This window comes from Perissodus microlepis, chromosome 12 (genome assembly GCF_051167445.1).
Source record: "Perissodus microlepis isolate ML-2025 ecotype Zambia chromosome 12, ASM5116744v1, whole genome shotgun sequence".
Lineage (NCBI taxonomy): Eukaryota > Metazoa > Chordata > Actinopteri > Cichliformes > Cichlidae > Perissodus > Perissodus microlepis.
In genome coordinates, this window is record NC_140472.1 from 26,959,063 (window position 1) to 27,021,911 (window position 62,849).

At 40.6% G+C, this 62,849-nt stretch overlaps 2 protein-coding genes across 7 annotated transcripts in view; one reads left to right on the forward strand and one right to left on the reverse strand.

The window, feature by feature from the left end:
• LOC146376465 (E3 ubiquitin-protein ligase KCMF1-like) overlaps positions 1–9,041 on the forward strand; it is a 12,146-nt gene extending 3,105 nt beyond the window's left edge. Inside the window, exons 3-7 of the mRNA XM_084947234.1 lie at positions 1,543–1,682; positions 3,428–3,529; positions 5,211–5,391; positions 6,686–7,004; positions 7,431–9,041. Coding sequence (XP_084803360.1) covers positions 1,543–1,682; positions 3,428–3,529; positions 5,211–5,391; positions 6,686–7,004; positions 7,431–7,758 — 1,070 coding nt within the window. The 3' untranslated portion in view covers positions 7,759–9,041. The remainder of the gene's footprint in view (positions 1–1,542; positions 1,683–3,427; positions 3,530–5,210; positions 5,392–6,685; positions 7,005–7,430) is intronic.
• A 2,638-nt stretch (positions 9,042–11,679) lies between these two features.
• On the reverse strand, positions 11,680–58,619 carry slc20a2 (solute carrier family 20 member 2). 6 transcript variants are annotated; one of them, XM_084947233.1, is made up of 11 exons: positions 58,286–58,619; positions 31,550–32,135; positions 28,258–28,398; positions 27,607–27,692; positions 26,779–26,875; positions 26,483–26,602; positions 25,096–25,329; positions 24,302–24,920; positions 23,960–24,145; positions 19,448–19,532; positions 11,680–16,563 (listed from the first exon to the last, which is right to left on the reverse strand). In XM_084947233.1, the coding sequence occupies exons 2-11, from the start codon at positions 31,836–31,838 to the stop codon at positions 16,399–16,401; spliced, it is 2,022 nt and encodes a 673-aa protein (XP_084803359.1). In that variant the 5' UTR covers positions 31,839–32,135; positions 58,286–58,619; the 3' UTR covers positions 11,680–16,398. The 6 variants fall into 6 exon arrangements, with proteins under 6 accessions (XP_084803359.1, XP_084803354.1, XP_084803357.1 ...); XM_084947228.1 differs by lacking the exon at positions 19,448–19,532 and adding an exon at positions 20,871–20,955 and having other exon boundaries at positions 58,286–58,615; XM_084947231.1 differs by lacking the exons at positions 19,448–19,532; positions 58,286–58,619 and adding exons at positions 20,871–20,955; positions 58,142–58,265.
• Positions 58,620–62,849: the final 4,230 nt, after the last annotated feature.

The following is a 62,849-nucleotide window of genomic DNA, read 5'->3' on the forward strand; positions in this document are numbered from 1 at the left end:
CTGAAAACACAGCAGAAGGTGCAAGCTTAATAAGAGGTTTTCATTTTTTTTGGCAGTGATATTTTATTGACTTTTTGCAAGCATTTTCAGTGAGCCTGCTGGTTTTCCACCAACTGAGCTATGTCTAAAAAAAAAATAAAAATTGATGATTAGAATTCTTTTGATTATTTAGGGAACTGAGACGCCTGCCATGAGTTGTTGTCATACATGTAGCTAGTAATAGGTGATTTCTTTCTCTTTTTAAAAAAAAAAGCGATTTGAAAGAAAAGGTGTGCTATAAATTGGTCTCTGTGAAATGACCCATATCAGCAGCTTTTCTCAGCACCTCTATAGAACTATTCAGGGTATGTGAACATTTAAATTTTCTGGTATAGTTTTAGCGTTGTGCTCAGTTTCTTTTTCTTTTTTTCAGAGCTGAAACTTTCACACCAGGTCTAGAGTCAAATCAAGATGGTGGTTTTTTTCCCCACAGATGTTTGTAAAGACCAAATTTAAAAAGAAAAAAAAAGCTTCCATAATCAAGAAAAAGCGATGACTCTTTTGCATTCAAATAATAATTCAAATCTTTGCATCATTGCCAGTCTACCACAGGGCTAACACAGAGACAGGCAACCACACGCACATTAACACCTTCAGCCAATTTGTTTGACGTGCTGCTGCCCAATTCAGGCCAGGGATGGTTTTTCTTCCACTCACAGTTTTTGAGTTTACCTGCAAATCAAACTGCCTAAAGCAGCTCAGAAGTACCTTTTTTTTTTATTTAACCTATGCTCACATTAAGGAAGAATTTGAAGTAGCAGTGGTGTTGCTGGACAACACAAGTGTTGATTTTAAAAAAGATGGTATTATGGACTGTAGAATGAATATAGATGAGCATGCATCTATAAATGCATGTTTTCATTGCTTTTCATTGATTATCCCTGAAGACTCGTGGCAAGGAACACATCTTTAAATTTTTTAATTCAATAAATATCGGATCTTTAAGTTTATGATTAGTTGTGTTAAACAGTTGACATTAACCAATATTAATCAAGGTTTATAGATTAATGAATATTAACTGTAATAAACACCATTTCGAGGGGGGAGGGGGTTTGTTATTTGCGAGTGTTAACTATGACAGTAGGAAAAGTGAAATTTGCACTTATATTTAACTCAAACATAACCCCAAAGTTAATGCTAATGTTGTTGTATGTGTTTTTTCTGTTGTTGTTGGTGGGTTTTGTTGTTGTTGTTGTTTTGTTTTTTTTAAACAGCTAATGGAGTGCTGAGTATATCTCTCATTAGGAGCTAAATGTTCTTCTTAAATGGACTGTTGTAGTTTGTGACTATGTCTGTAGATGGCCTACTTGCTGATGGTTTCATGTGCATGGGTTTATTTATGTTTCCTGGTATATGTAAAGGGTAAAAATACTGTAGTTAACAGAGTATCTTTAATTGTGTTTACATTTTATAACATACTTGTAGCTTTAACTTAAACTCTTGCATTTAAATGTTGCTACATAACTGACACTACATGGAATGTGGGTGTTTATTCCCTCCCAGACTTGTACTATGGTGGTGAAGCCTTCTCGGTGGAGCAGCCCCAAGCCTTCACATGTCCCTACTGTGGCAGAATGGGCTACACAGAGATGTCCCTGCAGGAGCATGTGGCTGCAGAGCATACAGAGACCTCCACAGAAGTGGTAAGTTGGTGCTCCATGAAATTAAACTTGATGTTTGTGCAGATATTAACAGCTGCATTTCCTTCAATATTATCTTAACTAAGCAAACTGAATCAGTGTCTGAGTGGGCCTCACATTACAGGATCTTGTTGGGTTTGTCAGCATGCATTTATGTCATATTTATTGTCTTGGTTCACAGTATTATTGTTGAAAGTCCTTGAGTCAGTTTCTGAGTCTGAAATAAGAATCAAATTGCAAGTCATGGCAGATTTTGCAGCTCTATTTATAGCTTATTCTTTTTGTACAGTCAATGAAAACACCACCACCACTGGCTTATACGGCTGAGACTGCACGTGAGCTTTCCAAGCTGTTGACTTAAAATGATATTTCAGTTATGGCTTCATATTTGTTTTCTCATTCTAATAAGGGGAGAACTAGTTTTCTATGTGTGCAATTTGTGAGAAAGGCGCACGAGCAGACAGGGAGACTGAGAAAGTACCGGGGAGGCACAATCTGTCCAGGAACACCAGATGAAACTTAGTATATTAATTGTTAAAAGTCATACAGTCCCCTTAGATACCATATAAGGCCAAGAACATATGTAGCTAAAGGTGTTCTCAATAAGATTTTATTCGAAAATGAATGAAATTTAACAGTATGTCTTCCCCACAGGTGCAGACAGCCATTGTGTAAAAACACTGTTAATGTCTCCTTATGTTTGCAAGTGACACAAAATCCTTGTTCTTTGAATATATGAGGAATTACCTACCTGCTCTGGTTAAATCAACACTGCAGCTTAGCTTGGATAATTTGAATTTTCTTCCTTTTTAAATGTACAAACCAAAATTTATCACATTGTGGAAATTTCTAATGTGATTACATTAGAAAAAATTGTGAAAAACATTTCCCTGGGGAAAAAATCACAACATTCAATAAACAGATTTTTATAGATAAATTTTAAAGATAAATATCACTTAACAAGTGAGGAAGATGGCACTGTGAATGATTAGGAGTCATGACCGGGCACTGGTGTCTAAATTAATACAGAGAAACCTTCGTTCTTTATCTTTAGAATCACCAGCCAAATTCTGATTTAAAACCCCCTTTTTATAATGACTGTAAACACTTATCAGGCATATATATATATATATATATATATATATATATATATATATATATATATATACACACACACACACACACACACACACACAGTTAACAATCCTAGTATGATAGCTCTAGGCTGGGATCATAGTGGGTAAATATCTCTGCTGGGGAAAACTGCTTAGTGCAACACCATGATTGGCTCTTTGGGGACAGAGCTGCCATTCTTTTTGTCATGAAACTCTCCCATAGATATCTCTCATTATAAAGTCTCAGGTGTCAGCTCCTGTCAGATGACAGCGTGAGAAAGCACAGCAGGTATCGGTCTGTCACTACTGCAGAAAATTGGCATTGAAACCTTCTTAAATAGTCAGAGTTTACAAGGTATTAAAATATTGATGTTTTTATTAATGTCATTGTTACAGCCAGTGCTGTGCAGCATTCTGATGTTTTGATGGCAGTCTGTGCCTTTTAAATTAATTTCTGTTGGATATTTTCCTTTCACATGCAGGTTTCGCTTTACTGATATTACATTTCTTCGTGTTTAAGCACAGTGTTTGTTTAAGAGGATTTAATACCTTGTGGTGAATGTTGAGTGTGAGGTGAAGTGTGTGTGTGTGTTGTGAAAACTAATGTGCACACTCTGTTTTTCTGTCATTTAGATCTGCCCCATATGTGCAGCACTTCCTGGTGGTGACCCAAATCATGTGACAGATGACTTTGCTGCTCATCTAACACTTGAACACAGAGCACCCAGAGACTTGATATCCTTTTCAAGTACTTTAAGTACCATCTCTGCAGATATGAAGTGACATTAGCTGCATTTTATGCTTTGTGAAAGAAATGCTGCGTTTCATGTCATTGAACTAGCCTTGTCTATTTAAAGATCATTGCACCAAGGAGGCATCTGTTCACTGGAACTGACATTTGTTGATATTTTGCTTACAGTATTAAAGCCTACTCTGCATGACAAGCCATTTTAACATTAACATTTTATTTATGTTAATAAAATCTTTAGCAGTTTGCTGGTGATCTGGTGCATAGACAATGCACGACAGTGAAGGCACATGGACTAATTGTCATGCCTCAAAAACAAAAATATGAACACATGATTAAGTGGTAAATTAATAGCATGAGGAAATGTGGCTAAAACAGATCAGTGGCACTTGTTTTCAGCTTTTTTCCTTCTTTTTTGTTATTTGGCTGTTTCAGGTTGTCATAGGGGTTTCCACTGATTTTGATGCCTAGTGGCATTGTCATTGATATTTGCTCAGGATGTATCAATACAATCTGGATCCTTATTGATACTGATATTGTAAATACTGTACTGTACTGTTTTCCTCTACTGGTTACTTTTATTATTTCTCATTATATATAAATCCACGGAGCCAAAAGCTGCAGTTTTTTCTACTCTTGGCTCTGTAAGATGCCAGAAAAGAGATGAAGAAAAAAGTGCTGATGGACAGAAACATTACAGTAGATTTGTTTTATGAGAGAGGAAAAAATGTGCAATGGAAACACTGATTTGCATTGTTTTATCACCTGATTTAGATTTTTGTTGATGATATAACTGCAGAAGGTAGTAACATGTTAGTGGTTCAGAAATCAGTGCAGGAAATAAGACCTGAGTATTTCATTCACTTAAGCATTATCTGGGAAATTTCTCTACTCAAAAAGAATTAAGTAGTCTTAGGAGTGCTCTTATCTGATCTGTTACTTGATTGCTATTAAACTTTGCATAAACCCAAGGCTCTGTCAAGGCGTTTTAGCTAATTAGATTCCAGGCATGCATGCTTATCTCCTTCATTCCTTTGAGGATAAAAATGCAGACACATTGTAACTTAAATGAGTAAATGACCACTTGTGCAAAGGTTAAAGAAGCTCTCACCTCCTCCCAAAAAAGGGACATTCATTAAATTGAGCTAATTGTTTAAATGGCTAAAATGTGATTGTCTACTTAGCCTGTCAGAAATCAGCTGAAAAGCACACTCGTGAATAGACTCGGACAGACAACAGCAGTCTGGCTGCCTATTTATAGCGTACTTTGAATGGGTGCAGTGAAGAAAACCACAAATGCAAAAATATAGTTGAATGAAACGTAGCTCAAACAAGTCCTTTGACAGCTTCACAGACAGAGCCATAGCTTTTGATTGCGAGTCAGCAAAGTTCATTGTCTTCTGTGTTTATGTTGACATGAGAGCTTTATGCAGGTATTGATTGCAGATGGCTCATTAAAAGTCCTGGGAAGCATTTAGAGGCGTGGCAGCGATAGTTTTGAGCTACATCTAGCTTATTAACTGTTAATTTTTAAAAAAGCAATTTTATAAGCAAGAAATATGTTATTCACAATCAGGCACATTTTGAGGTTTATGGATTATTTTTAATTTTGACTTTTAGTTGTAGCAATATTATGCTCTTGTTTTGTTCCTTGACGGCAAGCATCACGATGAGTCCAGTGGCGTGCGGCATGTGAGGAGGATGTTTCACCCCGGGCGCGGGTTAGGGGGCCCGCGAGCCCGCAGGTCTAACATGCATTTCACCAGCAGCACCACAGGGGGGCTTTCCACCAGTCAGAGTTCATCACAGAGCTCCAACTACAGCAGAGAGGCCATGGACCCCATAGCAGGTTAGTCACACATACACTCATACTGAAGAAATCATCAGGCACTTCCTGAATCCAGTAAAAAAAAAAAAATTATTATTATTATTTTTTTTACAACAATAACATTTTATTTTTATTTATTTTTTTACTGGATTCAGGAAGTGCCTGATGATTTCTTCAGTATGAGTGTATGCAAGAACAGTTCAATAAAGTACCCAAGCCATTTCAGGGTAATTTTTAGTTCCTCTTCCATGATAGGTAATCTCCCAGCACGACAGTAAACAATGAGTGACGTATGTTGCGCTGACTTGAAATGTAAATGCCGCACCAGAAAGTGTTATTTTAAAAAAAAAAAAAAAAAAACAGGGAAAATGTCCTGGTAGCTCTGTGAACGATGGGTTTTAACTTTACGAAAAGCCTTGGAAATCCAGGCTTTATTGAGCTTAAATTTAGTACATTTGATGCAGTTTTTAAATAGTCTGAACCCACCAACCAGTAATGTCACCTCACCAAGGTTCAAATGCTGCTCCCCAGTGTGTAGTTTTCCCTTAGTCCCCAGTCCCAAGGCACCTGTTATTACAGGCTTCCTGTGGGGCACGTAATTGTAGAGCAAGAAGCTGCAGAGCCAGGTGCAAGTCAGACAACAAATTATTACAGTAAGACACTAAAGGATTAATTTATCTTTATTGTTATATGCATTATCATATAGGTCTGACAGGGAAAGAAAAAGTGTGCTCAATACTAAATCAGGTGTAGCATGTTTATTAGGTTTTCTTTAGTATATTTTCCTCCTCACAAAAAAGGGTAAACTAACTGCTGTAGCTTGGGTATTACAAACCATTGCTACTTGTGTCTGTATGTACTTAAATGTTGTGTAGATGGTAAAGAAATGTGTGGGCAGAGTTGTTGCTGTAGCAATTCCTTGATTATCCTGTTCCCAATTTGAATCTGGTTCAGTGCTTGGCATTCGCCATGTCAGCTCCAGCTGTGCCATAATGAGGGACCCTGTTCAGTCTGCCTCACACACGGGCACCAGCCGCCTCTCTAATGACCCACTATACCTGCTGAGCCCTTGATCCAGCTCATCGAGTTTTAGCCCTGAAAATCACATTTGTCTTTTGATTTGGTGTGCTAGTGACAGTATAACTAATCAGTGCATATTTTGAGGGATAAAACGCTTGACCGACTTGATATATTATTTTGAAAATAATAAAATATTGCCATCTTTTAAAGAAATGTATTATTGAGCTATCATCTGTAGTTAGTATGATCAGCTTTAATGCTTTACACTGACCACTGTTGTTTTCTGTTCCTCCAGAGCTTCTGTCTCAGTTGTCGGGGGTACGGCGTTCAGCAGGAGGTCAGCTCAGCTCGGGCCCGTCTGCCTCCCAGCTCCAGCAGCTTCAGATGCAACTCCAGCTGGAACGCCAGCAGGCCCAGGCAGCACGTCAACAGCTGGAGACTGCCCGAAATGCCACCAGAGGTGGCGGCCGAGCCAATGCAATTCTAAATACCAATTCAGCCGCTGCAAACCCCAACCCAAGCGCCAACCATAATACCAACCCAAGCCCTAACCCGGGCCCACCCGAGCCCAACACACAGCATACTGCACATAGCTCCCAGTTTCTACTCAGCAGGTGTGCCAGTTTTAAATGTTTTTATTTTCAAGTCTCTTTTGTTTTTCTTTTTTAATTGTGTTTTACTTATTACCTGTGTTTAGAAATTCTTTCTATGCAGAGAACGTGGAAATTGAGTGGAAAAATTAGCAACAACCACATGCATGCTCGTTTGAGTATGTATGTGTGATCCACTCTTAAAAACATTGCTTCACAGCTTAACATGTGATCAGAAACTCCTTTTAAATCTTAGTTTAAGGCAGTTATCTGCAAGCATTATGTTTGGCCCCTTTGTGGAAATTTAAAAACCTCTAAATCTTGTGTCCAGTAGTAGACGTTTTAATAAAGGTCTTGGATTTTTCAGTGCAGAATAAGTAGTAACAGGATTTTTATGTTACAAATAAATTTCTTATTCTCATCACTCCTTCTCTGTCTCTCTCTGTGCAGGCTGAACGAACCACGGCTGTCTGAGGCAGAGCGCCAGGCGTGCGAGGCCCAGTGGGCCGACAGGAGCCTGTTCGTGACGGAGCTGCTGCTGTCCACACTGTTACCAGACGAGGACGCCTCAGCCTCCTCCTCCGAGGACGAGGATGACTGTCACGGTTCGTTGCGGAATTTCGCTGACTTCGAGGCCATGGGTTGTGTTGAGGTCATGACCTTAGACGTGGCACTGGAGAACCTCAACCTGAAGGAGACGACCCCAGCTACCAAGACGACGAAGACGACAACTAAAACGGCACCAACGAAGAAAGAGCCTCCTCCGCCGCCGCTTTGATGACATGGCCCTTCCCTCCCCTCAAAACAACCATTGTAACTGGCTGACTGCGGCGTCAGTCCAACTGCCAATGGATGACAAAAAGACTGCAGTTCTTCTTGGCTTTTTTTTTCTCTCAGTGATCATATGTCAGTGATCATGTCATTTCAGCTCTGTTGCTCCCCACTCCACCCCATGTTTTATGTTGTGTCCATTGAATAAAAGTAGTGAGACGAGAGAATGTGAAAGCAAGAGTGGTGGCTGCGTGAGAGAAAGGAAAAATAACTATATAAATATATTATAGAAAATCTATATGAAAGTTGATAATCAAATCCACATAACCCGTGTTTCCTTTAGCAGATGAGCAAAGCGTAGTTAGCCGTTTTAAGAGACAAACTTGTCACACACTCCACTCACCAAGGGAGAGGAGCAGACAGAAGCCTCTCTGGTAAAAACGCTGCTGTGTATTTATAGTTATAAATTAAAGAAGTGCTTGGATGGTTTACCACAACTTAAGCATGAGCTTAAATCACCATGTGCCCATTTTTAACTGCACAGTCACTAGACGGGGAGGTCTTTCTCTTTTTGTTCGTACACCTGAGTAACTGTACATTAATGGTGCTGAGTGCCGCATCGCCGGCACTTCACCGCACACACTAGACACACACACGAACACACAGACTGATGACGGCGTTTGGTTACCTTCAAGTCCAATCTCACCCTCCTCCCTCCCTTTTGTGTGACATCACCTGTTTTGGGTCATGTGACCTTGCTTTCTATCAACTGTGGGCACTTTGGTTTTGAATTGCATATCCAGTGTCCATTTGTGTACACTACAGATGCTCTACATAAAAGCGATACACAACTTGGAGGCAACCAGAGATGAAACAATCTCAGCAGTGTGACAGTTTTCAGGCCTTTTCTAACATGGAAGAAACGCAACCCTGTTCTGCATGTGGTTGTTTTTTGTTTTTTTTGTTTGTTTTTGTTTTTCATCTTCTCCCTCCTTTCTCTCTTAATGAAGATCAGATGCTACTTTCTCAAGCTTCCAGTGATCTGAGATTAATCTTCTCTCCATTACTCATGAATGCAAAGATTACTCATCATGTGACTTGAAGGAGAGAATCCTGTATTGCTCTTTCCATTAATTTCTCTCACTCAAAACGATCTTTGTATGCCTCCACTGCTACCTGAGGAAATGCAATGTATGTTTTTTGGCTTATCAAAGAAGCCAAATCACAGGGTAAACCTTTCAGTTTGGAGGACAATAAAAAATGTTTTTGGATGGAAATGAACTAACTCAATCCTGCTCTCTGGTTTGTTTGTTTGGTTTTTTTACTTTCTCTTTTTTCTCAGTTGCTAACTTCTTGGCGAGCATGTACAGAACATGGTTACAAAAAAAGAAAAAGAATAAACGCCTATCTTACAGGTCAAGGCATTCTCAGTCGGTCTTCTCCTGTCCTCATTCACAGCAGCAGATTGACACTGGACTAAACTGAGTGTGGGTTTTTTTTTTTTTTTTTTTAATAACAATAACAAAAAGATTTCACCTTGAGTTCTGACATTGTGTAACTCACAAAGAGTGAGGCACATCTGTCAGTGTGGAATGGCTTTTATTACTGAGCTCTCTGACAGAAACGTATGAGTCTCTTCGGTTATCCTTGAGATTAGTGGCGCTAATGAACTTTTGAGTTTTATGCCCTGGTTTTTGACTTGCAGGCCGGCTCAGCTGTTCTTGTATTTTCACAGTTAAGTTTGGGAGAAATAAACCGCATGATAATCTCAAATTTACAAAAATGATCTTTATAAAAGTTGATTTCCTTGGGATTAATTACCTACTGGGGGGGTGCTGTGCACAGTTTGACAACCACTGGACTAACTTGGGTCATTAAAATGTAGTGGAAACTTAACTGGGGAAAATTTCCCCAGTTTTTCTGTGCACAATTAGAAAAAAACCAACACATTAACTATTAAAGGCACAAATACTCCAGTGTTTTTTTGCTCACATTATGGCAGCTGCACTTTCCTCCTCACATGAACACGCACAAATCCAGACGAATATCTGGTATGCTTCACTGTGAACTTATGCAAATCTGAACACACGAACGCCATATGAATACCAATATACAACAAAAATAGCCGTATCTCCGGCCTGTCTGCCATGTGTCATGTGAGAAGACCATCTAGGGCCAAAGAATCTCAAACATCAAGGGAACAGTGGACAATATGTCTGGAATAACACACAAAATAAACATGTCTTGGTTTTTAAAGCACATAGGTGTCATTCTTAACCTTTGTTTCTAAATATAATGACGTCACTGCTGCAGAATGGAACAGTGGACAATTTTTAGCATCTAAAAATTCCAATCAATGGCAATGCCAGGACTGGGACTTTTTAAGAATCATGTAGTTGAAAATGAAGGCTAATTCTTTACAGCTTTACTGAAAAGACTGCAAGTTACACACACTACTGTGAAATACTTTCATCATCTTCATCTGGAAACATACCGCGTTTCAAGAACAACTTGAAAACAAGGTCTTTATAGAAAATTGATTCACAGAAAGACACATCTGCAACATACTACAAACAAATTATACTTGGTTTTTGAAGTTAAGCATGCAAACCGGTGGTTGCAGACAGAAAGGAGGAGGTCAGGGGCTTAAAATGAAGTGAACCTCCACCCTGAACCCTGATGAGATTTTTACTGCAGTGCAGGAGCCACATTTCATCACAGCTGAAGGGTTGTCTGTTGTCAATTAAGATGAGGACGAGAACCACACATAAGTGGACAAATACCATTCACAAAGCACGCAGGCTGTGTGTTACTGAAACACTGCAGAGAGGTTATGGTTTCCATTTCTTGTTGGTTACTGATTTAACCGATGTGAAATGGAAACCATTATCCCTCTGAACGCAAATGGTGTCACTTGCTGTGTGCCAGCATCAAACCAGCATTTTTCATCGTTACTGTAGAGACGTATTAAATGAAACCCAGCTCAGACAGCAATGCTGCTGAGAACTTAAAGTGCAATCTGTGCCAAGTCAGTGAATTATTATTTCAGCTCAAAACCCTAAATAAGAGCAGCCTGAAAAGATCTGGCAGATTCATTTGGTCTTTAAAGAGGTCGGTTGCTGCAGGAAACCAAATGCATGCAAAGTGGGGGGAAATGAGAAGAGACGCAGCATGAGCAGAAGTTCATATTAGATGCAGTGGAAACTACACATTGTATAAAGCAAGTTGCCGTTGTTGGGTTCATAATCCCAGAGATGGATAAAAAAAAATACACTCGAACTGTATATCAAAAGTTGTTTTTTTTTTGTCTCTTTATTGACTTAAATAAGCTAAATAAGGGGTGGGGTGTTATTGTTTTTACCTTGTGAGTTTTGTACTGCAACAGGAACTGCCACAGAGGTGGTTTTTGAATACTTTATCAGGTGTTTCTGTCTCTGTGGTTACATTTTATCAGCATGCCTCGATAACGCTGGACCTAAAACCAGTCACAAAACTTTACAATGTTAACTACATTCCTGTAATCACGGTCGAGAGGTTGGGTGTGGTCCAACACTACTAAATGGAAGTAGGGGCCCAAAGGTCCTGTGGCTCCTTTCCACTGTTGGATTTTTAATACATGCACAACTCCTAACATGAGACATCTTTATCTCGTATAAAAGGAAACAAAATGGTGTGGTTCAAGAACTCGCTAGCATCAACGATGGTCTGATCCCATTGCCAGATGTTCTCTAGCTTACCCATAATGTAAAAAAATAAATAAACACTATGTGAAATAAACAATGTGGTAACTTGTCTTAAATATGCGTCTCTTGTGCCTACTATGCAATAAAGCCATTCAATATTTAATTATACACTTTCCCAGCTTTCCTTATGCAGCATACAAACACATACGACACACCTTTACAAAAGTAAGACACAACTCAGTGGATTTTAGGTACTCTTTGTAATTTTAATTCCCATAATTTAGTTTAAATGCAGACATTTTCTCACTAAATCTTAAATAAAACATTACAGTACGATATATGCAAATCAGAAGAGCTTTAAGATTTTGTAGAAGCAGGCTACAGTTTCTTTAGATTTTTTTTATTATTATTTTTTTTTATTTATTCATTTGTATTCATATATATATGCATCTTATTTCTGAAGGACCGGACAGTTAAGTAGCAGTAAACAGTAAAGAGACATCACAGAGCTGTAAAACCTGCAGGCCAGCCAAGGAGCACATTCTATTACAAAACAGACCCGACAACTAGGAGACAGCACGCCACATCCAGATGAAAGTCTGAGCTGATGCCGCTCCGCCTTTGGGAGGCGGTGCTAGTCCCACACACACAGGAGAGGGCGCTATTACACCAGGGCAGGTGGAGCTACACACGACCACTAACGTGACGGCAATGTAGTTGCACCTTCACGAGAAACGGCTTGTATTGCACATTCAGGGAGAAAGAAATGGCACATTCTGTTTCGTTTTTTTTGTCTACGAAAAGGTTAATAAACAGTTGAAATGCGGCAGAAGCACAGCAGCTCCCTCAATGGCAATTCAACCAATCGTTGAAACAGTCCATCTAAAATGCTGTCCCTCTCTACGGGGAGGGAACGTGTCAAACTGCGTCCTCTAGGGGCCGTGGTCATCCCTACGCCCAATCTTTTTTTGCGTTTGTGATCAAATTTGAAAGTGTTTGGATTTTACAGGGAACCACGTTAGATGTATATATTTCCTGTTGCCGGCTCAGGATGTAGCCCTTTCTCTCAGATACTTAAAGCTGCCAGCAGAAGGCGATTTTCACTTTCCCTCCCCATCTTGAGCAGTGCATCCCTTTTGGCCTATCAGGACTGAGAATGCATGGAAAACAATATAGAAAATGACAGTGTGAGTTACAAAGGGGGGCTGCAGCAGAGGATGGTGATACTGCACAAATCAAACACGCGATGCATGCCGGCTGACCTTAGTCCATTCACAAATAAACCTCCTAATGCATGAAGGAAATAAAGTTTTTTCCGGCTCATTATATTGTTTAGTAAATCTTGCACCAGAGCAACAAACTTCCACAAGCCTCAGAGTAGAAAGCTGGCCAATGAAAGAGTCTTTCTTCAGCTTCTGACTTCATATTATGAATGTAGATTTTTAAGGTTTAAACTGTGCTTTTATTTCAGCAGTTATAAATGCCACAGTATAAAATGCTAACTCTTTGGTCCTAGAATCCAAAGAAATAAAATAGCACAAAATGCTATCATCACGACTGCATGAGAGATTTTAAAAATTTTGAGGCTACCGTCTGCTTTTGCTAATTTTTGTCATTTTTGTGCCATTTGCTTGAGGCCAGAGTGCCTCAGCTGTTTAGCAATTAGAAGTTGGCGGTTACACTGGCTTGCTTTAAAGACAAAGGGGGAAAAAACATCCATGAAAGCTTCAGATCTCTGCTGCGTATTTTCCTGGGTGGGGGGGAAAGGCTAAATGTTTTGTGTCATCGCAAAATTCCTTCGAAATATTCTTCCTCCGGGCATCAGAGAACAAACACAAGAAGATTTGAACACACCGGCTCTGTGCAGCCCCCCTGAACAACACACAGCCTGTGGAAAAGTAGAAGGCCATGAGCTTCAACAGCGCTAACCTGCCAAAAAACAAGGAAACAAATTTCCTCACAATCAAGTTTCCAGATACCACTCATTGCATTCATCTTCATCAGGGCAGTCCTACACAATGGTTTTCTGGCACGGTGCTGTGCTGCTCTTGAAGCTCGTGGCCAAAGCAGTAGGGAAACAAAATTACAAAGTGTTTTCATCAAAAATTCAAAAATAAAAATGGTAATTTAAAAATCTGATCTACTGGCAACCGACACATCAGTCTATATGTTAGAGGAACCCACCGGGCTGAGAGGAAGTGTGGCACATGGCACCCTGAAATAAGACCATTTCTCAGTATTGCTGCGATTACAGTCTTACAACAACTAATCCCAATTGGCCAGATTTTACCATCAGCCCCATAGAGTGTCCTCCAAAGTGTCCGGAAGCTCATCCCGGTTAAAACTCAGATATGGTAGAAAAATATAGTTCTGATGAAATTTCTCTAGTAATCCTCTTTATTACTGAATTGCACCCATACATGTAGTGTTAATGCATTGTAGTAGCAGTGTAAGGTGACGGGGGTCAGGATCAGCGCTACCGCTACAAGAAACAAAATGAAAAACGAGTCACTGCGCACACACTTGCTCTCGCTCTCTTTCTCTCTAGACACTTCTGGTTATTTTTTATTTTTTTTTTTTACTTGCACTTAAAAACTCACGGTTAATAGTTTGTCTTTCATTGGCATCATTAGGCAACAGTTGTTTTTTGTGGGTTTTTTGTTTTTCAGATAACTCTACAATATGGTTACGATGTAAACACCACAGTACATAATTAGTTTACTTTTTCTGCACAAAGTAAAACACAAAGTTACAAGGCAAGTGGCTACTTAAGCATAGATTTGTTCATGAGAGAGAGAGAAAACAAACAAACAAACAAACAAACAAACAAACAAACAAAACAAGAAATGAGGAAACACACCACAAGAACAAAAACAACTTGCGACACCTGGCATCGAGTTTGTTCAAATTAAAAGAAAAAAAAAAAAGACTTTGTTCATCTACAGGTCAGGTGACCGTTTTAAAAAGCTGGTGATGATCAGTTCTACCTTCGAATACAACCTTAAGTCCTAAGACAAAAGTCTTGTGATATTTTTGTGGCATGAGCAGCCTTGAAACCCTCACCGGGCTGTGATTCACACACCTCATGACATGGCGCTTAGACTGAATCAGAGGTGATTGAGAGACTAAATGCTTCTCTGCTCCAAACAACACCTGCCCATTTTGAGGAGCTACTCGTGTGGCTTGGATTGAGTCCTCTTCCTTTCGACATCTGCATAACGCTTTACAATTTAAGTATTCGATATGACAGATCACAAGGCCTTAGCTTTTTGCATGTCTCACTCTGTTAGATTCGAAACCTGGACTCGGATAATCTCGGATAACCACGGTGCGAGATCTGAGATGATCTGAATATGAAAAAATGTAAAGGTTCATCAGTGGGCAGGGAGCCTTTGATATAAGGAAGTGACTCCTGCTTTATCCAAAATCAAAGGCATATGGATGATGATATGCAAACATTTTTACTAAACTTAATCAGTGCTTTATTTTTTATACATCTGATCAGTTTTGGCATCTGCTGTACCTCATTTATCTGGCATACAGACATGGTGACAACTTACTTTGGCATGGTTCTGCTCTCTAAAGAGCAACCTCACTCTCCCTCGCTATCTGCGTATCTCCTCGAGGAGGGAGCCGTTAACAAAAGAACCTTCTGTCAATACTGTTCAATTCACCCAGGCAATAAAACAGTGAATGCAACGGCAACTCTCACTTCCTCTGCTGTGGATGGGTTTGGTAAAGCAAAACACTTTGTTCTAATCAATATTCTTCTGCCAACTTCAGAAAAACCTGCCAAGTGTTCATCGGTGGGAGTTTCCTATGAGCCGCGGGGGTTGAAACTAACCGTGAATTCTGACATCATTATGAGGTGAAGAGGCCCCCCCGCCCACCCACTTTTCTGAAACCATTCACACTCACACGCACGCATCCCCAATCCCCCATCCCAGACCCCCACATCCAAACTCTTAAAGGACATTATTTACAGTACAAATTACAGTATAATACATCATTAAAAAATATGAGATCTCTAAAAACATACAGGAGCTCTTGACAAAAAAAACAAACAAAAAATCAACTCTTTAGTAAATTAGGTTCCTATGGTATCATGTGAAAAATAATAATAATAATAAAAAAACAAAAGCAGAGTGACAGTCTCACCGCTCCTCTCTGAGGCGTCCGTTCCGTTTGGCCCCAGTTGTACCTGGCTAGCATGTTGAAAGTGAGATGACGGATGGGTTTGGTTGACCACGCGCACATCTTTTCTTCTTTTGTTTGAAAGCAAGCCGCAATACAACGAATCACACTCGACCCAATATCACAATATTTACAGTTTTGCTTTGTTTTTTGTTGTTTTTTTTCACCCCTGGCATTTTGGAACAATGATAACGATAATAAAAAGTAAGCACTTGACCGATTGTGCTGCCTAGAATTTCAGGCAGAAGGATATGGATTTACTGCAGGCGAGTCTGATGGCTTATGTTAGCAGAATAAACTGCTTTTTGATCATTTTTATTTCTGTATTTTTTATATTTACGTGGTTTTGTTTTTTAAGGAGACTGTCACATGTTTTGTTAGAAGTTACCAGTAAGTCCCCTGTTATTGTCTTATGTACAGCAGATTGAATGGTACACTAGTTACACTTTTATTTTTTAATCAATCCCACCAAAAAGAAAGAGAATAAATAAAAACCGATTGGGAACTCAAATGAGTCAAAAAGATCTCTGGACTACGGAGCCAGGCAGCATGTGAACCAACCCTCCTCACATCTACAGTACAACCAAGTCCACCTGTAAACCATCCTCCCTTCTTCCTCGTCACCCTTGTGCGTCGACTCTCTTCCTTCTCTTCTATCTGCAACCCACACATTCGAGATATGACATCTACCCAAGTTTCCCCCTCTCTCTCTCTCTCTCTCTCCCCGACTCTCTTTTTCCTCCTCTGCTCTCCCTCCCGGCATTGCGCCCTCAGACGTAGGGCAGGATGCCGTAGACAAACAGGGCCATGACGGCGGCGCTGAACAGGCCGGCCACAGGCACCGTGACAAACCACGCCAGGAAGATGTTCCTGAAGAGGCGCCAGTCCACTGCTTTCTGGGAGCGGATCCAACCCACAGCCACAACTGAGCCCACCTGGAGGCCGCAGCAAGGAGGAAAGAAAGAAAAATAATCAGCAGCAGCACAGAACAAAACGTTCAACGCAGCAAAGCCAAAGTCAGTATAAAGAGCTACAGGTTGTCCACGCTTTTCTCTTGATGGAAGTTTCTCCAAGATTGTTTTGCAGTCAGATTACGTCAGCTATTTTTAAGGCATGTTTTGCAATGCTAAACTCTTCTCTTGTGCATTAAGTGGTTAATTGTCTAATTAACCCTATTGGACAGAAAAGATAACAGCAACAGCTGATTAATTAAATTGCAGATGGTGATTGGTGGAAATTATGTGTTTGTCACTTAAAGTCTCCTCTAATAGTATCAGTCAGCACTTGAAGAAGTCCTCAAATTCTTCTGCAACAACAATAATAATAAGTTTATTATTAAATATTCTATTTAATGGTACCTTTTATGATTTTCCTAATTTGCTCCCACATAAAACACTGCATGCTTATTTAGAACACGAGCAAAGTTTCAAAAAACGAGGACAGCGTATGTAAAAGTAATCTCTATGAGCTAAAGCTCAGGCTTCAGACTACGTTTTTTTCTACTCTTGTCCCGAGATGACATCACCTCGGCATGGATGTCCTTACATGGTCATTTTAAGCACAAACAGAAGCACTAGGTTGAAAACATGGGGCTAAAAAGAATCAAATTCCTGTTTGTGGAAGTCAGGCAAGAAGAAGCCAGTTAGTAGAGTGTGGTCAGCAACTTTTTAGACAGGGGGCGAGCTAACATGCTTCACAGAGGGACAGTATAAGAAAAATATGTACATACATACTCAATTCCATTTTCGTACTACATGGACTCTTACAAAAAATACTTTGATACTTTGAATTTAATGTAATTGATATTGAAACTGGTAGTAATTGGTATATTAACTGTATCTAAAAGTTGTACTGAGTAACAACAAAAAAAACTTCCACCAAAGAGTGCGTCCAGAAAGACAACAACAAAAGGTGATAACATATCAATAGGTCAGCAGAAAGGCCATGTGCAACCTGCAGCTCTTCAAAATCAGATCAGTTTTCAGTGTCTGTGTTAGTGACTGCAAGCAGATTATAGAGGTTATCACAGCATAAATTAAATTTGGTATCCGTGGAAGCCTGAAATCAGCAGCTCTAGAGTAGCAACAGTCTATTATTTACTTATTATTAGGCTGTAAATATCAAAAAGCACTAAACCTGAGAGCTAGTTAGCTTGTGTGAATCTGTCTGCAAATTTCAGACTTCCACTTCTTTCTTTTGATAGAAATAACTTCAGAATACAAAAGAGATTTTTTTCTAATCCATGTCCAAAGACTCAAAGCGACACACCTGAGTGTTGGAGTAACGTGCAGTGAGTGGTTTCAGCTCTTAGTGACGCTACAGGTGGGCGGGAGTTAAACCGCGTTTCCCTGCTCTTATATGGCCGCAGCAACATGAGACACCGTCTGTTACACGCTGACTAAATGTGGAAAGTCGGGCCAACAGAGTCCAGCCTGTTCTTTTGGTTTATTAGTCAGTCTTAATAAGACTAAGCTCTACTAGACTCACAAAAATATCTCCCAGAAAATACATTCAGGTCATGTAGCCTCTCTACTTAAACGCAAGATACTTTAATGTAGCATTTCTTGGATTCTCCTCTTTCCAAAGCAGGGTGTGCATGTGTTGAACAATATTTATCTCAGTGGTCACATTGTTTGTTTGATGGTTGTAGTACCTCAAGCACGGAGCAACAAATTCTGAACTTGGTGTGACCTCAGTGTTCGTATTGTTTTTGAGTTTTTGAAACGAGTCACTGCACATTACCATACCACACCGACCCACACACCCATCCATTCGGTTTAACTTCCACACCCACTCACACAAAAGACCTGAAAAGAAAAATTATCACTCATACACAACAGAACTTCACTGAAACCGAATGGATGCCAGTGACACAAATACAGACACACACTCTCTCTCTCTCTCTCTCACACACACACACACACACACACAGAGAAGATGTTGACAGATGTTGCTGGCTACTTTCTGAAAACCAAACAATTTAAAATGTCAAAGAGCTGCAAGTCTTGCTAGTGTTTTTTTTTTTTAGTCCAGCATCATCTGTGGACCATCTCCACATTTAAAATAAACAAATAAATAAGAATCACTAAATCATTCAAATCACCACCACGATTATATACCTCTAACCATCAGTAGATTTAGCATTTTAGCAGAGCAGTTGATTATCCAAGGTTTTTAGGCAGGAAACGCGAAGGCATTTGGAGGTGAGAAATGAAGATAAGGTATGGATGGCGATGATATTGATGTTTAGACAAATAGATCACCAGTAACTTAAACCCAGTTTTGAGTCTTGTGCAGTTTCCCTTCAGTGGAGCTAACATTTTTGCATTCCTGTTTTCACTGATTATTGCACATATGATCTTATATAAGCTAAAAACAAACATTTCAGGTGTTTCATCCAGCTTCAGCTTTACAAGTAGCTAAGAGGCTAACGGCAATAGCTTAATATTTAGTGATATCAATATTATCATCAAACTCTCTACTTGTGTATTCGTTTAGCAAATATTCCTAGGTTTTTCATCTATTAAAAAAATTTTTTACTACTAATTTAATAAACAAAAAACAATAAATAAATAAAGATGATATCTATGTATTTGCTGTATGTCTAATAAACATGCACGTAACTGCCTGATAACATTCTTTAATCTTACAAAGCTACCTTTGAGTCAAACTTGGGGTTGTGTTGCTGAAGGAAAACTGCACGAGAAATCAAAACGTCAACTTCGGGAGTTGTGATTGGCTTTGGCGATTGACAGCTACAGGTGAAGCGATGAAGGCGAGCTCCCGGAGGGCTCTCTAGGATGACTTCACTACCAATACCTTGCAGTGGGTGGAGCTTATTGGGATGCCCACATTTGATGCAACAAGCACTGTTAGCGCACTCATTACTTCAATGCAAAATCCGCTGTGAAGATAGATGAGTAGAGAGACAGAGAAAGATGGAGAGGTAAAAAAAAGTGGAAAACAAGTGTGACAGGTGGGTTCGGGGGGGGGGATGGTAGGTATTTGGGAGGTTGAGGTCTGCTTGCGGACAAGCACGGCAGGGTCGAAAACCCACACACCAAACCATGCCAGTGCTAAGAGGGCAAAATGGAAGAGACTTGGTGGAAATGAAACAGAGAATGAGACACCGTGTTGATGGGGGCGGGCAGGGGAGGATTGGGACTGGTGGGGTCCGTCTCGAATTCCAGCCTCGATCTGCTGTTCCTGAAAAGAACAGGGGAGAGGGGCTGCACACTGCTGCCTGGGGCTGGTTGTAGCCGGCTGGACATGGATTCGTTTTGATCTTCTCATGCACCTCAAAGATTGGTTAGGATTATCAGTTCCTGCGGAGGATAAGTCTTGTTTATGAGAAAATGAGTGGTATTTACATCGTTTTGACGACAATTTCTACTAACGATGCTGTTACTGTGATCACTGTGGAAAACACTTTAGCAAAAAGCAAAGAACTTTAATAATTCCCCTGACACGTAACTACAGAACTGGAAATATTAGGGTTCATTTTTCATACTCATGAGGATGGAAACGATAGGAATGGCAAATTGGAGCAAAAACAATTGAGCAGAGCTTCTTCTGCTATTTGAAAAGCCGCCTGGAGCGCCCTGTAATAATTAAAGGCAACTCAGACTTACGAGAATTTTTATCGCCTGGATTTCAGTAAATCAGCGAGAGGATAATGTTTAAAGAGATTTTAATGATAAAATTAAAATGTAACTGTAAAAGTGGTATTAGGAAATTTAACCGAGTCAGGTTCCCTGCTGATTTCCACAGGAAAATACTTTCTTGCTTTTTTTTTCCACAACACACCCGACAGTAGGGCCCGTGTTACTGACTTTGTTGGACTAATGTTGCCGTGCTCACGGCTTTCGGCCTAGCTTGTACAAGTGATCACAACAGACAGAAAAGAAGGTCAAAACTAATAAATAAGACCCACATTTTCATAAACTGCAACTATCCTTTTTTTTCTCTGCCACAATAATCTGAGCTTTGATTTCTGTGGAGAAATTTAACTAAGAAGCAGAGCACTTGTAGGGAGGTAGGCATAAAATTATAGTAAACTAAAACAGATTTTAGCTAATTATCTCACGACATGACTAAGCACTAATTATAGCTAAATTGGTGTGTGTGTGTGCGATTCTAGCTCAGTCCAGCCCGGCGGCCTGGGAGGCAGTGTGAGCTCCCTGTCCCCTGGAAATGCCTGAAAGGGAGTTGAGAGGCCAGCTGGAAGGCCACTCAGTCATACCTTGCAGTGTGTGGTACTGACAGGGATTCCGATATTGGAAGCGAACACGACTGTGACTGCAGAAGCCAGTTCAATAGTGAATCCACTGTGGAAGGAAGGGAAGGGAGAGGAAGGGAAGGGGGGAGGGAGCAAAGAGACATTCTTCATTGTGATGTCTTGGATGTTGCTCATGATGGCACGATCTCACTGGCATCCACATATAAAACCATTGCAGAGCATTCAGCAGTTCTTTAAAGTATACCCAACACACATTTGAAAAACAGAAATAATATTAAATATCTTACACACACACACACACACACACACACACACACACACACACACACACACACACACTAAACACAGCATTTCTACCAGGTATTACACACCAGTGTGTTATTCATAATGGATACAGTTTCAGTATGTGATATACAAACAGGCCTTTGTGTTGGTGTGTTTCTGTGCTGCCTTGTGCTTACTAGAAGACAGTTTCTCTAAAGCCACCAGCTGCTTTCAGGACACACACAGAGAAGACATTAGACATTAGAATAAACTTCCAAATCATGAAAGAGGAAAAAAAAATTAAACTAAATGCATGAAAATGCAACTTAAAAGGAGAAAAATGTGGCTTTTCTCTTACTAGATGGCAGCCAATAACATTCGTCAGCCAATAACATTCGTCAGAAACACTGAGCTAAGGTTCCAGATGAAGATACGACTGAAATTTAAATGTCACTGCAGGCGGAGTGCGGAGTGGTCGAGCAGCAGGAGCCAATCTCTAAGACAGCAGAGCACCAGTGATGTCACCTGATTAATCTTGAACCCATTTGTAAATGGCCACTTGGCCCTAACTCTGTCTGTAGACATGGCCTACAGAAATTGATAGCCATTAGGCAAATGTTAACTGTATTACTTAGACCTGTGCTTTCCCCCAGCTCATGTCAAAATGTAGGAGTAGAGGGTCTTGCAAGAAAGCTACAGAAAAAACTCACATCATTCGCTCCGCCTCTCAACAGCAACAATAAACTATACACAACTGGACAAGTGTGCCATATTGACTCATCACAAAGAGATATGATTGTTTGTGTTTGTCTGAGTTCTGCTGGTTAAGCTTTGCAGAGCCTGGTAGATCTGCAGCAATCTGTCCCCGTGGTGCTTCAACAGCAGAGCTGGGCAGAAGGATGAAAATCCATACTTCAAGTTTCAAAAGTCTTTTTACTGCTGTGATACATTGCACTTTTTAGGTGTTCGCTGCGGCTGCTAAAATATATTCCCGGGCACATAGACCGCAGACACACATATAAACACTTCCGTGTCCTTTCCCCAAACAAACTTCTTTTCAGAGTGATGCATGGAAACAGACACTGGAGGAAATCAAGTCTTTAGAACGGTGAACCAGTGCAAATTTGTCTTTGGGTCCTGGCAAAAAGTCTAAGCTGGTGATGGAAGGAGGGAGATTAAGAGAGAAAGGAGACAGACAAAGAAGAGAGAGCCCAAACAAAAAGAGGAGAAATGAGGGAAGGGAAAATAATGAGATGGCGTGGGCATGAGCGTGAGAAAGAGACTTTAGGGAAAAGGGGAGAGAGAGAGAGAGAAAGCTCTTTAGGTGAGACGTAAAAAAAAAAACAAGATGTAAAGGAATGAAGAAAAAGAAAAAAGCAGGGCGCTGAGAAGAAGAAGAGGGTTAACCACAAAAATAGTGATTTACAGGAGTGGGTAGGAAGGAGAAAGGAGGACGAGGGGAAAAGAAAAGTGCAAGAGTCAGACTGGCGTCCCTCCCTGCGGTTGGAGAAGAGAGGCTACGGTTCCCACTGTGGCCCTCCCTCACCCCTCCTGCTCTACTTCTCTTCACCCAGAATGCCAAACAGCTTCCTGCAACCCTGTGTGATGTTCCTGCCAGGCAACAACACACAGCCACTCAAACACACACATGCACGCACACACACACACACACACACACACACACACACACACACACACACACACACACACACACACACACACACACACACACACACACACACACACACCTCAAAACGCCTTGCTGGAACAATTAGACCCTAATGTGCATGCATGCTCGGACACATACAGTACATTCAATGCACGGTGACTTGCAGAGTTCGGTTTCCTCAGCACACAAACAACTCTGTGGTATGCACAGACACACACGCGGGCACGCACGCACACACACGCAAACTCTTCATCTTATGCGTGGGAAGAGAAGAGAGAGAGGAAGAAGGAGACTGAAGTCAAGGACAGAGCAACAGCACGGGTTTGTGGATGTGAGACGTCTACTGCTCAGGTTATCAGACAGCCAGTGTCCTCAGGCTTTGTTTGTTGTGGTCCGAAAGTCTACTTGTTTATTCATAATTTTTATGTAATAGGTCAAAAAAATCTGAGAAAAAAAATGCACTACTATTTCACTCCCTAGGCACCACTAAGATACTATTACTAAAGCAGATTTCAGTAAAAAAGTAGTAAGAATTATTTCTAGCAAAGTCTGGGATGATTCCCAAAATCATAAATAGCGTGCTTAATGCTGAGATCAAGATTTATTTATCACCAAATTTTTATTTATACGTTTATAGCAGGAAAAAGTAATAAAAAAATCCATTCAGTCTTTGTATTTTACCTAATAAACTCAAATGTAATGGATCTGAACACACAGATCTTTTCACTTAAACGATCTGTCTGACCTCTGATGATAAACATGAGTACACATCAACACTGTGTGTGCAGGTCACTCCCTGGCAGAGAGTGAGGGAAAATCAGAACATTCATTAGTTACACAACAGACAAACTGCTTTATGCATTTTGCTGTCTGCACATGGATTACTAAGTATCTTCTGATTGTTCATTTGCACTTTACTGCCCTTAAGACATTGTGCATAAGCATTCTAATACGGCTGTGGGAAAGTAAGTACTCACCATGGAGGCTGGGAGCCCTCTATGAACTTGTTTGTGTCAGCGTGTTGAGGCTCTATGGAGCGCGTAAAACCAAAGCATGGTGGATAGTTCACCTCTGCAGCACAACTCTCCTTCAAACGCACCCAACCGCATCCACAGACACGCACATGTGCACTCACTCTCCTGTGAGGCGACTTTCTCACCTTGAGGGGGTGATGGGAGTGAGGTCCTTCCCCATGGTCTGGATGACGCGGCGGCCCCATACCCACAGGCCGGCACAGATGCCTATACCACCGTAAAACAGCAGCCAGATAGGAGTGGCAGCATCCTGCATCACACCGCCCTGTTCATAGATCATCCACAGTGCCACCAAAGGCCCAATGGCATTACTACAAACAAGAAAGTAGATAAAAACCTTATTCAGGCATTATATACTCAAGTCCAAAGAGCAGCATGAAGATGATTTTTTTATATTTAGTTGACAGAGAAATGTACTCTGGACCATAAAGGTCGCTATCTGTCATGCAACACGTAGGGGGCAGCACCTGACATCGTTGCCTCCGTGGGCGAAAGAACCGAAGCAGGCGGTGAGGATCTGCAAGAAGTGGAAAAGCAGAAACACCTCAGGTTTGTCCTTCTCCTCCTGATCCTCCAAGTCGTCCGGCCCTGGAGGTGCAGCCCCTTCTTCCTCCACCCCTTCCAGGTCTGTGGCAAGCTTCATCTCCACTCCGCCCTCCTCAGCCTCGATCTCAGCCTCGGCCACGGCGTTACAGTACGATGAGTAGCTGTCGTAGCGTATCCGCTTTTTGGAGTAAGACACGCTGTTGCTCCTGCCGCCTCCCTCACCAACCAGCTTTTCACTGTCCTCGCGTGATTCGGAGCGCATCGGCTGGACGGGCATGCCGCATATTGCCGCTGTGTAGCAGGTGTAGCTGTTGTTGCGGCGCAGCAGGCGGTAATTGTTGTCAGGTGGGCCGGCGTTGGAGCGCTCGTTGTCATCCATGCGGCCCAGGTGGATTTTGTGAAGCAGGTCTTTGTACAGACCCGAGTCTTTGTGCACCGTGTGGTACACCTGGCCATCGCTACGCATGTGGCCATCGAAGCTGAAGCTGCCGTTAGAGATGGGGGATTTGAGGCTGCCGTTCGTCATTGAGTGTGTCCGACCTGGAAGACAGACGATTAATGAAAAGTCTGCGTGGGAGCAGGATATTAATGATGATGACCGACGAGTTTGATCTCCATTAATGGCAAATTTATTTATGCTAATAAGTATTAACGCATAAATAAAGCTATAGTTACTCTCCTCTTATCAAATATTATTATAAATGTCCAGTTGTACCATACACCCTGCCGTTTGGCAGGATAGTGCCTCCATTCGCCAGGTTGGTGAGCTCGCTGCTGGATTCGCGGGTGCCCCGGTCACTGCTGCCGCCTGTGAGCGGCATCACAGCCTCATCTGTGCCCTTCGCCCCTGGTAACTCTTTGAAGACGGGGCTCTCCTCCTCCTCTTCAGGGATCTTGTCCAGGCTCTCATCAGAAATCCTCGACAGAGCCTGCTCTTTCTTTAAACGACCTGGAGGAGATCAAGCAGCAGTTGAAAGAGCACTGAGTTAGGACATTCTTGCAGGTTGCTTTAAATCCATCATGAAAGGAAAGCCACAACTATATTGTGGCAGCCTTTTATTATTAAAGGATTTCAAGGAAACCAATCTGGATGGCAGCCAGTTAAGAAAGCAAAACAATAGTTAGACAAAAAAAAGGGGGAAAAAAAAAAAAAGATTAGAATTTATTTGCAACTTTTCACACTTAAAAAAAGCTGTTGCTTCTGCTTTCAGGTTCAGGAGACAAAACTTCTGACAAGAAACAGATTATCTAAATTAATCCTAGTGCCTACCCGACTCTTTGAATACCCCAGTAGAGAAAAAAAAAACCCAATCAGAGTTATGACCTGTTTTATTTAAGTGGATGCAGTAATATCCAGATTAGCACCAATAATTTTACCTGTAATCCTCGCAGGCATTATGGGGTTCATGACACGGTCACACAAACCATGAGTCAATGGAAAAAAACATTAATTTTTTTGGCCTAAACATAGATATTATTTTTCATGGCCTATAAATACCACTCGGCTTCTTATTAAATTTTATTTATATTTCTTTATAGTGCAAAGCATTTCTGGCATCGATCTGATTTTTGGATCGAGTGTTTGAGCTCTTACACAAAGAACCTTTTATTTATCCAGCACAAAGTTAAAATAAACAGAGCTGTGCCTTGTCTTTATCCACCACTGTCTACTTTTTCCAATGTTTTAATTTTCTGTGTCATGAGTTTTACAGCACTGCCTGCTTTGCTGTGGGCTGGTTTTCCCATTAGGGAAACAATTCCCAGCCCTGATCCTGAAAGCTTTCTACACTGCAGGCCATGATCTTAGCCTCTTTCATCTGACCAAGTAGCTCTACGCCCAAAAATCTAAGTGGAGCACTGGAGAGTTCACAGGGATTTTTCTGGTGGCTTTAGTGCCTCTGGCTGAGGCCAACAAGAAAGCACATGCCCTGGCTTCCGTTGTTTGGTGTCAGAGCGTTTTCACATGGCGTGAGAGAGACAGACTGGACACATACACACACACACACGTATGGATATCCTTGTGAGGACATTCGTTTACATAAAACCAAAAGCCTAAACACAACGCTTACCCTAACCCTAAACCAAATTTAACAGATACTTACTTGCAATCTTTCTCCTCATCCAGGGACAGACCAATATCCAGACCAGAGCTGCGCAGACCAGCGAGCCAGCTAAAGTGATGAGAAAGATGGCCCACACTGGTAGCATCTCCAACCCGAGCACTGCAGTTAATGAACACACATTAAAAAAATAAAAAATAAAAAATCATGTACTGGCATCACACATTCAAGAGGAATTTTGAGCAAACTAACAAGCGCTTCCATCCCTGAGGTGATAATTTGATCATACACTGGTGTCAGGTTAAATAATCAGAGATATACTGGGAATAAGCACTTACATGGAGCTCCAGTATACATGATGGAGAATGTGTTGATACCAATGGTGGAGGCATAGAAGAGGGGCAATGCTCGCAATCCGTTTGGAACAGAGTCATCCTGTGAAGTAAAAAAGGAAATGCAACAATAATGATAATAAATCATAAAACAAAACATGCACAACACAATAAAATATTAGCTAAAATGAGAACATGATCATATGCAGTCAACGATAGGACAGCATCTTCTGGCTAAAAGTTTAGCTCAGGTCAATTTAAAGGTGTGGAGTAATACAATTATTCCATCTTGCACAACCATGGCTTGCTTTTATCAGAAGGTTAATAATTAATATGACTAAAGAGGCAGGTGAAATGTAAAATGACACTAAATGGGATGTGAATTTTACAGAAGTAACAAATCTCAACCCTGCAAACACAAAACAGAAAGATCGAATATTCTGATGCAAATAGCCTGCAGACGCAAAAATGAACTCATTCCTAATTTGACCCATCTATGCAGTAACACCGGCCCAAACGGCAAATCTTCCCGTGACTCACTCATATATAATCCTGCAGTCGTGACCCTCGGATGATCTGCAGCACTTCCTAGTCTGCCAGAGCTTTCCCATTACATAACAAATCCGCGGGTGTTGCCATATCAAATGGGTTTTTATCTGTGCTCAAGTTCTTTCAGACAAGTTGGGCGTACACGTGTAAGTCTGTCTCCAATTTCTTATATTAAAATTACCAGATTGGCAGCTAAGTGTGAGTGCGGAGAGTGCAACGGCTGCAAATGCAAGGGCAGCGTCACAAAACTGAACACAGCATTAGTTGAAAGTGATGTGCGCCTACCTTGTTGAGGATGAAGTGTCTGATGAGCATAAAGAGAAGTCCAGACATGAGTCCAGAGAGCAAGGGGGAGATGAACCAAGACGCCACTGAAGAAGAATTGAAAAATGTTAATGAGGAAAAGGACAGGAGAGCCTTGCCATCTCTCTACAACCAGAAATTCTGTGTTTTAATAGTTTTTTGTGTTTTTAGCCATCAGTTCTCTTCCTAAAATGAATTCCAAGTCATTTCATTTATGAGTTATGTATTTAAGTATGAGAATAAATCCCAATAACCAGTTTTATGGTGACGTGAGAGTTTATTATTCTTTAAAGTATGCATTATTATTGGATGCTGAGCTCGAGGATGCTGTATGATGTATGACAGAGGCTCTTAACAAGGAAGAAATAGGTTTATCTGCCTAAACTAAACTCAATAAAGTACTGGGTATAAAGTGAGTCATGTACTTGGAAACACAATCTGAAGATTGTTGTTTACTAAAAACCTAGAAACCTTTCTAAAAATCAAACTCCACTGGGCATATCTCAGAGTGGTTTCTATTCCATCAGGTTTCACTGGAAAATGGGGCAGTTATTATAGGCACGCACACAGACACACACACACACACACACACACACACACACACACTACTCTGATACAATCTTCTGCCATTACCAATCTTGACAAGCTGCATCCACTGTACTCCCTTTGTGCCGATGGCTACCATAGAGAAGCCGATGGTGGCGCCAACGATGCAGTGAGTCCCAGAGATGGGGAGCTTGAGGAAGGAGGCGATTAGCTGCCAGACGGCTGACCCTGTGACCAAAACAGAGACAAAAATCTAATGTTTAGCTTAGTTTATTTATTTGTCCGCCTCCATGCACAAAAACAATCTCTTGGGAAAATTAGCAGTTAATTCCCATCTGCAGTTTGTGTGACATCATGTAACATCTTAAATGAGGGCCTGAGAGCGCCATTTGAAATTCCAAATAACTGCCTTAAGTTTGCAGTGTTTATAGAAGCTGGGACAAAAGTATAATCTGAAAACTACACTAGGCTTTGTTTACCCCTCCTTTAACAAAGACTGCTATTCAAAAATTGCTCAATGATGTGAGTAATTGCAGTGTTTTTGACATAGAAGATTATATATATTTAAAAAGAGGAATATTTTAAGATCCAGTCGTGAGAAAAAGTTTCGAAATAATCACTCAAATATGTCTTCTAAATCACTACATTCATTAGAGACAAATATTTTAACTAAACCAATAACACAGACAAAGTTCAACACAGAGAGTAGTTACTCATGGCCCAAGCTGGAAAACCGAAAAGAACATCTGAGACTAAGACTTTAAAAAGCTCATTAAAATCAGGAAAAACTGGAAGTGTGGGTTTATAGAGGTACCTCTCTCTATAAATAAAGTCATAAAATGTGTGTAGTGAAAGAGCCCCCTGTCAAATCACTGAGGAAACAGTGAATTTGAAAATTACAAGATAACTTTAGGGGCAGGGGATCATGACCTGCAGCTCTGGAGATTTTGGGTGATGTAAGCAGAAAATGACCCAAAGCGCACAGAGTGAAACAACAACAACAGAGCTGCTGAAAAAAGAAAATTTGTTGCAGAAGCTAAGCCAGAGCCTTAACCTTAATCTAATTGAGATGCTGTGGCATGACCTGAAGGGGGTTGAGGACAGGAATTAAGAGGGGCCGAAACAGTTTTACAGCAGAGATATTATATGAGGGATGACACAACCTGCCTCCAAAGAGCCAATCAACAGCTGAACCAGGAAACTGCACTGAACTGAAACTGAAACATGCACACAGCTGAGGTTCACAACAGTTTCAGCCGAGTGGCGCTAGGGAATGTGTATGTGTAGAAAAATGTGTACCATTTCTCTTGGCTTACATTTCCATAAATTGAGTTAGCATGGTGTCAGTTCAGTGCTCCGATAAGTAGAGCTAGAAACACTCATCGAGTTAGCTGTTAAGTACTGTTTTGGGTGTACATAGTACACTTATAACCTGCAGGGGGGGGAGGCAACCTTTTAAAAGCTTATTTTGGCTGGAGATTTTATACATGCAGTTGTTTTCATTATCCTAGAGAAGCAGATAATAGGACAAATCATTGTCAGCCCTAAATTAGACTTTAAACTCCAGCAAAACACCAAAGCCTCCAGTACACAAGAAGAACTTGTGGAGGAAGTTTTAACAATAGGTTAAAACTTCTTTAATTATGCATGAACAATATGCCAGTTAAAACGTTTCTCCAACAGTGACCTGTGGCAGCCAGCCACACCTGAATTTTCCCCTGTGCATAATGCTGCCCTTTTTAAATCAACATTTGCCAGCAGTCTGTCATCAAAATGGTATTGTCCTAATGGGAGACCCATTGTTTTCTGCTTTTACTGAAATAGTGGTGTGCGAGTCTCCAGTTGATACTAAACAATTCCTCTTTATGTTTCACTTCAAGAGTTTTGTTTTCCTGCGGCTCTTAGGAAATACTTACAATGCTGCAAGGTTAGCTAACATTTGCAAAGCCCCAATAAAGTTTGATCTGAAAATACATTTTAAAAAAAAACTTCGTGCAGTGCCTTTCATGTACAGTAAGAAAGTGAGTGAGGTGCACTGCTTAATAACAGTAATTATGATACATACATGAGGATTGGTGCATGTCACGAGTACCAGCTGAGCCCAGGATAATATATATAACATTATTGTTAAATTCAAATTCATTTCTAAGCCTTTTATAAAGGTCTATGTCTGCATTAAGCTATACAGAGTTTTTAAAGATCAAAAGTGGATTTCGGGAGGATTAGCAGGGCCTAATTTGTGACATGGTAAATATTGAACAATACATATCAAAGTAGTTTATATGAGGTAATAAATAAGACATTGTTGAAGTTTAAAAGTTTATTTTACAACTTTACAGGTGAAACTGAAGCATTTCTTCTTTAATATATACCATATATTACTGCAATGTGCAAATCTTTTAGGCATGTGAGAAAGATTTCTAATGTAAAGAGTTTTTATTTGTTATTTTACTAGGAAAAAGCACGTGTTGTTGTAATCCTAGACGGACAGGATGATGTTGACATCAGGAAAACTTCTGTAGGAATACTTGATCGTGTGGCTGAATGGCTGAAAATAGATCTTTGGCTCTGTGTGACCCTTCGCCGGATAAGGATCGAAACTTGTAGTGCCTAAAACACTGGAGTGATGGGGGCAGGGGGGCACCTTTGGTAACACATTTTTCATCTATGGAGTGGAAGTCGCAGGAGTTTCTCTTGGCTGCAACTAGCATCACAACTAATATTAGCAAAATGAATCAACTTTTAAAGATTTCTTTTCTCGTTGAAAATTTTCAGGGAAAAAAAAAAATCGCCGAGGCAACAAAGTCTCTCTTCCATCATGGCTCATTCAAAAGCCTTTTAACAGTCTTAGAAGACAGAAAAGAAAAATACATTTAAGCATCTCTAATAAAAAGCATTTACAGACTGTTTTCAGAGCTACTGACAACTATTATTCTTATTTCCAGTCTCATGGTTGTTTCCTGTTTGTTAACAGTTGTTTAGCAGCTATAACATCAAAAAGTCAAACATGTTCTCCACTTATCGTGTTTGTTACAAGTTTTGATGAAGTCTGATGTGATTTGTAAAGGATAAAATAAAATAATGAATCCTAAATTTCATCGACATCCAAGTTTTTTTGCACTTTTAAGTTACTTCAAACTTCATTCAGACATGCGACAGGTTGCAAATATTACAAAAAAAACAAAAAAAAAAACAATCACTGGGTCTATTTAGTAGAAGTGCTGTTGTGGCTTTTACATCAAATTGACTCTGGTGCTTATTCCAGCATGGCCTAAAACTGTCCATCAGATAAACATAAGGATTTGCATGTCTAAAATGAGGCTTAAGACATTAGCGGCAACTGCATCACTCAGTGGATGTAAGAGCAAATTCAACTTACCAACCATGGCGCTGACCTCGCCTGCCATGAGCACGGGCACCGTGTCATTGTAGAGGCTGACATCTATGATGCCCTTCCGAATCGTCTCTCCCACTTTGGCCCCGAGCAACATTGAACCCAGCGTCTCGAAGATGGATGCCAGGATGCAGGCCTGCTTCAGAGTGACCACGCCGGATCCCACTGCTGTGCCAAATGAATTGGCCACATCATTAGCTCCGACTGAAAATGCCAGGACGAAGGCAATGATGAAGCCAATAACCACCATCCACAGATACGACTCCAGATCCATCTTGATATGATTTCAGGTGAGAAAAATATGCAAAGAAACAAATATCCTGCTTAAAATATCTACAAAAAAAGAAGAAGAAGAAAAAAAAAAAAAATGAAGTGCTCTGTGCGTTTTTAGCGGAGGACTTGGTAAGCCCACACCTTCTCTTCGTCCCCTGGTTATAAAGAGTCTGAGGGGAGAAGCACAGCCGCTAACTAAGCGTTTGGAGCTCAGTCCAAAGATGGGAGGTTAGTGATGGTGGGAGCAGAGAGCATTCCATAGCTTAGTGTGAGACAGTCGGTCTGCACGTTCTTTCACCTGCCGGAGAAAAGAGAGAGAGGAGAGACAGAAACAGATTAGTGTCATAAGCTATGATTACTCTTTTTCAACACCTCCTGACAACACCTCCCTGTGACTTCCTCAGAAAACCAAAAACAAAGAAGTCTGGGTGGGACTAGGAGAGAGGGGAGGGGAGACACACATAAATGAAAGATTCGGGATAGATGATGATGAAGCAGAACTGGCTTTGATGAAACAATGATAGCACTCCAGTGCACTCCAGTGAGAAAAGCTGAGGACATCTCAGATATCTACAATAGGAAATCACAGTCTGCACTTCAAAGGAATCAAATCAGGTCGTGCAGAGGGTTTGCTGTCAGCACTGACACTATAAAAAGATCACCGTTTCCAGAATGAGACATGAGCAATGCTCCGAACATTAGAAAGGCTAGTATCGTTTTATCCCCGCGCACCAGGGCAGCTGACAACCTTTGCCACACATTCAGACAATCTCAGATAGGAGTTTATAATTTACTTAGTTTTAATGTTCAACCACACAAAAAAAGAAAAATCACACCATCTGTTATTATTTTAATCCGACACAGTGATGCCAACAGTGAAAACAGAGAATTTTTAAGTATTCTATGAAACGTAGAACCCATTAAAACAGAAATGTTAGTCATAAAGTTGCTTCAGTGGCAGCCCCGTAGATGTTTTCATGCCAGATTTACATTATAGCTGGCTTCCAATCTGTGCTCCTTTAGCCTCAGCGTCACTATAATTGTGCTTGTCGGGCGACACTGAAAGGTACACGAGTTTTGTAACCAGCTTTGGAGTACAAATTCAAACAGAACCAAATGCACTGGTGCAGTGCAAAAAAGAAAAACGTGGTGCGTTTAAGTTAAGACTGCAATGCAGCAACAGCATCTGCGCTGATGTTCTACTGCTGCTCGAGGTGGGAGTAGTTCACAACATTGCACCTTTGCAGGTCAGATAGCAATTTATAATACATTTCTTGAGTGGACTTACAAGACTCTTCTTTTCTGATGTGAATAACTATAAAATAAAACTATTAAGCCCCTATTTCCTAATTTCTCTCTAAAATAATTTTAAAAAGTATCGTTCTGGGGGTGGGGGGCTGTTTTCACAGTTAACCTCAAACAGTCTGGAACAGTTTCATTTTTTCTCTCTTCTGGTTTTTTGTAGCCGTAACAGTTTTAATTGTGAGCTGTATTTCAATAATTGGATTTGTTACACTACTAAAGTCATTTAAAAAGAATTTTTGTTTGTGGATGATCAGGTGCTGATGATGTTTACCTGTTAAAAAGCCGATCGCATCCACTTAAAGCTGGCCTCACCACTGTTCCCCAAGGCTTACACACAACACAACAACAACAGCGACATGCTTTAAAATCAGATGATGAGGCCACCTACTATGAAGCCTCCAGTGGTCTTTAAGAGGCCTCTATGCCGCAAATGACTTTTCTTGGGTTTTTAAGTTTGTATCTTCATGGGGACCAATGACAGCCTACTTCCTTCTATGGTTAAACCTGTGGGGGGGTGTCTTTTATGGGGAAGCATTAAATGTAAACAGCTCTTGGCATAAACCGACTGCATTCTCCTCGCGTGGGGGGCAAGCAGCTCCTTTCTAAATAGCCTGTGGCCAGTTATGGCTCCCTCCTCCCGACCGAGAACTCCATCTGGAACAGTCGATGTCACGCACTCTTAGCCTTTATCCTTTGCAGAACCACAACAAACACATAAAAACATGATAATTTGTCTTTTGATCAAGACCTCCTGGAATAGGGATCCATTAGTGACACTAAAAATGATTACGTTGCTGCTGATTTGAAAAATAAGTGGACGCATTTCTTGGTTTTCTCACAGTAAAATCACAGAAGTGAAGGTGAGGAGAGCTCAGAGGCTGCCAAATCTCAAACAGAATGAGTAAACAATGACTTAATGATGTACTGACCCCCGAGGTGAAATTCTCTCCAGTGAGAGAAACACATCTGAGCACAAGTTCAGTGCCTCTTGGCCAAATTTTTATGTATTATTGTAGGGTCTACCTTACAATATAAAGTCCCTGGAAGTGACTGTTGTTGTGATTTGGCACTGTATAAATAAAACTGAATTGAATGAATCAAAAAGTTAAAGAAACCAAGCTCGTGAACTTGTGTCCATCGGCATAACGAACGAAAATTAATAATGAACGATAAAAAAAGACAATATAATGTGGGGCATGATTTTATCTCTGATTACTTAATTGCTTCCCGACTCATATCTGCTGCTTGTAATTATGTCAATTCATAATAAAAGGCAGTTTAATAAAGGCCGCACCAATATGAAAAGCTACCCTAAACTGATTTCTCACCGAATCTTTATTGAATAAGTTAAAGAATCCATGTGTGGCAGCTTGTTTCATGCCATTGAGTAGCGCTCTCTAAAAATGTTTTCTGCAGTCAATGTATTGACTCTGGCAAAGTCTGAAGGACTAACAAGAGACTGTGTAAATGTTTATTCCGGGGAGCACTGCTGCCACAAGACGACCACATCACACACCACAGTCAAACACGAGCGTCCAGCAACACACAGAACCAGGCAATGCTCAGAAGAGATGTGCAGCCAAACACATCTGCAGCAAAAGCAGACTGAACGTCCTGTGCCTTAGGGTGACATGGAAGAAAGATAAGAGAGTGATTTGAGCGCGGGTGTGATCTCTAGGTCAGCTGGTCATAATTTTATTGAGTACGTTCTAAAAAAAGAAACTCAACATGACCGACCCTTAGACTGAAGTTCACACACAGCCACTCCTAGCTGTGTATATAAAATCTAAAAACAACGACACTTTGTGATGTCCGTGACAACGCCCGCTAAAAATGACCAAAGTACAGCGCATTTCCAGAACAAACACCTCCCTGCTGCTCTCCATGTCTGATTTCTCACTGGTGACATCTGACGGCAGCGAAATCTGCACTGAACTTTGAGAACATCTGAGACGCGGGGCAGGAACGATCACGCTTTTTCACAGATGACCCCACGTCCTTGAACACAACTCAATAATCCTACCACGACCTGGAGTATGCACTGATTTGGATCCAGCCATTTAGCAAAGAGATTCAGTTTCATATTCATGTGTGTGATTCAAGCTAAATGGACTGTCTGGCTACATGACCTTCACAATGAATCTTTACAGTTTTTGCCTGAAAGCAAAATAAAAACCGCTGCACGGTGTGTCATACAACCTGCTATCTTTCCATTTTATTGCCATTTACCAAGAGCGGCCCTTCTGTAATTCACTTGTAACAATCAATGAATAATTCATGTAAAATATGCGCTCAGTATTAGCAGAATGAAATAGAAGCAAGGACGGAGCAGAACCACAATGCAAATTGATGCACTGCAAATGTAATTGCAATTGCTTTTTGCTACCTGGATAAGAATGAACTCCGTGATGTTTCTATTTTGCAGGTCGTTGGGATGCAGGGAAGTAACCAGGTGATGAAACAGTAGCATACAGACTTTAATTTGAAAATTGGCAGCAGAGAGAGGAAATCATGTAACTGTTCAAACAACTTAGAAGAAATGTTTGAGATAAGGTGCACACAGGAAGGAGTCTGACTTGCTTTGTTAAGGAAACTAATGCACAGGTGCCATTTTGATAAAAACACTGAGTCAGTTTAAAACAACAAAAACTTGGAAGTCCAGCTCATATTTATATGATGTGATTTTATCTGCCGAAATGAAGCATCCCGTTTCCAACACAGCTCAGGTGAATCATTTACAACCTTTAAAAACTGTGCCGCTGCCGCTCTCCAAGGTGCTGATCCTGAGACCACCAGGGATGACTGAGGTGACTTTGATAGACTTTTTAAGAGCAAGAGCAATATTCAGGTCACGATTAATGTGCCTGAGAAATGCTGGAATTATAAGGGAAAATTCTGGATACAGTGGCCCTGAATAGTTTCAGATGAGTATGAAGAGTTGATTAACAGGCACCATTTCCACAAAGGATGTTGTATCATATTAGAGCTGTTCGATATAACGATATATATCGGATGACGATATAAAAACGTCTATCGTTTCATTTTACGCTATCGTTTGTTTCGTGGTGTTGCAAAATAAACGGTTTACGGCAATATTTTTTCATCGTTTTGACAGTCACTGTAGTGGCTATATTAATTTCTTAAAGTTCTCTCTTTCTCTTATATTTTATATGACAAGTGCCTGTTTTATGCGTTGTGGTTAGCAACAACGACGCTAACGCAATCGCGTATCCGCTTGTTTATGTTCCACATAAACCTTTCACAATAAAGCTCAAGATCCTGTTGAGACTTTTCAAAATAAACTGAATCACGCGAAAGAGCAGATTATTTATGGATGACAATTAAAAAAGAGCCGCCAGGTGCTAAAAAATAAACCTTAGACTCAAACGTTAGAACAGGCTTTTCCCCGCAGCACGCCGTGTAATAAATACTCAAAGAAAACGGCGGCCTTTACAACTTATGTCTAAAAATGTATCGTTTCATGCATTGGTTAAAACACTCGACTCCAGCTACATGACGCGCAGCTGGAAACACTTCCTGCAAGACGAGCTGCCCGAGATTCACAGAATTTACAGAAAATGTTACATTTTTGTGATTTATATCGTTATCGGACGATAGAATTCTTATATCGGGATATGAGATTTTGGTCATATCGCACAGCCCTATATCATATGTATAATACCTTCATTTTGTTTGTTTTGTCTGTTGAAATTTTATAATTGTTTGCATCAAAATGTTTCCAGTTGGTACTTGGCCATATTTAAGCCTAGTTTATGGTCACCCACACTCACATTTACCTAAGGGCAATTTAGAATTACCAATTAACCTAACTCCACTAACTAAAGCCAGAGAACCCACACAAACACCGAGAAAAACTCCCCACACAAAGACCCTGCCCTGATGGTGGAAATGAACTGAACAGTTAGCTACAGTGCTAACCCCTGCAACACTTTCATATGCTTGAAAAATATCTGAAACTGAAATAACAAGGACATTGGTACATTTGGAGACACTGCCTTGATTTTCAAAAATACATCACAAACTAATAAGAGCTCAGATATTTTTCTGGATCCAGGGTCAGTCCAAGGAGATGAACCGGCAGTTCCTCTTGAACATGGAAAACTGGAAATTAATAGAATTTTTAAATATCAAGGTAAATTTTTCTTTTAAAAAATAAACCCCACACTCCACATCTTATTATAAACACCACCAGTTCTGCACTTCAATCGTCTGTTTAACCTTTATTTCCAAAATCTGTTTGTAAATTGTGGGCCTTCCTTGTTTGTCCGCTGACAGTTTGAGGTTTTATCTTTGAGCGACTGTGTAATTGTTCCCAAAGAGCAAACCACAGCCTTGCACAACAACGGTGCGCCAAGAGTACCTAAGAAAGCAACCCTAAATAAAAACACTGGAAAGTGACTCCGTAAAGCAACCGGCTCTTGAGGATTATTTCTGGCAGAGTCATTTTCTTCCTGTGGATGTGGGTTGCCAAACAGTATCCATAATGAGAGCACTGACACAGACACACATGCACAAACTCAGAAATGACACAACATGGGCAAACAAGGCTAAAGTGGGTCTTCATGTTGTCTGTGCAGAAAAAAATTAAGCAAAGTAGAAACATTTAAACCTGAAAATGTTTTTTTCTGGAATATTTATTTTTAAACCAGTCCAGCAATTACAGAGCAGCAGCATCATTCTTGGGAAGGCTAGATGCCAATTCACTCTCGCTTAGCTCCACTTCTTCGCCTCTATCAATTCTTGACACCTAATCTTAAATTTGCAGGTGTACAGTGGGTTTCTATTCCATAGCTGCCATCTGTAGCCGAAACTGTACTCCTTCACACATCTGATACATTCTTATAAACAAATGGATGATAGCTGTTTAATAAAATATTGATTTTTAGACTTTTTATTGACCCCAAAAAATGCAGAGACTGCCAGCTAACCTGTAACACTACTAGAGCGTTTCACCTGTTACAGCATCGGCCCCTAGCCGCACGTGTTGTGTGCCATGGACTGTAACACGAAGCCTCTGTGCAAACTACTTCCAGTGATTAGTTTAACTGTTTGTTATCACTGCTGAACAGTGATCATTAATCCGCCTGAGATGCCAATGCACCACAGCCACAGCTGGTGCAAAACACTGTGTCACGAGCTACAGTCTGCATTGACACGCGGCTCCTCTATCCTCACACTGAGTCGGCCCCCTCCCCTTCCTCTCATCCTGTCTAGGCACATGCTGAAAGAAACAGAACTAGAACATACATCTAGTGTCAAGATGATGACTCACAGCAGCATCCTACTAGCCGGCTAATTGTTATACCTGAAGCATACGCAACTGCAGTGCCTTCAAGGACACCGGATGCTCGCATCTACCAGATGGCTCAGTAAGTTAAGAGAAGGAGAGAGATTATATTTAATACCACAAAACTATGAGAAACAGGAAGCCAAGTACAGAAAGATCAAATCTTTTAAAACAGCACCACTCACCTTCATGACTCTTCACATCAAGAGGAGATGGGACAGTGGTGGAAATGAATAAACGTCAAAGACGAAATGTATTTTTTTGAGGGGAGATAGAGAGGGAAATGGCAGTATGGAAAAGAAAACAGACTGGGAAATAGAGTGGCGAGTGATTGATCAGAAATAAAATTACGCAGAGAGATGGGAAGAAAACTGATGATGAACGAGGAGAGGGGAAGAGAAGGAGCAGAAGAGGCTTACTGAGGAATCGGCAGGTTGTGGTGGTGTTGCAGGAGAGAGGACGGCGCGAGCTAACCACCAAGAGCGAGGGAGATAAAGAGAGAGAGAGAGACAGCAGCACAGCCAGCTGAGTCTAGACTGCCTCTTAAAGGAATTTATCTGCATTCACAGCACACATCAACCAATGACAAATGTCGTAGAAGAAGAGGTGTACCACTGACTGGTTATCTGAGTGCAGAGAGGATGGACAGACAGGGGGGAGGCGGCCAATGTCTGTGGAGGAGGACAGCCAGCAATGGGGGGGGAGAAGAAGAGGAGGTGAACCTGCGTGGATGTGTTTTACAGCCAGGGAAACACATTCAGACAGATGAAGGGCATTCAGAGCACTTCCCTCTCCTTCATCACTCTGATCCCAACGCAAGTAGCAGACCGATTCATATAATAATAATAATATTATGCACACATACTAGAAAACGATGCACAGATTAACGCACACTGTCATCTCTAGCTGTTGTTATTGCAGAATAATCAGTATAATGAAATGAACTAAGACAGGACTACTTTTCTTTGTAATACAGAAGCCTATCACACAAGAGCGCACAGCATTTCAGCACCATTATTTGGCTGGAGCCCACCCATCACTTTCTCTGCCTTTCTCTCTCTGCCACAATTGTTCCTTTCAAAGACATGCCGAACAGTGCGTCTTTATGTCACTTGACTTGTGCGGGCAGAGATAGGGGCTCTCGTCGACACAATGAAGAGCCCAGGCCAGAGCTGATGTAGGCGACAAAATGCAAAGCCACAGAGTTCGCATCTCTTCAGCAGTTCCTCAACACGTCACTGATAATTAAACAAGAAGAATGGCAAGAAAAATCCTATACTTGAGATGACTTTACAGGGAAACAAACTCTAATTGGCTACGACCAGCAAGGTTTTTGTTCTAAACTTATTGGAGATTTGGCTCGACAATAAACTACCTGCTTCATAAAAAGTTTCTCTTTTAACTTTCACAAAATCTTTTGTGTGGATTTTTTTCTTTGTTTTTTTAAATCGTTACTCACATGCGCCATTGAAGCCAATAATAAGTCAGATGCCTCCACAGCACACTCTGGGTCCTGTTCCCTTCCTCCTCACATACTGTCCAAGGGCTAAAAACACGGTGACCTCATCTATCCAGTTCTGTTCAAAGGTCTGATGTTGTATTTGTTTGAGCTTTCTCTTCTATCGCCTCTCAGCTCATTCTCTCCCTTTCTGTCCCCCAAACTGGCCCTGCCTGCTAAAAGCCAATCTGCGTCAGCTGCACCTGCTGCCTCTGACTCTGTACTTCGCAGCAGGGAGGCGCTGTCTCTTAGAACCCAAACACGCACACATACACACACATGCTACAGTCCTATGATCAGTCAGCGTCGATGGGCAGGAGGGGGGTCGCTTAAGAATGACAACAACAGCGCATGTCGCTCTCAGCACCATCTTCAAAAGGTTCACCAGACACACACACACACACACTTTCACTAAGTCTATTTATTTTCTCCCCTGCATTGCAGCACTAAGTCCGGTTGTTAAGAAGTGAATAACTCTTCAGATTGCTTCTGATGGAAACACACGGGCAATCTGTCAAAAATTTATGCGAACACACAGCTAAATAAATAGTCTCCAGTAGAGATTTTTGCTGGATTTACTTTTGTAGAGATTCTGCTATCTCTGCACAATGACTAAAGTCTCAAGATAGACTGCTTTGAAATAAAATCCCCTCTTAACTTTGTTTCTAAAAATATGTTCATTTTCTCTTTATTTCACTATTACATAAAACCTGACAGCATCGAGTTCCTATCATCGTTTCAAATATAAGTTAAAGATGCATTCATGCAGCTGCGTTGGTCAAAACTTGGTTACAGTAAAGTATTTTGTTGAAAGGGGGACTGCTTTTATGGGGCATTCAACACACTGCAAAGATGACTCATGAATGGATTTTGTGACATTAACACAGCGTTGCCACGAACAACAAAAAGTCAATAGTAATAAATCTCTCAGAGTTAACCTTTAACCTCAATTGAATATGGATATCCGCTGCAAAATGTACCACAAAAAGATTACTCCAACGATTTAGCACATAGAGCCATTTTAAATGCCGATAAGCCTTTTTTTTAAAGTGCCAAAATTCTTACAGCAGAACCAAAGATTCTCCACACATTTCTTCAATGTCAAACTTTGGTATTTAGGTTTCCCGCAATGCAACCAGGAACATTTTCTGAACATTGGGTGTGCTATCCTCTAGCTAATGGCTGTAGTCTCAACCCACAACCATCAAGCAGAGATGAGGTGCATGCTAAAGAGGTCTGACAGACCTCTTTTTGCACTTGGTTTTAAAATATGTACGGGGTGACTGGATCACAAGCGGACAGCAGAGGCACATCGTCATTTAAACCTGTGCCACTTGTGTTTGGATCTCATTAATCTCAAAGGGTCCAGTGCACAATTATTACATGCATCTATCACCAGTGAAGAAACAGATTATATTTTAGCAAGTGCTAGCACAATGTTTCAAGGACTAATATACATGTATGAGGTGTTTCAGCTGTTGAGAATGACAGGGCAAAGTCATTCACAGGTTGCAAAAAGGGTAGAGGACAAGATGAAGGACCACAATGTCCTTTCTCGGGACATCTTTTCTTCTTATGTCCATGTTGACGATGCATTTGTAGTTTATACACCAGGTAGTCATATGCAACAACTTCAGCAAGTGTTTTGACTTCATGCGCTGAAATGAGTCAGGGTGGTCATTTACACTTATTTAGCACTTTCCACTGTAATCTGATATCCCAAGGTGTATTTTAAAACCAGGTGTAAATAGGAACATACAGTTCTGTGCAAAGGTCTTTAGTCACCTTTCGTTCCTCTATATTTTGCCAGGAAAATTGGAAACAGGTGCAGTGAATTATTGAAACATGTCCAAACATACATAGAAATACAATAAATAAGACAAAAACAGAGTTTCTACAATTCTATCAACCTTGAAAGTTAATATTAAGTATGACTAACATTATCCCTCGACACTGTCTGAACTTTCCAAGGCAGGCTTTCTTAACCCTTTAAGACCTACCATAGAACCAAGTCCGCCAGAGCTACAACATATATTTTTACATGTTGTAGTGCCATTTTTGGGAGCATTTCAAGTTGCTATACATCAATACAACCATTATAGCCCAAATTTTAATAATATGTATGCATTAAGTCAATAGAAACTACATAAATTGCAAAAAAGTGCAATAAACTACAAAAAAAATTTTAAATCGTTTTTGTTTTGTTTTTTATATATATCTCTACTTAGAGAAATTTAAGAGGTTTATTCCTAAAAACTGTAAATACAAAATTCATTTTTGAGAAACACCAATTTTTATATACTGCAGGAAAAACTAAAATAAATATTGTAATGCAAATTTGCAAAAAAACTGCATGTGCATCACAATAAACTATTTCCAGCAGTGCAATTTGAGTCCTAAGCATCCCAGAAACTATTCAGAAAAGCATAAAGTCAAACATGACTTTTAAAAACACCAGCATAGGCTTATAAGGCCCTGAAGGTAAAAAACTACTTTTTCCACGAAAATGACGTCACTTCGGTTTCGGGCAGGTAATGGCGGACATATAATAGTTCGCGCTGGTGTCTATTCCAACCTAGGAAGTGTTATAAACAGCTGATCGGATCGGCAAAGCGTGGAATATATTATGTTTTTGTTGCTGCCAGTGCTTTTTATGCAATTTTTGCAAAGCTATATGTGGAAGGAAACCATGACCTAGGACAAGCTAATGGCATAACATGTAAGTACAACTCCTCCGGTTTCATATGCAAAAAAAAAAATATTGCGCTACCTTAAGTGGTTCCAGTTCTACAGAGATTTAAAAATAGTTACGCAAAACGGAGCGTGCCTGCTCCGACCGGTTTTAAAGGGTTAAACTAGTCTTCATTAATAGTTCTCCAGTCTTCTTGAAGGACTTTAAAAGATCCCACAGTGCTTCAAAAATGTAGAGGTTCAAGCTCTGGTGAGGCCAGTCCATGGCTAAAAGTGCACCATTGTGTGTTTTTCTATCCAGGTGTGCTTTACTGCAAAGGAAGGGTGTTTGGGATCATTGTCATGCTGGAAAATAAAGCTGCTGTCAATCAGATGCTTTTCAGATGATATTGCATGTTGGATCGAAATCTGACGGTACTTTCATGTGTACATAACATAAATTTTGACAAGATCTCCAACAACATTGTTTGAAATACAGCCGCATTGGAAAGACCTGTCACCACTGATTTTCAGTCTTGTTCTTGCATAATTTGGGATACCTTAACCTTTTCTCTCCCTTCTTTAGGAATGCCTTCCTCATAGCGACCCTTCCACCAAGACCATTTTCTGATGAGGCTTCAGTGAACACCAGATGGAGCAACTGAAGGGTCAGATACATCTGCCAGGTCCTGTGTCAAGTCTTTGCTGGATTTATTCCTATTCCTTCAGGACATGGCTTTCAGATATTCATCTACAATGGATATTTTATAGTCTGACATTTCAGTTTTTGTCCTCCACTCCACTGTTTGGTTTCCTTTTTTAAGGACACACTGCACATCATGGGGATTATCTTTTGCATTTTTCATAGATTCGTCTAAAGAAATTGGAACAAATTTTGTGTTGTTGTGACTGACTGATAGTAACAGAGTACCTAAAGATACAATTTGGGTTCTTTGCCAAGTTGTCTGCTATGTATGGACACAAAAAAAGTCTGGACAACTATTACTCAGTGTGGTAGTACTGAGACTCTCAGACCAATTACCCCAAAAGTATCGAATACATTTCATCATCACAGTCTCTAATACGGCCTCTGTTACCGTTGGATTTGGATCTGTGTTATGAAAGCTTTTGCCGCTTAATCACCTCTGGCTAACCCTCAGACAGCAATTATCTTCGATACAGTTTTAAAATGACATTCATGCACCTAACAAATATCCAAGCCTTTATCAATGCTAAACCGAGCTCTGGTGCAAGAGCAAACAATTGAGCCCCCCTGTGGCTTTCAATGTTGTGTAAGGCTTAGGTTTAAATACTCTTAAGGTCAGCTCTCTCTGGTTTCAGTGGAGACTATGCATGGGTTTGACACCCTTACTGAGAAATGGCAAACCAAGTAAAGCGACTCATCCCTATTTAAGCGTCTGTATGACTGTTTTAAATAACAGACAGACACACTGCACAGAACCTAACACTGTTCACCCTTGTTGAGGTTTCTAAGGCATCCAAATAAGGAAATTAACTTAGATCAATAAAATCAGTGTATTTAAAGGAAATACTGACTGAATGCATAAAAAACAAACAAACTAGAAAACGTCATAATAACTTCAATAATTATACTTTCTATACTTGTTGAAGTTCATAAATTTGGGACTTTAAAGCCAAGGACACACACAATAACCCATGTACCCAATGCACAAAAACCACCAAGGCTAAAATAGCAGCTCACAAAGGATGGAGTGCCCAGAATAATGCTTTTAGGCAAGCAGAAACTATTAGTCACCTCTGAGAATAACCCATGCACACAAGTGGGATCTTAGCAGACCAATCAAACAGTGCCACAAAGAAGAAGAAAAAAGAGCCAACAATTTATTACTAACAATAAGAGGGCCAGTTATTCAGGCAAGCCCTCATATCATGTGACTGACACAATTAGGCTTGGTACCTACCAACTATTTGGGGCTTTTTTGAGGCTGCAGTCTGGCTTTTTTCACTTTCTGCCATCTGTGTCCATGTTCCTCAGTGTAGGAGTCATCTTACCCCTGACCCTTTCTCCGTTTTCCCCTCCTTGCTCCCTCCCTTCCGTACCTAGTTTTGTCCGAACAGCTCCAGTTCTTTTCCACGAATCAGCATAGGTACCCAAAAGCAAAAAACCAAATCCCCTTCAGCCCTGTCCTTGCTTCCTTCTTCACTCCTGTGCCGACCCCCTGCCACCCTCTCCTCTTTTTAGATGTGGAAGCAGAACAATTTTGATCTGGCTCTGTACTCACATAGCACTGCCAGGACCTCCAGCCTACCTACCTTTTTCTTGACCGCTGAGACTGGTAATCTACTGCTGGCATGTTCTGTGGTATTAAACTGTGTTACTGGGACAAAGTGGGTGCCGGTATAAGTGAGTGCTGGAAATGTAGGGCAAAAATGGCGAAAGAGTCCAGTGAAAAATGAGACATACCAACATGATTAAATTGTGTTTTGGTCCATGTTTACACCAGTGGGAATAAAGCATGCTGTCGCCTCAGTATTTTGTCTACACTAAAGCTGCCAAGTGACCCATGAAACTTCAAATGGTCTCCAAAGTGGAGATCTAAAACCTCTGGGATTGTTATGTAATGCGAAAAGACAAATATGAGGCCTTTTAAGCAAATGCTGACATAGGATTTCGTGGTCCTGAGTGCCACAGGATCCAGAACAATATTCACTATAAAGCTCTTTGCTTGGGAGGGGAGAATGATTTTTCCCTCCAATTTTGTTTACTGCTTATGTTTGAATTTCTCTTACTTTCTCTGTGTCCTAATAAAAAGTATGAGAACATATGTGTAGAACATAAGCACAACAAAATGATTCACCTAACATGCTCATATTTGTGATGTTTTTGGTAGTGCTAGTTGTTCGGGAAAGTTCTATGTGGTGCTAGTGTCCCGCCAGTGGAACAGTGTGTGGTAGAAAGGTTAAAGGAGGACACTATTGGATACATAAACAGTACGTGTACGTGTGGATACTTTAAGCTGTGGATACTTTTTTTTTTAGCAAAAGGATTATGAAAGCGCTTTGCTTTGTTTCACATTAAATCTATAGTATTTGTAGTATAACACACTTCAGTGACCTTGGATGGCTGCAGCCACCGCATGTGAGGTTAAACGCAAGTATAAAACAAAGCCAGAGAGAGACAGAGCAAAAAGAGAATGAGAGAGAATGGCTCCTCCTAAGCTGCATCTAGTGGCCGTGCCCTCTTGCTCTTAATCCTGGCTTCCAGCACATGACACAGCTAACACTATTACAGAGTGCTTTGATTAGGCCTGCTGCTGCGCACACGTAGTGACAGACGTAGCGGTGGCGGGGGTACGTGGGGTCCTGTACTTTGGCACCACTTTACAGGAATGCCAGGCCTCTGCATAGATGCATGTACAGCCACACAGTGTAATTAACTACATGTCGACCCAAGCGTACACGGCTTACACACAATCGAAGAAAAGGCACGAGGCCTGACAGATTACATCTGCAAGTCAGTGAATTGGTGGATTACCCCATTGCTGTTATTCTGAAAACTGAGAGTAATGCTCAACAATGTGCTGTTAGCATTAGCCATGGCTAATGTCTTTGTCCTAAGAATGAGTTGCAGTAATGGTACTTAGATTGTTTACAACAGGGAGGGGATTTTCACATGACGACTTAAGCAGCAGGCTTTAATCGCATCAAGGGGTTTAAAAAAAAAAAACCTGTATTTTTATAAACTAAGAGGAAAAAAGCTAACTGAGGACGTAACTTTTAAGTTTGCAGACAGGAAAACAAATGCTAAATTAGAGAAAAAAGGTCAGTCCATCATCAGTCGTGAATTTTAGTCAGATTTATCAAAATCAGATTTATTTATTTATGTCTGAATTTTTCGTTTTCTGTTTTTTAAATACATACATTAAGTGTATCCTCACTAAAACCATGGCAATATATTAGTGACTGCACTGAATCTCAATTGTCTTAGTTAAGGGGAGCTGAGGACACAGCAGATCCAGACTCAGACGTTTCTGAACTACAAATACTCTGTTTATCTCCTGGAATGATTGATGACAACAGAGACGGAACAGTCCACAGGCAGGCCGCTGCCAGTGAACAAATGCGTGCATAAACAAAATCACAATCACGAATCCAGGACTGTCAACAGAGTACTGCATGGCAGGAGATGTTGGTCTACGTTGCTACGTCTGTGAAAGAACAAATGGCTTAATCTGAAAATTACACAGTAAACACAGTGTGGCCAGTGTTATCACATATTCGAGCTGCACCGCACATTCATGGCACATGGCGTCCACACACAGACACAGTGCACTTTTCAACTTTAAGGAGGTGTGTTCAATTTTGCATTTGTGGGGCAAGCTAAGGTCACACCCAGGTGCTCAATACAAGTGAAAGAATTTCAGCCCTAGCGTTCTGACTAAATGAAGAACCTGCAATCAAAACTGATAACAATTCTCTACACAAATGTGCAAATTATCCATCTGTCCTGATATGCGCAGCCTTGTCAGAATATTTCACACAATATTTTGATACAGCTGCCGTGCACACTCCAGGGAGCGATATTTTTGGGGGCAGCATCCTTGGAGGCTGTGTGTGACATGCGCTACTTTCTCTGTGTGTGAATGCTGTCACAGCATGCCTGGTGCTGAAGGAAAGCCGTTGTGACAAGTGGTCTGCTGGTGTTTCGGTGATGGAGGGTAAGATGGGGAGGAGGGCCGCTCTGCCTGGGTCACCTCTAATCTTGCTGGTATAACTCATTTCTTCGAGACTTTTCCATCCATGGCTTCAGATCAGAACATCATCTTGCCCAACCAGTAGGGGGTGCAATGAAGCTGAAATCCCCCCCCACTCTCAGTTTTCTTGAGTAGGAGAATTTTAAATACTTTGAGTAAGTTTTTCAACTACTAGCTTCAATGGCAATTTACCATGCTTCTGAATCAGGGATTTCAGTTTAACAAAAGTCCTCTTGACTATACACTTGACTGAACAAATATAATTAGGTTATAAAATTGTCCAAGTAAGAACGCCAAAGTGCTGATAAGTCCCATTTCTGCACATTAACTGTTTAAGCAAACATCTCCCAAAAGCCAGCAGGACTCAAAAAGAGGGCTTTAAAGGAGCTGATCTCACAGCCATGCTTTGATGTGTTTGCAAGTTTAACTCTGACATTCAGACATTTGTATCAGTGGTCTATTCCTTAAAAAGTTGCCTACCAGCTTTTAGGGAAAAAAATATATAACCCTGTCTTTTATCAAAATCAAACATTCTTAAGCTCAAAATGTACTTTAAAACTCCTGAACTTAAGCTCAATAAGACACAATTCTATTGCGCAAGTTCAAATTATATTAGAGCTAAAGATGTGAAAACTCTCTGTTTTACAGATTATACACGGCCCTAGACACCTAGTAAACATTTTATAATATCATATATAGTATTCTGAAAGATGCCATGTTTATGTGTAAAGATTATGTAGACAGGTTTGTTGACTACAGTTCAGACTGGAGCTGGGTAAGCCTTCTAAGCAGGGCTCTAGACTAACTTTTTGCTATGGGCGTACCGGTACGCCTAACTTTAAAAAGTTAGGCGTACCGGCACAAAAGTTAGGCGCACACAAATTTTATAATAATTGATATAATATAATGTGTTTTTCTGGATACACTGTGCTTTTTCAGCTTTCAAAGATTGATGATACCGTGTCAGAGCACTGGCTATGAATTTCAGAAGGATCAGGCCTTAACTTAACAGAAAAGTTAGCAATAGTTCTTTTCCTATTACAGCTACATCCACTTCTGTCGTGCCTAGGCTGCTCACTAGGGCTGGGTATCATCACTGATTTCTATAATCCGTTCGATTCCGGTTTTCAAAGTCCCGATTCGATTCAACTTAGCCTCAGACAGTCAGAAATATTATAATTCTGATCATTTATCAGTATTGACTTCATCAGAATTGTGAACATCACAGCAGATGCCTTTGTGTGAAAGTAACTGAGAATAAAACACAGAAAAACATGAAGGAGATTTTCCTGGTCTGGCTTTTTATAGCAGATAACCTTAAAAATATTCTACAATGTTCTGCATATAAAGTTTAAATTTCTTCAGTGTTGAACAACAGAAAAAATAGGCTTTCTTGTCCGAGGTCATTTAAGTGAAAAAAAGAAAAAGACAGCAGCCGACAGCGCTGTAAACAACGGTAGACTGGTGAGTAATAAGCGAATGAATAATACAGAAAACAGAGATTGGAGACGGGAAACTGTTCTTGAAGTACAGAGAGAGATAGAGAGAGAGCTAGCTGTGCATGAAGTGTGATTTTAATAGTCGTGGAAGCATGTCCGTCTACGGGCCGTCGGGTGAGAAAGCGGAGAAAGACAAAGTTGATTCTGATGCGTCGGTCCGTTCTGTGTTTACGTCTTTGTGTGGAATCAGTGTACCTGCTCTCATTTACTGTTTGGTTGTTGTTGAAATGGTTTTGTGAGCTTTAATCTGAGAATTCTGGCAAAACACAGTTATATTTAAAAGTCGATTCAGGATTTAATGAATTGATATCGCTTTATTCAAGCTACTCACCTCCCACTTCCACCTGCGCTTTCAACTGGACCACGGCCAATCAGAGAGGTCCCGCCCCTTACTATCTCTGATTGGTTTAGTCCACGATAGGGGCAAAATGTGTGTCTGTTGTTGACCACAGGGAAGGTTGCAGATTTTTATTTTTTTTTTGGCTACCCGAACAGTTGGTCGCACAGGTGCAACCAAATTTTTTTTTTTAGTCGCACCACTGAAAAATTTGGTCGCATTTGCGACCAAATTGGTCGCATTCTAGAGCCCTGCTTCTAAGTATTAGTAGGCTGCTGGCCATAGCGGTTACTTGCTGTATACCCAGGGCAGGGCTGGAATGTGATAAACATTATGAAGATGTCATCACCTGTTCAGTACAGCGGACTCTCCGAGTTGTTCAATCACATTTAATCCTAACCTCCTGTAGTTTACTGCAGCGGTCTCCAACCCCCGGGCCTCGGACCAGGACCAGTCGGTGAGTCGTTTGGTACCGGGCCGCGAGAGTTGAGGCTCGGGTGTGAAATGTATGGTTTTCAGGGTTTTTATCGGTTTTCAGCGTTATTTTGTTATCGTTTTTATTGTTAACTCGGTTTTCCTGGGTCTTTTCACGTGTGTTATGAATAAATCTTCTTTTTTTCAGTACCGGTACTAGTTTTATTTTGTTGTATTTATCCGCGACACCTTAAAGGCCGGTCCGTGAAAATATTGTCGGGCATAAACCGGTCCGTGGCGCAAAAAAGGTTGGGGACCGCTGGTTTACTGGACTGATATCAGGTTTACTTCACAATAGGAGTGTATTCTGTGCCCACACTCTGTTCCAAAATTATCTCTTGTTTCTGTCACACATCTAAAGAAGACCCAATTATACAACTAACCATTATTAAAAATAACAGACTTGTATTAGACCAACAATCATATCCTCCACTCTACTCTGATTAATTCGTCCGTAAAGTGTACAAAATGCCACCTAACATTGTAATAGGTAGTCTCAGCGTGTGAGAGCTTAATGGTATGATTCAGTGAAATTATATGTGATCACAACAGTACTCCCTCGGTACTATTTTAGACTTAAAAATGATGCATATGGCAGTAAATTGGTGCTTACCGTGGAACAAATCATTGAGTAAAATGACTGGATAAAAATATGATTAAAATTTGGGATTTGTTGATAATTTTTGTCAATACTAGAGTTGCAACATGCAGCTTGAGAGTCCAGTTAACGCACACAAATCCTCATTGTTTTCTATACTGTACCAAGAACACCTGTGCATGAGCAAACACAGGAAATTTTGCATTTACCATCACGTGAATGAAATGCAAAACATAAACAGGAATCACAAGATGACAGCAAACCTTAATGGTACAATGTGCAAAATATCATTAATAGATGTCAGTTGACTGATCGGAATCAATTGAGTTCTATTTTCTAACATCTTACAATTCAAGTACATAATTAGAATAAACTCTGGCCACCATTCATCTCAGTGTGACCGTCAGTCTGCCGTTTACCTCAGCTGTAAATATGCTAGGCGTACAGGTCTATTTATGCTGGAGGAGGCTGCAAAACCTTATGAAAGGAGCCCAATACGAGTCAATGAAGTTTACTTCTGTCCGATGACAATGATACCAAGGTGAACTGTGGAAGTTATCCTGAACTTTTGTGTCCATAAGAGCTGCCTTTTTTGCCCCTTTAAGCTACTGTTAGCTATTGTTAGCTACTGTTAGCTATTGTTAGCTACTGTTAGCTATTGTTAGCTACTGTTAGCTACTGTTAGCTGGCATTAGTGAAACTTTCTTTGAAGTTGATTCAACATCGTTTGATTTCATCTTCATTGGGAATCTAATCAAACTGTTTATCAGAGGGAAAGTGTGATTGTTAGGACACTTGACCCTAGCTGGCATGATGTTAGTTTATAACCAGCTGTTTGTGTTTAGCTGGCTGTCAGCTATCAAGAGAGAGGAGGGTCACATCTTATCTGCTGACAATAAGTAATTACAAAAATATCAGGAATAAATAAGCATGTTTATGCATGTTTTCATGTATTAGAGCCTTGGCTTCAGCTCAGGAAATGAGGCTAGAGGTGAGAAAGAAGAGAATGAAGTGGACATGAGGTAAAAGAGAGAGCAGTGGAGGAGGAGAATGACATAATGAGAAACACAAATCTTTTGTACAAATGTTACAGTCATATATAGTTTGAAAGATTGATTTTTGAGATTTAAATTTATAGTAACTCATAAGGTACTACTTATGTGGCCGGTCTCTAGCCACGTACATAAAGCCCCATTTGGCGCTTTACCATGGCTACTGTATTCAAGAGAGCAACATGGTGGCTTCCAAACCAATGCCCCGTGTATTGTTAATGGATTAGTTCTAAGCTTATGAGAATCCAGCTATTAAATGTAAATATTGAATCTAATATTGCTGTCTGTGAAAGACAGCAATGTTAGCACAGAAATAAATAAATGATGAAGCATCTATTAAGACATCACATTCAATACAACAACCTATCCAAGTGGCACTGAAGTTGAGAAATGACACTGAACAACAAACAGACTTAGATTCTGAAAGGTTTTTTAAGTAAGCAGCAGAACTGATCAATCACCTTATATCTTTACATCTTCCCAACAAGAACGTTGGATGTGTGTCAACCAACAATTCATGTGTTTATTTCCAGCGTGCCCAGTGACATGTGCAAACACTGTCTGACAAATTACAACTTTGTGGCAACAGTCTCAACCTGTTCCGACCACATACCTTTACTTCAGTCTTCTACTGAAGACATTCAATTGGCCATCAAGTCATGTCCTACCTAGCTTATCCCCATCCCACAAAGTGGCCTCTGGATAGATACCACTGGACTATGACGACTGCCCCCACCTTCTAACCTCACGGCTTCCTGAGGTGTCACGTATCCACCACTTGCTCTTGCACTTGCTGGAGGCAGCAGGGAGGAGGAATGATTTGGCTAGAAATAGCCGTGTCACATGAGCGTATGCAGTAACCAGTCTGCCAGCTGCTCAACCTTACATGGAGCCCTGCCTCATTCGTACAGTCAAATACAAATAAGTGGCAACATTATAGACAACAGCAATAACCAGGACATGTACACGTTTCTCATTCATATCTGAGACCTCTTACACATTTCGCCACACAGTAGAGTAAAATGGAGAAAACTGCGATACACTACCACAAGAGGTGACCTGTTTAAATCAAATACAATCTGAATTACAATACAAATTATTTAAAATAAAATTGTGCAACCAACATAAATCTGCCAATTCTCAATAATTTTACCCAGTTTGTCACAGACACATTACCCCAAAATAACAAAAATAGATTTCCCTAAGCGCTGTGCCAACAAACATTTTCCAAAATTTCAAACTGGCCTCCGGGCTTAGTGGCGAAATGATTTCACATTAATGTCAAGCAAGCCCCACTGTGCTCCTGAGAAACATACATGAGTGAAAAGAAGAGAAAAATGCATACTTTCCATAAATAGAACCGCAAGGCCTCACAGTTTAGCAGTAAGCCTGTCATGCTATGCCATTAGCATAGTTAACACAAGGCCAACATCCGAACAAGAGAAGCTCTGTGTGACGCCACTTTGATACAGACCCTGCCGCTTACAGAAGGCCACCAGAAAGACTACAAAACCGCTCTTATGGGCAGAGTGGAGTGCACAAACAGGGCCAAAAAAGCACACAACAGGACTGAGAAAATGATACAGCTATCGTAAAATACCAGAGTGTAATATATGGCTAATTGTTTTGTTGTTTGATGGAATGGCTTACATTTCTCATGGGAAGAATCTAAAGGTTCAGGAGGCAATAACTTCTTGTAAGCACCACCCTTAACAATTTAAACGAGAGATTCCAGCTTTAAAGAAACCAAAACAGGAAAACTAACAGGAAGCCTACGGCTGGCAGCACGATTAAAGAAGTGAGTCAGTAAATGCTGATATTTGTGAAGAAGACCGAGGAAACCTTCAAAAATACCACAATCGTTGTGTTACGAGTTCTCGGAAAAAAAATTTCAGCATTAAGAGCTATTAAGGTTAACTTATGGTTTCTAAGAATGAAGGTCTACATGACAACAGTAAAAGGCGGATAGATGAGCATTATGGCTCTAAACTTGGCAGGAGACAGAAGTTCCCTGAAACCAGCTGCATACATAAACATGTGTACTAGCCACAAATATTTAAACGTATAATTGCAGCCTCAAGTATTTTTGCGTCCTGATAGTTAAAATCTGGTTAAGTACTGAGGTAAAACCGAACTGATGGTTGTAAAATAGTCCAAGAGCTGAAATGGTTTGGGTTATTATCCCAAGCTTTAATGGCCCCCTGACCCTAAGGCACAGCTTAAATTAAACAATTAAAAAAAAGGGCAGGTTTGAAGTTTGCTCGATCTGTTTTTGTCTTCTTTCTCCATCACTGATAGCTAGCAGATTCCCTAAAGTGTGCTTTGCTCTGTGTCCTCTTAAAACACTTGCATGCAAACCTTTCCGTCATCTTCTGTCCTATGCATGTTATGACCTTAGCTAAAAAAATAAGAAGACACGTGATTGATGATATGCTTAACCAGGTTTTCAGCAATAACATGGATTAAGCAATACTGGCATAAGCAGGCATGTAGCGCACGCATACACACACACACAGCATGAAGATTCTCGCTCTTTCAGTGGTATCATGTGATGTTGCCATGGCGAAGGAGGGTTCAGACATAACAGGGTGATTGTGCTCGGAGGGCGAGGTGGGCTGATCAGAAAGACAGACTGTTCTCTGACTGTGAAGCTGCCAGCCCCGGTGCCAACTGCCCTTCTGCCCACAGCGACGCAGACACACCCACTGGCAGAAGGGCCGGACTGCACGGTGGGCAGCCATCGCTGAAAGGAGGCGAGCACCTTTTCCTATCATTGTCTTTTATTCCAGGTCATGTTGACACACAAGGTCAAACTAATTTAGTCTTTTTATGTAAGAAAATCCAAATTAACTTTATTTTATTCTAGTAATAAGAAATCATAATTCCCAAAAATTTGGGTTAGATTATTTGTTTAAGAATTTTAATTTAAAGTTGTTTCCTTTGTCTTCTTTGACATCATAATAAAATAATAAAAACTGCTTGGTTTCAGACAGCTATTAACAATGTGCCACTGGAGGCCCTGCAAAATTCTGATTCACCATCCTCTGCAATACATATGAGCAAAAACATTTATTGGGAAAATAACCTTCAGATGAATTAATAATAATAAAAAATATTTTTGCTTTAGTTGTACTCCAGCTGTAATATTGCTAATCATAGGGTGAGGTTCTTGGAAACACTCCTTATGACATTTTGTCAACCAGAGGACACTGACGAGTCTTAAAATGTCCCAGTTAAGACATTTATTGTTATTTAGTAGGTGTTTTTCCCCAAAGTAATTGTTAATGACATGTAAAATATGAGGATTTTGCTATTCTGAACACTTAAAGTAACTGTTGGAGCTGAAACAAGCTGTCAGCACAACAGTGACAACTCTGCAGCAATTTGTATATTAACCAAGACCATTGTGCATCTCAAAAGCAGTCACTATTTCAACAAGATAAGACTTCACCTAAAATTTTTTAAAAACCCCACTTGATTCATATTTAGTGCTTATCCCCTTCAACAATGCCTCCTTGTGCAGCCCTGCATCACTACCAGAGCTGCCACGACACTTAAATCATTCCCTCTAGGGTCATTGTTGACCTCAAATATGTACATAAAACAAAATCTCAAATGTTGTGTCACTCTGACCCAAATTTAATATAAAATGTCATCATTAGTGACAAGAATTGGGTCACCAGTTGGTGGCCAAACATTAGTAGAAGGATACTCAAAGTATCCAAGGTAAAAGAACACACAAGTCTTTTTCTACTGCGAATGTGTCCACCAGGGTTGGACCGTCAGTACCGATTAACCTGTGACGCACTGAGGCATCGGACAGAGAACATTCAGTCCAAACAGCCTTAACTTTATCACATACCATTAGGCTTTTTTTGGCACAATTCCTCTGCTTTGGCTTCCTTTGACAGCACCTAGCTTCCCCAATGAAATGAAATGATTAGAAATGTTGTTTTGACACAGTTTATTCACATCCTGTGAATATCCTTGCAAGTGGGCAGAGTGGGACTTCAAGTGAGCGATCCTAACAAAACAGGAGCAGTCTGAACGTGCATTTCTACGACATGGAAGTAACCTTGAAGGGAAAACCAGCCAAATTTAAATCAGGTTTGGTTTTTGCTTTAAAAAACAAAAAACAATCTAACAAAAAAATCTCAGAGTTTTATCACACCTTCAATCAAAACACATGAAGGTCTCCTCCATGAAGAGAGACTATAATATGAAGTGCTGTAGCCTGCCTGCTGACAGAAAATATTTTTGTGTAATCGCGAGAGGCCTCAGGGGAAAATAACATTGAACCGGAACTAAAAGCAAAGTCGCAGAGGGCAGAAAGTTCTTAGAAACGACAAACTGTACAGAACACACACTTTAAAAGTACAGCCACGAAAACCAGTCTGCTCACTCAGTGTACTGTTGAACATGAAAACATTACGCAATGTACACATACCTCTTCCATGCATAAAAACTCAGCTCACCCCCCGCCCTCCTCCACTGATGGCTAATTTCCACACAAAAGTTCTACTAAACAAGGTTTAGCTGCAAGGCTTAAATATGAGGTGCTCAGTGTCTGTCATGGAGCATTTGGTTAACCATTAGAAGAGAGACTATTGAGCATGTGGTCCAGGCTGTGGTTGCACCCTGTCGCCACGGAACTGGTAATTTAGTGTGAATCATTTTGGTTTGATTGTTTTTTTTTTCTCAAAAAGATTACACTCACAAAAGGCAGGTCAAAGTACAGTCAAACATAAACACAGTGGACCGTAATGTTTCCGTGAACGCACCTTAACTCGACTAGATAGTGGTGGAACTCTTTAATAAAGGCTTCGTCAAAAGAAGTCCAACCACACTAACATGTTTTCTTCTCTCCAAAGCTGTCAAGTAAATAAGTACAAAAAAAAAAAAAAAAAAAGCTGACGCTCAAACACAGAAGTTGAACTGAAATGTTCCCTGTGTCAGTAAATCAGACTGCTTTAAAGCAGCAGATTACCCACAGCCGAAGGTGTAAGGACTTTACGTTTTAAAATCCCTGCATAACTGCGCAAAAGCCAGTGAGCCCAGCTTAGGTAGACTGGCTACTGTTCATGTTATTAAAAAAGTTAATCCAAGACACAAAAATGGCTGGATGGTGTAAAGAGAAGCAAACAAATTCTACTACCATTTCATTATTACCACATGGGTGCAAACGCCCTGAACAGCAAGTCCAAAGCCAAACCGTTACCTAACACCCTTCCCTGCTCTGTACCATATTTGTTAGCATTCTCCACCCTGTAGTTAAGAAAAACGTATAAATAAATAAATAAATAACTTTAGCTCACTCCAGGGACATTTAGGTTGGTTGTGCTTTTGTTTACAAACAGGATAAAAGTGTAGAAAAACAGGGAGGTCATTAATCTGCGTATCTTATCATTCTGCACTTCCATATCTGTCTTAATGCCGATAAAGCTAGAATAGACACAGCAATCAGAGCATTTTATTCTCCCAGGTTACAACCCCTGCTGTGCGAAGCACTGATCTAATATTTTATTTCCAAAAACATATATGAGAAAAAGCAGAGAATGGAAAACACGTAAGGTAGTGACAGACCCTGATATTTTTGCCCCTTTCTCACCACTGCTTATCATAGCACGCAGACTAATGATTAACTAGAAAACTGCATCGTGGGTCCATAAATAATATGTGACTTCCACTTCCTATGCAAGCAGTAGGAACAGATATCATTAATGTAGTGAAATATTGTTAAAGAAGACAAGATGACAACTGGATTTGCCTAGAATATGACAATCAGCACTTTTTATTAACTATGAAAATAGCTAAGTGCATACACTTTGGTGCCCAACTTAGGTACTTGAAATTGACTTGTATTTGTTTTCACATAAACTTAAAATAGTTCACGTAAAAAAAAAAAAAAAAACGAGCCTAGCCAAAATATATTACCAGGGACTTTTTATTTGGCACTCCTACCTCTGAGTATTTGCATAATGTTTGCTTAGTATCTTACTTTCACTTGCGTGACATTTCAGTACTGTTGTGATGGCGTATTTTTACACTGTGATATTTTTGTTCTGAGTAAGCAGTCTGTAGCGTTTTTCCCAGTTCATTCTGTTATTCTTCCCACAGCCCTGTGATATTTCTCTTTGGAAAATAGTCATCATGGTGACAATGAGGCTTGCCTTGAGCTACAGAGCTTGCCATCACAGATTCATTTCTGCTCGTGAATAACAGGATCTGCTTTATTTGTCTGTGCTGCCCGACTCACTCGCCTGATGTTCCACTCAATAATCGTTCTGTCAACAAACCGGAGAAGCGACCCGATGCACTTTTGAGACGTGCAGGACAGACTACTACTACTCTCAACTGATTAATATTATAGGTCAAAGGGGGCGGTAGTGCGCATGCCCAGTGGAGACCACCGTTGTCCTCAGCGTTTGGTCTGCTCACGAAAAACCCTGAGAGAAATGCGCGCGTGTGATTAACAACTAAATGATTTATTAGGCACTGAAAGCAGCTCTCGGATTCAAATTCAAGCCATGGCCGGGTACGGTGGTTCAGAGCGGACAGTGAATAAGAGCTGGTGACTCTCAGATGTGGAGTCACACACACGTGTAGCTTCATTCACTGGTTTTGTCGCGTGCGATCAGCAGCAACAACAGGAACGAGCGCACAGAAATAAAACAAAAATGTTGCCACTCACGGTAAAATGTGACGTTCACGGCGCTGTCCGTCAACGTAACACGAGTACAATTCGGAATCACCGTAGCGTGCCCGTGAGCTGCTGCAGCCCATTTTAATGTACACACATGCCTCTTTGCCGCTATATTGCTACTTACCAGGCCTCTTCTTCCTTAAACGCAGCCCGCGGGGACGCAGACCACAACAAACGCGCAGGGAAAGTGGCGAAACGAGACACGAGTCCCGTGGAAGAGGAAAAGGCACATGTGCAGCGGTTTTTTTAATGGGCAAAATGTACTTACCAACGAAATAGGACACCGCAAGAGGAGGGGGGGGGACGCGCCGCTCCTCTTCGCCTCCACGCCTCTGTCTCTGTCTGAATTTTTCCCACAGCGATCTACGTGGGTTGCGTCGAAAATTTTCAGATTCCTGCACTCGCTGTCGTCCCCCCCTGGACTGGTTGTCTTCCAGTCGGTCGACTCATGCGACTGTGTTGCCCTGAATGTCGCCTGCCGCTCTCATCCGGGCGTTTAGGGATTGAGCCGTCGACTCAGTACCGCTCAGGATGACAGCTTTTAGATGAAGGAGGGGGAATAACGTGAGACAGGGAAGGAAAGGGAGAGAGAGAGAGAGTGGTGGTCAGTCTAGTGGTGGTACCATATGAGGGGTGAGAGGGGGGAATTACAACAATACGATTAATATGCGCATAATTTACATCTCTAAATGTGGTTTAAAAAAAAAATTATTCAGAAGATATGTGGTCATCCAATCGCATTCATTTTTTTTTTTTTTTTAATTAACATTTTCAACGAGTGTATGAACTTTGCTTTAAATCAGTGTTTGCTCACTGCGCTCTTGAGATAAATGCCAGGAGGCCCATCGAATAACGCCCGTTCAATGCATTTTTCCTGGTAAGGATGACACAACCAACAACCAGTCACGCTGAACTGAGTGTACCCTCAGATCGAGTTAAGAGCAAACACACTGTCCTGTTCAATCCCTGGATTGGTTTTTATGGTCGGGACTGGACGGATGAGTGCGAGCTCCTCGGTAGAAAATCGATTAATTGGCCACAGCGTTCATTGACCTCACTCTTATCCTGTGCCTTAGAGGTGAAATGCGGGCTGTTTGGTTTCAGGGGTGGATGGTAATGTTTAATCCGTCCACATATTGTCATTTATAATGACTGTAGCCACGTGCGCAAGGCATAAATGTGTTACATAACCGGCCGAGCCAGTCAACAACAGTGGGTGGAAGAGAGAGAGAGAGAGAGGGGGGGGGGAGGGGTCGTTTGGAGGGTAATTAAACCTCAATTCAGGGATTTCTTAGACACATGGATATATTGAATATTTAGAAAAATTGAAAAAAGAAACTCCTCCCAATGTGATCTCTTGCACCACACCTTCCCAGTTTATACCTTTGAAGAGTGCCTTCAAAGTTTTATAAAATCACACTGAGTTTCCAAAATCCCTGTAGCCATGATGTCTGAGTAGCAGTGTGCATAATCTGAGAAATAATTTCTCTTTTCATTTATACAAATGCTGGCTCTTGCGGAAACATGCTTCTGCTTCATTCAACCTCTGTTGGGAAGGGACAACTGACTCTACCTTCTCTTCAGTTTCACCCACACCTTGTTATGTCAGCGTTATTATTCCACCCATCTCATCTTAACCCCATATTAACTATGACAACCTACACAACACCACAGCCTGACAGACAAAACCAAAGCTTACTGGCCAGATCCACCCATAGATACTCCTAAGGACACAACAAAATGGGCTTTTCCTGTTTTCATCCTTTGAATTATATAAGGTCTCAGGGCAGCTTCACGGAAATGATAACACTTTTTTTAATGCCTATTATTAAACATTAGCATACACCCATTTATTACTGCCGATATAGACTATAATACTCAACACAAGATAGAGATTAGATCAGATTAGACAGATTACAGTTGTCATAAATGAAACATTGTGGCCAATGTGATGAAAAGGTCACAGCACTGGATGGTGCTTTATAGGATAAAGCAAGTTATCTCATGTCTCACCAACTTTTTACTGTAAAATTTTAAACATTTTTGTTATTATTCCTAGCATCCCTATTATATGGTGGTACTGTGGTTTGCAGTGTCACCTTGCAGCAAAAAGCTCCTGTGTTTGACTCCAGACAGGGGCCTTTATGTGTGGAGTCTGCATGCTCTCCTTGTGTCTGAGTGGGCTTCTTCTGGATACTCTAGCTTCCTCCCACCATCCAAAGACACGTATGATTGGTTAGCTGACTATTCTAAATTGGTTGTAGGCATGAATGTCTGTCTCTCTCCATTACCCCTGCAACAGACTGGCGACCTGCCCAGGGTGTACCCACCGTGACCTTGAACAGAAGACAAAGAAATTAATGGAGATTTATATTATATTATATTATATTATATTATATTATATTATATTATATTATATTATATTATATTCTTTTAACATTCAATGACATTCTATTGTATTTTAGTTAGATTTTTTAAACTTATGGAACACCATCTTTTTTCTTCTTAATAAGCCACTTTCTTTTACCATATTTTATTTTAGTGAGTTATTCTATTTTATTTTATCTAATCACAGCAATTTCCCAGCTTAGGGGCAATTAAAATATATTTTATCTTTTAAAATGGAGTTTGTACTTCTTTTATGCATTGGATTAAGTTGTGTTTAACATGAGTCATCCCAGTGAATGATACCCATGCCTTGAGCCTTTGAACAAAGCAACTTTAATGTTGGGGTTATTTTCTTCATTTGGGTTCACGCCACAACTTGTCATCCTAATAAAAAGCAGTCATCCTCTTGTGCGTCAGCTGTGCTGTCTATTTTTTTAACAGTCACATATCAAATATAATGTCTACATCAGAGTAATATGATAATTGAACCTTTTTGTTTAAGTTATATTTGGTTAACAACCAAACAGTCTCAGTTATTGCAGTAAAAAGAATATAATAGCAAACTTCAGGATTCGCAAACAGATCATGTACGTAAAAGCCAGCGATGAAACCACAGCTTAGCGTTTGTCACACTGGATATTGTGCACATTCTCACAAGTCTCATGTCCAGGCAGGCTTGGTTGGGTGTGGTGTTTACCACATTGTCTGAATTCATTCCCACCACTCACAAAATGCGTCATGCGTTGTGTAATAGTCATGTTTTCTCCAAATAAACAACCTGTTTTCGTAATATTAACAGCCATACTGATCAGTGTGACTCAAGACTGCACGTTATACATACAGCTATCTTTTGTTATAAGCCAGGACTTCCCAAAGTGTGGGGCCCGCCCCCTAAGGGGGGGGGGGGGGGGGGGCGCAGAACCATTGCGGGGGTGAAAAGGGAAAAAAACACAACGCTTGGACACTGCTAGCACGGGAAGGCCACACAAACGCAAAGCAGGAGATAAAGCATAGCTGAATATGTTTCCAAACCAACTTCATTCTAAGCCAAAGACTAGAAAATATGGTGAAGCATATCTTCCCTTTGGCTTCACCTGCACAAGTGCCAAGGTAGGTCTCCCCTGCATAATTGGTTTTCCCTTTGTCGGGAGCAGCGCTGGGCTCTTCAAGTCACGGACAAACAGTATCCCACATTCTTGATTTTTAGTTCACAAACACTTGTTGTAATGACTAACTACTCCTGACATTTTGGAGATGTTAGCTCTTTATACAGTAAAGTTACAGTGTGATACAAATAACATCAGGCTGATCCTGCCACGATTTGTTCCCTCTGTCTAAATCACGGACAAACAGTATCCCACAGCTGTTTATGTTTTTAAACCCATTTTGCACAGAGAGGCATTTTTTGAATGAGCAATGTTGAATATCATTACACAGGAAAAAACAACTACATGTAAAATAATTACACCGTGACGCCTCTGCCTTTGTAAATAGAGGGACATTAACTGCGTGTGTATGTAAGCATGTAAAACCTGAAGATAGTCAGATTAACAGTATTTTGTCTCTATCTGCCATTCTGCAATTCATCTCATGTAAACAATAATGTGGCGCACAGCTGACGTGAAAAAAGGCACATAAATTTGACTTTACATGATGAACTCCGTATTCCTCGTCCACGCGTAAACCAAAAAAGGAGTTTTAAACAAATCTCCGTTTTCGGTGATTCGAAACGCCGTTTACGTGTGGACGAAACAGCTGCGTTTTCAAAAATACCCGTGTAGGTGTGGACATGGCGTAAAACAGTTAGTAGTTTATTTTCTTACTACCTGTAATTTATTGCAGGTTACTTGTATTTGCGTAATTGTTTACTTAATGTTTGAGGTGTGAAATATACGGCAAAGTTTGGGAACCACTGTTATAAGCTATCTTTTGGTTACTTTAAAAAAATAAATAAATTATAGTACCAACATGCTTGAATCCATTTGTAGTATGCGCACTAAAGTGAACTACATTTATTTGAATGGTTACCATAGTGTTGTCAGGTCACACACTGGAAAGATTATAATTTTTTTTTGTGTCTGAGTAACAACACAATAATAAAGTTACCTCTGACATGATACCAATATAAAGATGTTAAATAAGAGCAGCATCAAGACTATAGACTGGAAAATTGGTCACCTAATGTTGGTCTAAAGAGCACAGTTCTGAGTGAAAAATCACTGGAATATTATATGTTAAATATTTGCACACATCCATCATACATGTATGCAGGAAGTTTTATGTATTTATGGTCCTGGTAACGCTGAAGTGGTGTCTCAATCCTGCAGCAAGGAAGGTATATAATGTAGCTGCTCTCACTGTGGTGTGTTTGATGAGGATAGCTGACATGAGACCACCACCATACTCCAATTTGGTCATTTAAGGTCAAAAGTTACACTGAATAT

Bases quoted from the DNA above. Each gene is read 5' to 3' on its own strand.
- slc20a2 (XM_084947233.1), bottom strand. From the start codon at position 31,838: ATGGATCTGGAGTCGTATCTGTGGATGGTGGTTATTGGCTTCATCATT. The intron at 19,533-23,959 runs GTGAGAAAGTCG...CTATCTTCACAG, and splicing joins ACTCCCATCACCCCCTCAAG to CGGATTTTGCATTGAAGTAA. The intron at 16,564-19,447 runs GTATTGGTAGTG...TGCGGCCTCCAG, and splicing joins TAAGCTCCACCCACTGCAAG to GTGGGCTCAGTTGTGGCTGT.